The following is a 58920-nucleotide window of genomic DNA, read 5'->3' as shown; positions in this document are numbered from 1 at the left end:
GAAATCGGTGCTAGTTACTGCAGGCTCACGGTTTTAGGTCGCTTATCTTTTCTTACGGGAATGGATTTGCGGGGTCTCCATCACCCTTGTCGCGAGCAGTTACTGCGGGGCGGGCTGCCTGTGTGGGTTAATGTGACCCCTGGTAGGGAAATACCAGCACCCCCCCGGTGCTTTTTCCTGTGGAAAACAAGGACGCGACGTAGCAGTTGGAAACTAAATCAGAGCAATCTCTCTTTTTATGGTTATTATAATTATTAACACCGTGCGGTGTGGGGTGTCATTCCAGCAGTCGTGGAAGTTGAGACGGAAAGTGGTCTTGGGCAAGAAAACTGTCATCCTGCTGTTGTGTTCCCAATGAACAGCTGGCAAGGGTATTTTATTATCGGATACACCACGTCCTTTCCCTCCTGAAGGAAGGAGGATCAGATTAGAGGAGGTAGTCTCTGGAGGTTCACGCGATAAAAATACTGAGGAACTCGCACGCCGTGCCACTCTGAAGCAGTTGGAGAGCATCTGAGAAATGCCTTTTCAGGGAGGGAGTTGGGGCACTGCTGCTCTAAGATAGTGCTCTTGCATGTAATAGTCTCCCCCCTCTGGCAATGATGCAGCTTTCAGAAAAGATTATTACTAATTTAAGCTTAAACACATGTATTTGCTGAAAGAGGATCCCGTTGTGTACGTCTCCAAAGAAACGCGGTGGTAGGGTGGGTCTTCCTGCGTGTAGGGTTTATTTCTGACAAGGAAGAGTTTACCATCATGATTTCTTCTGATGGTGAACCTGTTAACTGCTTCAATTTATTGAGAGCTAATGTGCTCGCATAAATTTCCTCAAGAGGACGGACATGGTCCTGGTGAAGCTGCCTAACAACAGCAGCAGTTGTTAAAGCACCAGAGTTCCGCGGGACTAGGTGACTTGTCTCCTTAGCCAGAGATTAGTGGGATGCTTCTTTAGAGAATATTAACTATATGTTAGAGAAGCCAAATTGCTTATTGGTACAAGTTGAATTGCTTATGCAGGAATTAAAGCTACAGGATTAAGTTTCTAAATTGCTGACTTTATTACTTTTTAAATAGATGACCTGCTATTAAACTAAGTTGCTGTTAAAACAACTGAAACAAGATAATATATTGCCTGCAGAGCTACTTGGCTCAATATTTTAAGAAGTGTTCAAGACCTATTTTTCTTCCTCTTTAAAACACATCCAGCAGTTTAATTTCCCATGCATAGAACTTTGGAGCTCTTATAACAAACACTAATTAGACAATATTTGGCTTTATTTGTGGTAAATCAACTTTTTCAATATTAAGAAGGCACCACGTTTCAAAACCCTAAAGCTCGAAGACTTTGTTTTCATAGGGTTGGCAAACCTCTTGCACTAACAGTGGGTTTTTTTCCCATGCCTTTGTTCAGAGTGATTTCCGTTCTTTTGCGATTAGAAAGGTGAAATTGCAGACTTGACACAACCTTCATAAGCTATTTCTACATGTAAATGTGAAGATAATAGTAACAGTGAGGTTAAGAGCATCCGTATGCCTGTGTCATGCAGTGGTTTACTATTTTAGTACGCGTGAGTGTTATTCAGATGTCAGTCTTCCCAGATTCCCTTTGGTGTATGTGAACTTGACTGATAACGTTTCAGAACATCTGCCAAAAGTGGGAATGTTGTTTTGAAATAATGTTCTTATTCAAGTGCAGAGTTTTTAAGTGGATAAAAGGGGAAACTTCGGAAACTGCAAGTGACTTCTGGACTGTGAGGTAAGAAGCAGGGGGAGGTGTTTGTCAGTATCTTAGTTCTTAGATTACTTTTTGACGCTGACATTTCACACAATTGTTTTCCTTATTGCTGCAGTTGTCAGAGGTGAGTGTGATAGAAAAATCACGTAATGAACCTTATTAGTTTGCACACAGTGATGAGTTCATTTTTTTTTAGCAAATTTTTTTCAGTGTAAGCATGAATTAAAAAGTAAATCAGGTTAAGTTAATCTGATGTCATGGGATATGAAGACTTTGATATTGAACAAAAGAAGGCTTTAGCAGAATTAATTTCATGTAAGATTAGAATCAAGTATCCTTTTTAGAAAAATTGGTCAATTCTCTGTTGTTTCTCTTTCCATTTTAAAGAAGGCTTTAGCAGAATTAATTTCATGTAAGATTAGAATCAAGTATCCTTTTTAGAAAAATGGTCAATTCTCTGTTGTTCTCTTTCCCATTCCATTTTGTTGTATTGCTCCCAGGATGGTTTTGGGAGACAAAGGACTCTTCTATAGCAGGAGAAGCAAAAATATGTTGCTTTTTCAGAACATCTGTACCAGATGCTGGTGGTAGAGCTTTTAAGGTGTGCAACTTCACAGGTGCAAAGATGCACCTGCGGTGAGAAGGAAAAAAGACCTGTGAGTGTGTCACTTCATTAAGCACTTTGTGGGGCTAATGACTAGAATTTGTGGAGCTCAGAAAAATTGAGTTAGAAGCTCTAGAATTGAAAGTCTAAATCTCAGTTTTTAGAAACAAACCCCAGAGGTGAATGGAACTAGGGTAACAGAAATACCAAACCTGGTATGCAAGCTGGTAGAAGGTAACCTTGCAGGGTGCCAACTACCTGCAGCTTACCAACCAGAAGTAGGTGTTTTCCTTTTTTCCTGTTGATTGTTATCTGTTGAGAGCAATAAAGGTGGAGTTTTATTTCCATCCTGTGTTACAGCAGGTGGTTGGTGGTAGCCTGACCTGCTGTAGCTGAATGCACCTTTGTCCAAATAGTTGGTTATCAGAAAGTGTGGCTACAGACTGGTTGGGTGAGAGCGCGGAGATTGCTTGTGTTGCCTGCTTGCTCTGGAGTCCTGGTATGCTGCCTTTTACAGATGAGCTCTGTGGTGACAGATTGCTTGGCTCTAGCACTGTTTGTGTTAGCACTTGGGCTTCTTGCTTCCAACTTTGAATAGATGTCTTGTGTTCAATCAGAATTATTTGAACTTTTATCTTGAAGGCTATTCTGACTGTTATGTAGATACTAATGCAGAAGTTCCTATGACAAATTTCTTCGGGACCTGATAACTGGATATTAACTGAATGGCCAGATTTTCTCAATTATGTGAAGAACAGCTACAGGTGTGATTACTTAAAATGGTAGTAATCATGTGCCACGTGTTGTTGATTTTTTTTTTGTTGTTTGAAGAGGAGGAGATGTTTAAAGATACCTTCTGAACCAAACCTTTCTATGTGGGTTTTAGTCTGCTGTTGTTTTTGGAAGTCTTAGCCTCTCTAAAACAAGTTTTTTTAAAAGTACTTATTTGAAGGACAGCTGCATGAGATAATAACTATTTGAAGAGCAGTAATGCGTATTTCATGGAGAGGATGGTGAAGATGAATTACTGGATGAGAGAGGTTGATCAAGCTTTCTTGTTAGAGGTAAAAGGGTCATTAAGACTATTATTTATTCCTGGTTAGAAAGCAGATGGATTGCCCAGACAAAAGTATCACTTAAGTATGGGAAGAAATCCCAAGAAGAGCTAATATGGATAAAATGCCAGGAAATAGGTGAGAAGCAACTAAACAGCACAACAAGCAGTAAAAGACTTTGTCAGGGGAAATGATTATTGTATTTCCACCTATGATGTGAGAAATTTGTTAGGTGACAGTTTGTTTTATTCCCCTGGATGTGGAAAAGAAAGTGTAGGTGTAAAAAAGAGTGGGTTAAATTGAAGTGTACATATGTATAAGACTCCTGAGGGGGCTCATGGCTGTTATTTATCTTTGTTCTGGAAAAGCTAGGCCAGTGATTGCTTACTACACAACTTTGTACACAGGCTCATGGTGGAAAAACTTCAGGGCATAGCACAATAACTTCCAAGTCATAGGGGAAAAAAACTCACCAAGCCACGAACTCTTGTTATCCCATAGATGCATGCTTGAAGAGTGTTTTCTTCTCATTCTTTTCAGTTATTAAACTTTTAGACTTGAGACTGTTTCAAATGTGAACTCAAAAATGGGTCTTTCTGTCCCTGAGTTACCAGTAGAATAAAATGAGCAGCAAGAATAAAACATTTTCCTGGTCTTGAAACTTCCTTTTCTGTCTTCTATCCTTTTACCTGTGTTTTGCTAGTGTGGGGAACTGAGAAAATAAATTCTAGCATGTTATAAGGTCATTATTCATGAGGTAGCATGAAATACTCTACCTCTGGTCACCAGCAAGCATGTGCAATATACGAAGTCCTGTGTAGTTGTGTTGCAGCAGTTTGTGGTATTGGAGGTAGTTCAAGCCTCTGCACTTAGTTTTTATGGTAGAGAGATGGAACTAGATGATCTTTGAGGTCTGTTCTGACCCAAACCATTCTATGATTTCACATGTGTAAGACAGCTGTTAAGTTCAATGACTGTAAATAGGCACAGTTGATGCATCAGAGTGTTCACGTGAATATTTAGTAACTCCTGTTACCCTCTGACAAGTAAGAATCTAACCTGTTGTGGAGAACCAGTTTTGTGGAAACTTGGTGTAAGATCTGTTAAAGGTTCTGCTGCTATTGTTCTGCCTTACAGAAAGACTTGAGGACTATGGGACTCTGTGGAACTGTTGGTAGAAGTTCCCTTGGTGATGTAGTTTGAGAGCTACTCTACAGCTGTGTTTTCAGAGACTTGAGGCATGACTTAGGTGTGGTTGCAAATAAGGTGAAAACTGGAGTAAGTGAGGAAGAGTAATTGTGTCTTCATGACTTGAGGCTGCTCTGAAAAGAAGTCCCTAATTCATTGCTGTAAGAACATAGGACAAGACTCTGGACAAAGGAAGAACAGTGAGTGTTACTAACTTTGAGAGGCTTTTAACAAGATTGCCTTCTAGCCAAATTGGTGCGATAGGGTTTAGATAAATGGATTATTAAGCAGGTAAAAAATTGTGTGCACTGGGGAGGTTCTGATGAGCTGTAGGAAGTCCACATGGAGGCTTGTGTCGTGCCTTTAAGGATCAGTGCAGGGGCAGTTTGTCTGCATTTCTATCCCTGTTCCAGGTCAGTAATGCACTTTCAACAAGTTTGTGGATGTGACTGCATTGTGAGGGACAACTGAGATAATGGAGACAAGGGCTGACTCAGTGGGATGTCTGTGGGCTGGAGAAATAGCTGGCAGAAACATTGTGAAATTCAACAGAAGCAAATGCCAAGTCTTCCTGAGGTGGAATGACCCCATGTAGCAGCACAGATGTGGTGCTAACTGGTGAAAAGCAGCTTTACAAGAAAAAACATAAGGGTCCCTGTGGATGAGTATGTGCCCTTCTGGTATAAAGGGTGAAGAGCATATTGGGCATGGTCAGCCAGTTGAAGGAAGCAATTATTCTCTGCTGCTCAGAGCTTATGGGACTGCCTGTGGAGTGCTGTGCCTGGTTCTGCGCTCTCAAGTCCGAGGCAGATGCTGAGGTGTCTGTGGAAGGCCCCTGAGATAAAGAGTCAGCAGCACATACATAGGAAGAGGGGCTGAGAAGTGAGTTCGTTCAGCTTCCAGAAAAGTCTAAAGCGGGGATCCTAATTGCTGGCTGTGACTGTTTAATAGGAAGTGAGAGAGAAAATGAATGTAGTCCCTCCTTAGGTATGTGAAGGGAAAGGATAAGAAGCAACAGACACAAGGTACAAGAAGAGAAATTCTAGTAATGTGTTAGCAATATGTTTTCCCACACAGAGAATGAAGCACTGAAACAGGCTGTGGAATTTCTGTCCTTGAATATCTTCAGAACCTGGCTATGATCTGACCCCAAGCAACCTGATCCGACTTCAAAGTTGGCCCTGCTTTCAGTTGGGGGTCAGATTGGATAACCTCCAGAAGTCCCTTTCAGTCTAAATGAGCCTCAATTTGTGCATGGGTAGAGAGGAGCTACTACAGTATAGTTGCTATCCCTGGAATGAAAGTAGAAGTGGTTGTAAGTCTCTTTCTATTAAGATTGAAATTCCCAAGTCTGAAAAGATTTTCCTATCAAGGAATTTGACTGCCTAAAGCTTACTTTAAAATTGGATCCCATTGTTAACTCCTAATGTAAGTAATAACTTTTTGGACATCTCCTAGACTTGCCTGCCTGTCTCCTGTTTCCTCAGTAAGTAGCCAGTAGAACGGTCCCTTAGAGCACAGAGCCGGGTGGCAGTGGGACAAATACTGAAAATGTCCTTTGGTAGTAATCAGAGGAGCTGTTACACAGCATTAGCATGCTAGGCTATGTGTTATCTAGGCTTTCTGTCCTGATGCCACTCCTGGACAAGAAGGGTTAACTTGCTGGAGGAGCCTGCAGTGGTGGGTGGCCTTAAGAGCTAAATAAACCTCCAGCAGTGTCAGCAATGCAGGGGGCGGCAGGCATCCGCATAACTTCGGAATGTAACTGGTAATGCATCAGGCCTTGCCACGGACAGCTGAGATTTAGGCTTAGTGTCTTATGATTTGCTGCTCCTGACAAAATCTGTTCGCCTTATATTTCATAATATGGCTGTGGTTGTTAAATATTGGCAGATAACATTCCAACTTTATAAGTAATTGCAAATGTGAAGTTAATGTTTAGCTGTCTTCCTGGATTTCAGAGACTTGGCTTTGTGGTGCAGAGTACAACCTCCCTTCTCCTTCCGCATAACTCGGTTCTTCCTGGAGTAGGTGGTGTGTGGGAAGACAACATACAAAGAGTGGAGGAGTGGCCTCCTAAGGGAATAGGGGCTTTCCTAGGGATTGAAGGTCTTGTTCCTTCATCTAGAACGTCATACATGTTAGTGTTCCTGACCGGTTTTTAATGTTTCCTAATTTCTGTGCAGGATGTAGTTGTGGGGGCAGGGAGTGCTGAATGCTTACAACTGTTGGTGTATGCTTAGCAGAAAGTCATGTCCATCCTGAATATTAATTTCATGAAAATAAAACCCGGAAAGCACCACCCCCAAATCCTCATACCTGAGTGCTTATTTTAAAAGATTGAGATTTTTCTTCTTGTACAGATTTTTTTGCTAGCTTATTCTTAAGCTTTCTGTAAGGACTGTGGACATTGACAACATGAATGCTATGGGCAGTCTCCCTGAATGGGCCATGTTCCTTTCTCCAGTTAATACTGGATCAATGTCCATATCTGCTACAGGTAATTTTTTGCTTTAATTCCTATATAAAAGTAGTATCTTGTTAAAAACAATTAAACATGTTAATATAACAGTATTTTTCAATTGGTCCTGTTTCCACAAAATGGCTGAAATGCCCTATGTTTCTTTTTAAGTTGCCCAAATTGAGGACGTTACTTGTGCTGAAAGCTTCATTCTTGGTTAAATTTGATAACAATTCAATCGATGCTGCTTTTCAGTATGACGCTTATAAATGACCATTTTGGTTTGTCCGTACCAGCCAGCTTTTATGGATCATGCAGGATCAAGTTTTGGTTTGGTAATTCTGTAGGTCATGCATTCAGCAGTATCTGCTAGGCCTATCAGCGTAGTGGTACCTTGACTGTCTTTCAAAAAGGTGTCAGCTGACAGATGTTTTAACAGCTTTTTTTTCTATGTAAGAAAGCTTATTAACTTACTGGCTACTAGCTGATATTTGTACTGTGGGAAGAATACCTAAAATTTTGGTCAGCGCTTTAATGTTGCTTAGTGGTTTCATAATATGTTTGTACCTATTTCTGTGTACCTGTGTAGTCTCCTGTTTTGTGTGAAGGACCGAGAATTGGTGGAATGAAAAGGAGGATGATAGTTATCAAAGTTCCTTGGGAGGTTTGGAGGTAGCCCATCTCCTCACCTGATTTGGTGTCTTAAGGTTTTTAACCTGTTCAGGGATCTCGGATGATATGGGGAGATTAAGCATTTTTTTATTTATATTTTGCATATGTCCTTATGGTCACCAGTGATTCTTCCAAGGGTAACCCTGGAGTTACCAAGAGTGATTGAAGAACTGAGGGAAATGGTGAAGGAAGGACACTAGAGCAAGCCCACAGCCTGGGTGCCTATCCTAGTAAGTCAGCAAGACTTGGGTAGGTATGAATGCATCTGGCTGCTATTGAAAGTAGGAATTTGACTTTTCTGACCACTGAGCTGTCCTTGAGGAACAAGAACTGAGCCAGTCAGGGTCTAACTGAGAGAGTATGATGAGAGCTTCTTTTCTAACGGCATAGTTAACTTGTGAGGAGAGCTTTAGACTAGTTATGTTGGGATGTCCTCATGTTTTTCACGCTTCTGAAGAGAAGACCTGAGGAGCAATGAAGAAGTTTGAGGGGACAGGATGACAGAGGGTTTTTCCCCTCCCATACGAAGGCAGCACAAATGAGGACTGTACACAACTGCAGACATGATCTCATTGGGATTCTGGCTGTGTGGAGGATAGCTTGCAGGACTGGAGTAGTGCAATTAGATGAATTCATGCCATTTGGGAAAGGCAAACTGGGAAGGTGAGAATGGTAGTACTTAACAGAAGAGTGGGTAGAATTGGTGGAGCTTTGCCCTTGAGCAGGTTACAAGCTGGTTAAAAGCTGATCTTAAGAGGACAGACCAAAACAGGTGACACCACTAAGTGTTTGCTACTGCTGGCCTGATGGAAAAGTAGATGAAGCCTTCTTGAGGCACCTGGAAGAAGCCTCATGATTTCAGGCTGTGTGTTCATGGGAGATTTCAGCCACCCTGGTATCAGCTAAAAGAGCAGTATGGCTGGACACAATACCATCCAGGAGATAAATGACATGCATTCAAGACAGTTGATGCAGGTGATCATGGGCTGACTAGGGAAGACTGTCAACCCTGTTACACACAAACAAGGAACTGGTTGAAGGGGTAGTGGTCAGTGTCACTGTTGACTGAAGTAACTTTGAGGCTAGAGTCTGCAATACTGAGTAAAATGGTCAGCACTGGTAGTAGAATTGTAACCCCTGACTGTAGAAGGACAGACTTCCGCTTCATCAGGGATCTGCTTGTAATGTTCTCAGGGGTAAGCTGTTTGGGTGGGCAGATGAACTGAGGACAGCAAAGTCATCTTCAAGAGAAACTTCAAGCTATGATAAATATCCCTTGCACTGTGCAGGAAGTCTAGCAGGTCTGGCAGAAGGTCAGCATGGAACAACAGGGCATTCCTCATAGAGCCTCAAATGCACAAAGGAAGTTCACAGAAGGTTGAAGTAGAAGGAGTATAGAGACAGTATCTGAGAGTGTAGGTATAGAGCTGGGAAAATTCAAGCTCAGCTACAGCTGGAACAAATAAGGCGGATGTTAAGGGTGTGACAGGAAAGGCTGCTGTAGCTACACTGTCAGCAAAAGAAAAGCTAAAGAAAATATATGCCCACTGCTCATTGGGACAGGGGACTTAGTGAGGAAAGGCATGGAAAAAGCTGAGATGTACAATATTTGGTGTTTGTTTTGATTTTTCACTGGTAAGATCTACCCTGTGACTTCCCAGTTCCCAGAGTCCAACAGCAGAATCTGTGGTATGCAGCATAACCCACAGAAGAGAGAGTTTGAGAGTACGAAGCCGTTGCACTTACTCAAGACTGTGGACCAAAAAAGATGCTTCTGAGGGTGCTGAGGACATTGGTGGCTGACATGTTCTGTCACCTTGGAAAAGCTGTAGTGACTGGGGGAGGTTACTCATAAGTGGAAAAAGGCAGATATCACACCCACCTTCAAGAAGGCAGGCCCCAGGAAACTAGAGCCTGGTCAAGCTTGTCTTAGTCCCTGGAAAGATTACAGAGCAAATCCTCCCCTAGGTCTTCTCCAGGGACATGAAGGGCAAAAACAGGTGCTTGGGCATGTCTTGAGTGGTGGAATCAAGTTACAGAGAGTCCAGCTGGTGGCTAATTGCCGATTGATACTGGGACAAATAGTTTCATGTCCTTCAAAGCAGCATATAGTATACTCTGTAAGTTTGGGGGTTGTACCAAACTGGTACAGCTGATACCCTGTGAGGCAGGACGGATACTTTGAGGGACCTCAGGGTGCTGGAGATAGAGGCTGGCTGGAACATCAGACACTTCAGCAGAGGCAACTGTGAAGTCCCACAGTCTGGACTGAAATAACACTATGCAGTAGTATGGCCTGTGGTTCAGTCCACTGGAAGGCAGCTTGACGGGCAAAATGAGGGTATGTATCAAGCAGTTTTACCTTGCAACAGAGGAAGATGACCTCATCTTGGGCTGTGTTAAGCATGGCAGTACATTGAGGGAAGGAATCTTTCACTTGTTTGGCACTGGATCACTGTCTGCTTTGGGGCTGCCCAGTACCAGAGAGACACTGAGGTGCTGGAGCAAGTCCAGTAGTGGAATGCTCTTTTGGTTGGGGGTGGATCATGGTGTATGTGAGGAGAGGCTGCAAGAGCTGGGCTTGATCAGCCTGGAGAAGACTGAGGGGAAGGAGCCTTCATTGCTGCCTGATGGGAGCATGTCAAGAAGGTGGAGTAAGGCTTCCTTGAGAAGTACGGTGCAAGAAGGAGTAGGAACAAGCGGAAGTGTTGGAAACTTGGAGTCAGTGTAATGAAACAATACTTCTCTGTGAGGGAGAACAGCCACTGGAGCAGGTCCCCAAGGTGGTTGAGTGATCAGTCTCATTCTGTGGGGATATTCAAGACTTGACTGGATGAGTCTCCAAGAAGTCCGATACAACTGGACCTACCTAGAGCAGGGCTCAATGGATTCTAGAGGTCCCTTGCTTCTTACCTACATGGAATCATTGTTCTCTAAATCATATGTGATGTAGCAAAGGCTTGTTTGCCTTTGTCAATGACAAATGCATTGTGAAGAAACCTATACCTAGAAGCTCACTTGTCTGTGGTAATATGTGGGTGTCTTGGTTGGAAAGGATCAATATAGCTTATACCTGTGTCAGAGATGACCTGTTGAATACTTGGGAGACATCACAGGCTTTCTCTGAATGCATTTTCTGTGCAAGCTGATACTGATAAATAGTGATTCCTGGGACCTGAGCTTTTTGATTGCCTGGATCTGACAAATGAAGTGAGAATGATTAAGTGAAGAATGTCTTGCTGCTAATGTCTTGCTGTACTCTGGGACAGACAAGAGCTTTCTTGGTAATCTAGCAAGATAGGCATTGCAGTTACTTTTGTGATTAGATACATACACTGCCATACTATTGCTGTGTAGCAGAATACTGGCTTTCTACCTTACAGTAAAAGAGGGCAAACAGCAATGACTAAAAGCCCTATACTGATCACTTTGTACTGCATTTTTGGGTTCTGATGGCAGTTGCTTTATACTTCTGTTAGTCTATATATTGGCAAGTTTATTATATGGTAGTGCTGAAGCAACAACTGTGTAACTTGGAAGGGAAGTTTTTTGTTGTACATGGTGTCTCCTGGAATACCAACCCATGTTTTTGCAAGTTTGTGGTTAGGTGGAAGAGGCTATGCTGCCATGTTAGTGGTAACTCCCAGATTCTGAAATGAAGTGGGAGCGACGGGCAGTAACTCTTCAGGCTTCTGTGATATTTAGTGCCTAACCCTCACTCCCAATTTTCCTCTTATTCTCAAAAAAAAAAAAAAAGCTTGCAGGTGTTGTCATAGCATCAAATTCCTTTTGCAAATAAGGACCAGAGAGGTTTGAAGTCTAGAAGGAAGTGTGGGGAGGGTGTTTATCTGCCCAAACCTGCAGTTAGCAGTCACTGTGGTCTTTCTAGGACCTTCTTCTGGAGAGAATGTGTATTGTGGAAGCTGTAGTTCTGGGTGGTGCTAGAGCAGAGCCTTGTCTATTGCATTGCCTGGAGCAGGAGTTGCTCTAATTAATACCTACTTGTTTCTGATAGCAAGTTGGAATAAAGATGTATTACATAGTTATGCAGGGCCTTATGAAACTGAGCGGTTGAACAATGAAACAAGCTGAAATGTAGGTAAATGTGTGGTGATATTCATGAGGCCTCCTTTGTGGAGAAGAATAAACTTCACATATATATACATATAATGGCCTCTGAAATGACTGTTTGAATACTTGGAAACAAAGCCTTGAACTGTTCCATAGACTGATTTTCTGTGTTAGTTGTCCATAAAGAATGTGGTGGGCAAATGGAGTGTTGGATTAAAAGAACAAGCCACAATATACTGTGCTAACATGTAAATAGGTTGCTTGCCTTAACATTAAATACTCTGTTCAGTTTTGGTCCCTTGTTCTTAACAGCAAACAAAAACAAGGTAAAAGACACTACAGGATGGAAGTGGGTTTGGAGGAGAGCAGCAAGGATCAAATGTATGAAACTGAGATTCTGAGTGAACATGGCTAAGACGTCTCAGTTGAGAAAAGAGGTGATTTCTTGGGAGAAGGGGAAGAGAGGGAGGAATGTAGTGGGATCTGAAATAATGAGTGATGTCAACAGTGTGTGTACAGATTAACTCTTACAGAACAAGGAGTAGGTGCTTGTCAAATGAAGCTAAATGAGGCAAGTTGCAAGTAAAGAAGGTGGTTTTAGAACTGGTGGTAAGATTGCCTGTCACTCCTTCACCAAGGATGCTGTGGATGCAGAAAGCTTGTGAAGCAAACAGGAGATAGATCAGTACTTAAAAAATAAACTGACACTGAAGTTGGCAGGTCAGATCAGTCTTGGGACAAGTTAAAGTGTTAGGAATAGATGTTTGTCCTGAAAAACCACCCACCCCTATGTTTCTGCCTGTATTTCTGCGTGTGACTACATATCAATCTTTTTCTCAGTGAGAATCATAGAATCATAGAATCACTAGGTTGGAAAAGACCTTAGAGATCATCCAGTCCAACCGTATCTGTAACCACTAAACCATATCCCTCAGCACCTCATCCACCCGTCTCTTAAACACATCCAGGGACGGTGACTCCACCACCTCCCTGGGCAGCCTGTTCCAGTGTGTGATAACCCTTTCGGTGAAGAACTTCTTCCTTACATCCAATCTAAACCTCCCCTGGCGCAGCTTGAGACCATTCCCCCTCGTCCGATCATCTGTCATTAGGGAGAAGAGACCAACACCCACTTCTCCACAACCTCCTTTCAGGTAGTTGTAGGCAGTGATCAGGTCTCCTCTCAGCCTCCTCTTCTCCAGGCTAAACAAGCCCAGTTCCCTCAGTCGCTCCTCATAAGACATATTCTCCAGACCCTTCACCAGTTTTGTGGCCCTTCTCTGGACACGCTCAAGGACCTCAATGTCTTTCTTGTAGTGAGGGGCCCAAAACTGAACACAGTACTCGAGGTGCGGCCTCACCAGTGCCGAGTACAGGGGGAGAATCACATCCTAATTATGACAATTATCCTAATTATGAATTATGCCGAGTACAGGGGGAGAACATACATCCTAATTATGACAAGCTATGGTGTTAGCTTTCCAGGTGGTGGGGAGCACAGGGAAAGTGATCTCAATCTAGAACTGCCATCTTGATTAGAGCATCTTCCCTTTTTGAAGCATTTTGTCTGAGTTACTGAAAAGTGAGGCTACAGAGGTGTTACCAGGGATCAACCCCCCACCGATCCAATCTACAGTAACTTATGTAAAATGTTCAGATCACACTTTTTTCCAAACATCAATCTTTTGATGCCTTGCTTAGTACAGTCAATTGTATGGCCAATCCTGCTCAAGTCAGTTGTGTCTTGACTTAGGTGCTGCTCTTATCGGAACTGAAAATGTTCCAGGAAGCCTGTTCTTCACTGGCACAGCTGAGCATCTCAGAGTTCTGAATGTAGTAGAATAATGGTGATTTATAGCAGCTTGAATGTCTCATGCTTTTCTCTGAAGTTTGGACTTGAAAGTTGAAGTTGGTATTGAAATCTGGTCTGTGTGGAGAGGTGAAGGATGGGTGGGAAAATCGATGCTGTGGCTTATTTTGGGGACGGAGGAGGGTGTGTCAGAACTCGAAGGGCCAAAATTATGTTCCTTTGAAAGGTATTTTTACCAAAAATATTAGAACAAGCAGCCTATGGTTGCACCTTCTGCACTCTTATTGAAGATGTGGTTTTCAGCTTGGAAATAATTTTATCTTAATACGTCAGGTTGAGGTAGGGCGGTCTCATGGTATTAATAACAAAGTGTGGAGCCATGAATGGTCAACATCTGCTTTTTTGGAGTCCTCCAAGTTGGTAAAATGGAAAAGAACTGTTTCAATTTGAGAAGCTGAGATATGGCTGTCAGCATCTGCATACAACTGTTATATATGAAATAGGTTGCAACTCCTATTAGCACGTTTGCAAACAGATTGGAAAACAAGTGTGAGTAGATCTGCTAGGAGGAGTATCCACCTCCTTAACTTGTGTTAGGTTTAAACACAATGTAGTTTTGTGCTATCACCAGCACAGATTGGATCACTGTGTGATCAAAAAGTTAGTGAATAGGGACTTAGCTGAAATGGAAACATCAAAGAGGTACTGGGGGTAGCAATACCAGACAGCATATGAAGTAGTAGTGAACAACCTTTTTCTGATCAAAACAAGGTAAATCCCCTGTCTGTTGCCTGTGTAATCTGAACAGTAGTACAAATTGTTTCATTAAAGGAGGAAATTTGACTGGTGCAGACAGGAACTTCTAAAACACTTGTATGGGCTGAATGATACAGTTAGGTACAATGCTTTGAAATGCATGCATGATTGAGGAAATGAGAGGGAAGTGAGGGGAAAAAAAGGAAACAAAATAAGGTACTGATTAGTAAGTGAATACAAACGGTTTCCTTAAGGGATGTTCGGAATGATGATAAACAAGGACTTGAATATTGCAAGAGTGTGAGTAAAGAAGATGAGATTTCAGGAGGAGGAGAGCTAGGCTTTATTAAAATAGTAAATGTGTCCTATCATTAGTACCTTGGATCAGCTAAGGAGATGAATAAAGTGGCCTTGAAGTATCTTGTTCTTCAGGATCTTGTGCATTGTAAGCCTCAAGTTTTGGTTTTGAGTACACATGTAGCTGTGACTATTAAAGTACAGTCTTTGCTCAAAATATTGACTCTTAAGTGGAAGTATCTGTCAAAGGAAATAACCTGTCTTAGGAGTCCTGAGTCTTGGAGAGCCCTGAATATCAGCATAGGAACCAACTGGCTAGTTTGAACTGTTAGCATGATTGCTCAGGAAACAAAATAAGTTAGTTAGGTAATACCTGGTAAAGATTAAAACAACAGATGCTATTGCAAATATAAGAAGTGGTTGTTTTCACTTGATCTTTAAACTACTTGGAAAATTTAAGCACTTCTGACTATATATACCGTTATGTAAACTACATGTAAGTTCAAGTTAGCATAGACCAGTTGATTTGTCTTCAGGGTCTGAACATGTGTCATAAGAGGGAATAAATGTGTAAAATTTGGTGTAATGATCTATTGGCTATACTTGCGATGTTGGAGGAGGTGAGTGAACAATAAGATGAAACCAATTTATGTTCATACATGCAAGTGTGTGTACGGTCTGCTCAGTCCAGTCTGTAAATTCTGCAAGTAGCAACAATAAAAAAGGTTGTCTTTTTAAAATATTCATGCACTTTGTATGAGAACTTTATGGAAAAAGTATTTTATTTTCACATCTTGGGAAAAGGTGTAACTGTTAATTGAGTATTGACTTTTTCAATGTATTCTAGTCATCTTGATGTAGCTAAAGTGTCTGATTATTGGAAGTAGAGTTGTCAAAACAAACAAAACCCAAACAAACAAAAGAAACCCCAGAAGATAATCTGGTGTGTTCCATTAGGTAGGATGGCTTTCCAATTCAGTTTACCTTCCCAGAAGTCCAAGCAGCTTTTGTGTAAGTTTGTGTAGGGCTTTTCTGTATAGTTTGTTGGAATTACATATGGCTGATACGATGTTAAGGTTCAGTACAGGTTAAGATTCAGTAGATGTAAATATTGAAAATTGCTGATTTCAGAACAAGTGTTTCACTTTCTTAAATGACACTACAGAATATATTCTGTACATTCTGAAATACATCACAGAAATGTAACTTGTGAGCCTTATTTGTATGTGAGGTAGAAAGCAATAGTTAAAATACTTGGAGAAACATTCCACTGTATGCTTAAATGTAGCAATGGGGAGTGAAGACGAAGTTTTGGCAGAATTCTGCACATTGCAGTTAGTGTTCATGCAGTTGCCCTCTTTCCGGTGTCTGTCTCAACAATACATGTTAGTTCAAGAGGCGTAAGGACACTAGTTTAAAATGTTCTTTCATTACTCAAGGATTAGTTATTTTAGTTATTCTCCATATGAAACATTATCTTTTTTTGAGTTTTCTGGCTATATTTTTTTTCCGCTCGCCAGCCTCTTCTGGTGAAGGACATGTTCCAATCTTGGTATAGAGTTCTGGTCTGGTTTGATTCATTTGTGCAATTTAATGTTTTCGTACTATTGGTGTTAGTAGTTTTATACTGAAGAAATCCATAGCTGAATCTTTAAATCAGTTGTTTGGGTGACTTCATTGACTTAGTTATGGTTTGAACACTGAAAAAACAATTGATTGGAAATAGATAGCTTTCAAAGTGACTCATACATAAGTTGTATATAGATTTTTTTTTTTGTGAACTCATTGTTTCTCTTTTTGTGCAACTTTTTCACTGAAAAGGCAGTTAATGTCTTAAATCGAATGACCTCTTCATGCCTGTGGAAACTGGACTATTAGACTTCAATCCTGTTGCTTCAGTAACAGCCTGAGTAGTAATTTGGTAACTGAACTGGAAGTCAGCAGTTGAAATGCCTCAGCTAAAACTTCAAACACATGCAGTGTGGACTAAGACTTTGAATCATTTTCACCATGTTAGTTGACTTGAAGCGAAGGAATGATGGAGTTTGCTGGAGCATCTGTTTGGCGAAAGAAGTTGTGGACCTGTGGCTTAATGAACTGCTTTGTCTGGATGAATTTCCTTTCTTGAAAGGAGGTGATGCAAAACTCTTGAGTTCAGAATGTAGTTGCTACTGTGGAAAGAATTCTATGTGTTAAACAGAAATACACTGGATCTTAGGTGAACAGTGACTGTACCTACTCTTTCATATTCACTGTGTTTAAGATTGCATGTGTATGATGGGGCATATCTTAATTGGGAACTAGGATGCTGAATATAAAATCAAATTCTTTGACTGTCACTGCTAAGATGGAGCAGTTGGTGGAATTTTGGTGGATTTTTTTATAAGCTTTGGGGCTTAATTATTGCTTTGCTTTTTATGGAGTTCCTGTCATGGTAAGTGGTAGAAGCTTCACTCACGTATTTATTTTTATATGTATTAGGAGATGTATCTTTTGAAAGTAGAAGTAAGTGTGGTACTTAATGTTTACCTGATGGTCTGAATCAGTAATCGGACTGCTAAAGTACCATGTCTGATTACTGTGTTACTCTTAGTAAATCTCAATACAGGCAGTTCTCCATCTAGTTTAACTCCCAAGAGGTTGACACACTAGTTAAACAATTATCAGGTCATTTTTACATTAAGTTGTGTATTAGTGATGGTATTCTCTGAAGAACAGTTGCTTTACACCTAGCTTTGATGTTCCTGCTAAAGCATGCTTTTGTATTTTTTCTACAAATCAGCTAGAATATGGTTTTTGAGAAGCAAGTGGGAGTTCTTTCTGAAAAAGGCCAGCTAATTATTGAAGAAGGTTTAATGTGAAGACTTAGAGGCATAACCACCTTGTGTACCAACTAACACCTGGTTTTGGTTTTTTTTAGGTGCCTTAGCTGGACCAGTTGTTGATCCACATGTGACAGCAGTTTGGGGGAAGAAGGTTGCACTGAAATGCATAATTGATGTAAATGAAACAATAACACAAGTTTCTTGGGAGAAGACGCATGGTAAAAGTTCACAGACTATTGCTGTTCATCATCCTGAATATGGAATATCTGTTCAAGGGGATTACCAAGGAAGAGTCTCATTTAAAAACTACTCGCTTACTGATGCAACAATCATCTTAAAAAATGTAAGCTTTTCTGATGCAGGAGAATATATTTGCAAGGCAGTTACGTTCCCGCTTGGAAATACACAGTCATCAACGACGGTAACAGTACTAGGTAAGGCAACTTTTTTTATGAAAGGAGGTGAAATGAATAGCACTAATTTCTTAGTGAAATCCTTCAAGCTTATTAATACATTGTATTTTACCTTTTAACCCAGCAACAATTAAAAAATGTGTTTGCTGGTTTTTTCTTAACAGGTATCTTCGTATTCTTACTAACCTGAATGAGACTTCTTCTGGGTCTTGCTTTTTTAGAACTTGCTCTTTGATTGTCCAGGTATTAAATAGAAAAAATACCAGTTACTAATCAGGTGTTGTGCTAATAAAAATATTTGGACAGTGCTGTGGAACTTAAACCTGGCAATGCTGATTCTAGGGAACTCTGTGTTTGGTGAGAAGCTGTCAAATGCAGCTTTAGCTCCCAGCTTGTCTAAATTCCCTCATAAATTTGTTTCTAATGTAATAAGTTAATGTAGCTGCTTGGGGCTGCTGATGTGAACTGTTGTTTGCGCAGTATAAATGTAAAGGAAAACTGCTTAGACTACTGCTTGGAGCTTTGGTAAGAAAGAGGCAATTTAAGCTGTTGACTGCTTATGGGTAGTCATAATAAGAAGCTTATATATATTATATTTTTGGACACAAACAGATTTTGTCTATTATTTTGTTGAGGGTTCAGTATTGCTGTCATAGAGGACTAGTACTGAATCACAGGCAAATTTAAGTGGTAGGGCAGTAAGAGGTAAAATGATTACCCTGTCATGAAACTTGAAGACTATTGTCTTGCTCTCTCCATCCAGTAGTATACATTCTTAGAGTAAATTACTTCTGTATACACTGTGATTATTCAAGTGATAGTTTTTCCACACTCAGTGAGTCCTCAGTGACTGCTTTTGTTAAAAAAAAAAAAAGTGCTTCTCAGGACCATCTTGGTCTTTGATCTCTGCTTTCCATGGTAGTAGAATACAATGTGAGATTAATCAGATGGCTGTAGTACAGTATATAGACTGGGTTTCACCACAAGGTGGGGCAAAACAAATGCATCAACAGAAGTGGCTTAATCCAGTTTGAAACAAGCAGTAACTTGACTGAAGAAATGCCATGTCATCACAAAGCACATGCCTCTGGCTGTCTTGCACCTGTTTTCTGTCTGTACAAGTGACTATCAGGGGCTACTGTAGCAGTCTTTTTTGACTTGAGGTTTCAGCTATTGTGTTTTCTCAACATACAGGGGGAGGTTCTTATTGTTCTCCTTAATATCTTCTAGTCAGTCTGTATTTCTAAGCATATAATTTGAACATCACATAAGTAGTTGTGTCCATTTTGCCCTTCAAATTTTAGGTTTATGGAGAACATGAGGAGGAACTTTAAGCAAATACATGGCCTCTATTTTATTCTGCATTTGAAAATGTAGAAGGACTGCAGCTTGCTTAGGAAGATATAATCAAAATTTGCAGTAGGACTAGGTTAAGTACTATGTCAGGCATACAGTGGTCCTGATTTTAATGTGTTTTTCATAGTTGTAGATGGTTGGTGATAGTTTTAAGCCTCTTAGTGGCTTAGTATCAACTTCTGCATTTCAATACCCAAATAGTACTTGCAGAGATAACTTTCCATCATAGTTAGCAGCTGCTTGACTTGCATGTATAGCTGAGTAACCAACCCTCTGTTGGACTTGGCTGTCTTCTGTGGCCTCAGCAGAGCTTTTTCTGTCCTTCTGAAAACTTTGCTACGCTGACATCTAGACTTCAACAGTAGAAGAACTGGGGAAGCAGTGGGTTTTCGAATGTGCCTGTAACTGAATAATTGTTGAGCTTTACTGGCCTGAACTCAGTTCAGGCTTAAGGTGTAGAATAGCTCCAATCAAAATTTAAAACCTGTTGTGACTTAAAATGATCTTTATTCTGACTGTCTTCTCCCACTGATGTAAAAATCTCTCCCTTAGGTGAGGAGAGAAAAGCCCATGTTATGGGACTGAAACTGTTTCCAGTCCAGGCAGCATGGCCTTTTTTCCTAGTTTTCCTGTTCTTACTTAGGCAAAAATATTTCCTTCCTACATGTAGTGGACATACCTGCTTCTTGATTAAATTAGTTTTTTGTATACTGTAAGGCAGGGAAACTGGAGAAGACAAATGGAGGAAAAAAATAAGCACAGGATAAGAAATCCTGTGTTTTGCCACAGTACACTAATCACTTCAGACCATATTTAGAACTTCTCTTTTATGGTACTTCAGTTTAAGACAACATCTGGTAACTTTTCTCACTCCCACTTGGCTTTGCTTAGTGCTTTATGTTGTCTTAAGGAAATATACTGTAAAAGAAGAGGTTGAGACAAAAATGCTTTTTGGGTCAAACATGTTTATTGATCTATAACTTCGGTGTTTCTAACTTTGTTAACCTAGGGAAAATAATTGTGAAGAATTTTATGTTAAGCTCTTTCTCAAGATGCTGACTAAACTGGCCAAATGGTATTTGAAGGCAGAAGAGATGGTATGTTATAGGGTAGCTTGCACAGTTTTATGTGACTAGCTTGACCTGTGCATGACTACTTCAAATACTTGGTTTGGTTTGACTGCTACTGTCTGGTCAGGCAGGTCTTGTTTTTCTACGGGCTAGCTCTTGAAAACGCTGCAAGTGAAAAATACCAGCTCAACAGATGAGAATGGTGAAGGTAGATGTAGATCTGTCACCATGAATACATCCCAGATACACCGAGGTAGAAACTTGTAGAATAAGAAATTGAAGGAAGATGCATGTCAGACAGAATGGAAAATGGACTCTCTCAGACACTGCTGATAGCATTTGGGGTTGTTGATGAGATGTACACTCTTCTTCAGTGCCACACAATCCAAGCCAAGAAAAAGTGTCAAGTAGATAACAAATTAGTGAAATGAGTGGTATTAAAAGAAGCATTAAAAAAAGGGAACAAACCACAATAAAAATTAATGAAAACAAGCAAAACCTCCACACAAACAACAACAAGCAACCAAAACACCCCAAAGTCAATAATAAAGGATTAATTAGTGAGCAAGCTAACTTACACACACATGACTGCTATCTTTGAGGAGAGAGAAAAGGTAGAAATACTGTTTTTGAAAAAATTTATTCATGTCAGTTGTGACGGAGATGGCAATTCCCAGTGTTATGATGTTGCCAAGGCATTAACAAATGTGATGGTAAGTGGAAATAACACTGCTTGTGTTGTAATCATGCCAGGTTCATCCAGACCTCCTGTGCTCAACGGCAGAAGAAAGTAAGTTTTAAAACTAACATCAGCAGTTGTAAACGGCTTATGAAGTACTTAAAACCAAGGAGGAAGTGAGGCTTGGAAACTTAATGCAGTAGGATTGAAGGCTGTTCTTTTTTTCAGGATACTTTATGATGTTTTTCTACAAAGCAGTGTAAGGACTTGTTCAAGAGGTGTCTGTCCATTGGAATGTGAGGTTAAGCTAGAGGACTGCTCCAAGAGTCTGTATATGGAAGCTACTGTTTTTTTTTTTTTTAAAAAAAAGCCAACCAAACCTCAGACTTGGGGTAATCTTTTTGGCAAGTTCAAAACCAGTAAAACTCTTGCCCTTTGGGAGAGGTGAGATGCCAATGACCCCTTGCAATTAGGGATTTATTCACAAGGTATTTAACTTAATCCAGGAGTGAAAGGGCTAGAAAGGCTGTAGAGTGAGTATCTGGGTTTCTGCTGGATTTGCTTCAATTAGTGAAACGAAATAATGCTGAAAGATGATTGAAATAATTCTTATAACAGCAGTTGCTTTCCACTTCTCAGTATGTGGCTTCTTGGTGGTCTTGTAGTTGGCGTGTAGTCAAAAAATCATGACTTTAGGGGAATATGTGACAGTAGAAGCCTCACTACTTGAAGTATTAAAAAAAAAATACCTGAAGCATCAAAGCACATTGGATGGGGAGTAAGTATTTTACTGTAGTTCAGTAGCTTTGAATAGTTTAAACTTTCTCTTTTGAACAGCTAAAAACCTACCAATTAGAGAATGAACTGGAACTGGCTAGTCTCATACATTTCAGATATCACTTGAGAAAGCAAAGTATGCTTTTGTCCTAATTATAATAGTGGGAGAAACTGGGATTTTTAAACCAGTTTGTCCTGTTCTTAGGCTAGTCACTTAATACTCATATTTTTATTTTCTGAAAGCAGGGTAAGTGAAGCAGCATACTGAATGAGCTGCTTTATATCTTGATATCTCTGCTACCTTAGCAAAGACTGCTTGTTGACCTACGTATCCCATTATAAAAGGGTAGAGGAAAAGTTCCAGAGTTGTGCACTCATCTAGTTTTGAGGAAATATCAAAGGAGTAAAATATATGGAACTTTATTTCTACCTGAAATCGTTTGGGTCTATAAATTCTGTCTTGAAAAGCTAATGATGGCTGGTCATTTAATTGATTTTACTGTGATGGAGGTCTTGGGTGTGGGGGATACAGCAAAAGATAGTATCATTATGCTTGTAAGACTAAATGTAAATTAGGTTCTTCTACATTTTGTTAATAATACAGAAGCTAATACAAAGGCCGCTACTAGTAATTTGGGGGGGGAACAAGGTGGTAATGTTCATGGTAAATCATGGGAGCTAAATTGTGGGTCAAACAAGGCTATATAATGTTCTCTGTACTAGGTTTTAAAGGCTTTTTTAAGGTAGAATGTTTTATATGTACATCAGTACAAATATTCAAGCTTATTGCAGAAAGCTTCAGTTGTTGCTGGCACGGAAGAGTAAGGAATCATTCTGTAAGAAGCTCTGTTAGAGGTGCTTCAGATCTAGAGGAGTGAATATAGGACTTGTAGGTAAAACACTGCTGTCAGTTTATTTACAGTACAGTCATTAATAAATCACAGAGGATAGACATACAGAGGAACAAAGTACAAAGAAAATTATTCACTCTAAATATCTACCCAAACAACCAACCTTGAATCTGGTAATGAAATATGTTCTTTAAGCACTTGAGTCATTTTAAGCATAGAACAGAAATTGCCTTTTTAAGGATATTCATTTAGTAGTTGCCTTTCCTTTTAGTGTAGTTGAACAAATAATAAAGCACTCTCTTCAGACACTGAGTGGTGGTAAACTGAGCAGAAAAAAAAAAACACCTGACTCTGTCAGTGAATTCACTCAAGCTGATAGTATTTGTTACCTGGTTACCTCCTGCAAGCACAGGGAGCTGGAGAAGTATCTTGCCAGGTTTAGTGATTTCTGCTCTGTTTCATTTAAGGTATGTGGGTCTCATGGTTTAGCCCCAGTCAGCAACTGAGTACCACAGTTGGGTTTCTCTGTCCCACCCAAAGCCAGCACAATGGGTCAGTCTCAGCTTCTTGGAAAGAAATTGTGAAACTCAACTTCTTTGTATAGGATGCTGAAAGGCACAACAGTTGTAGGAGTTGTCTTTGTTGTGGTTAGTGAGGGCTGGTCCACTGTGGTGGGTTCTGAAGCGTGATGGTGTGTGGTGATGACTTTGCTTCAGAGGCTGATAGCCGTGAGGATGAGGCAGTAGGTTAGTATGCTATTGGGAAACCTCTGTCTTGTAGTATTGATGACAGAAACAGGCCATCCTAAACAACAAAGCCTTGGATTGTATCTGAAGCACCAGGTGGTGTTTCTAACTTAGGTTTCAACTGGTGGGTGACTTGTACAGCGCTGAAACATACTTCTCGGACAAGAAGGAAATTTTTTTCAAGTTTTTCAGTGTATGTTCCTCAACAGTAGAATTGTATGTTACTGTTAGAAGGATGTGTATTCTTTAAGTCTCTAAAATTTTGGGGTGAGTAATGGGTTTACAAGGAGGTCAGATCCTTTCATTTGTGGATTTCTTGAGTCTTGAATGTAGCACTGAATTGAAATATTTTACTTCTGTAAGTGATGGCCATTTAAACATAGACTATATTTTGTTTATATACAAAACCAATTTATTTACATACCAAACAGAAATTTTAGATTAAAATTGTATAGATTTGTGTACATAATACATTCTATAGAACATGTGTTTGTGTAATACTTTTTTTAGAGGTTAACTGTCGTTATCAGCACAGAAACAATTTGTATTGTTGTACTGATCAATGGAAGCTTGAACTGTTAGTGTTGAGTGTTAAAAAACTGAATTTATTACATTTGAGATGACACAAACTGACAGTATAGCTTAATACTTGAAGTATAACCCTTGAAAGTGCAGCAGAATCTAAGCCTTATTTCAAAAAATCTCAGTTAAGCTTCAACCTAATATCTTAATCCGTTTGTCAGACACTCTAACAGGAGCAGTGTAGTTGGTGTTCTGACCCTAACTGCTTTGGAATTCCCTGCCATGTTTCCCTGCCTTGAATGTAGTGAATGACCAATGTTCACCTTTTGTGGACATGGTCAAGTTCAACAGTATCAGCAAACCAAAGCTCTGTAAGCTATCACTTCTGGTGTGACATGATATTTTTGGGATATCTGATTGGCATTGGACTTTGCAAAGGGATTAGAAAGACTCCACATCTTTGAAACTGTTGCTTTCTTGTTTGACTTTTTTTTTTTCTCTGTAGTTGAACCTGTTGTGAGCTTAACTAAAGGACCAAACCCTCTAATAGATGGTGCAAATCGGACAGTAGCAGCCACTTGCACAGCAGCCACTGGAAAACCTGCTGCAGAGATTGACTGGGAAGGAGGCCTTGGTGAAATGGAATCCAGCCCTACTTTTTTTCCAAATGAAACAGTGACAGTTGTAAGTCAGTATATGATTGTCCCTGCACGATTTGCAAGAGGAAGATGTATAGCTTGTGTGGTGAGGCACCCTGCTTTGGAAAAAGAGATAAGATACTCTCATGTGTTGGACATACAATGTAAGTATTCTGTAAGGTAGTTACTACTTGGTATATATTTTATAACCACTCTTTATTGGTGTATGCCTTCCACAGGAAGGAGACAAGTGCTTACTCTTTCAGGGGTAAAAAAGGGAAACTGAAACTGTTTAGAGAAGCATGAGATAAGAGGTAGGTCAGGCAGGAGTAGAAACCTAGGGTCTCTGTATTAAAAAGGAGAAAAAAAGAAAAAAGGCCCACAGACACAAAAAGAACAGAAACCTGGTCACAAAGCTAGAAATACCATGATGTTTCTACTGTTTGTTTTGGATATTGGCTCATAGGTAAACATTATTACCCATGTTTATATTTAGCATGGAAAAGATTACAGAGAAAATAACAAATTCAGCTGAACTGTAAACTGTTTATAGTGCCTTACCATTTCAGCAGCATTAAGGAAATTCTAATGAAGATACGTGTTGGAGATGACAAGTTGCACGTAGGTGTTAGGGGGTCAGCAAGTTAGTTTGCAATTACTCACTAAGCTTTTTCCACTAACTTGCATAAGGGAACAAGAACTTAATACGTATGTTCCTAACATCCGTTATTCAGCTTTAGGTTGCTCATGTAATTCAAACCTCTACCAGGCTTGCTTAACAAAATTAGGGCTTTAAAACACATGAATAATAAGTGACATGGCTTACAAAACTGCTTAGCTAAAAGAAACTAGCTTTAGGCATGTGATCCATTTTTTTGTCAGACAATGCATATGTGACCTAAATGAGCTATTTTCAAGTTGTTCGTCTAGCATCCTGTCTGAGCTCTGTGTTGCTTTAAAGTTCCTAAATCACAGAAGGCTCTTGGTTCAGTTAGAAAAAATGTAGGGGCTGGAAAATTTTAACTTAGCTATTTTGGTTTTACCAGACTCTTGTGGGTTTGTTTTCATTTTGTTCAGTGAAGAATCACTTGGGCATAGAATAGTGATCAGTACTGGTTGATTTTGTTAATGTTGAAATGAACAACTAGGTTAAAGTGCCATTGATACAGAAATGGAAGTCAAGAGTGTTTGTTCCCATTATTGTCTCATACAGTGAATAGGAGAAGGAAGTTCTGTACTTGAAGAAAAAGGAGGGGGCAAGTTGGTCTTAACTTTAGTTTTATCTGGTTAGTTCTAAGGCACATCTCAGAACTTCTGACAAAGTCATATAGTAAGTAACACTTCAGCCAAGGGAGAATCAGAGGTTTTATGTCTGTTGTCTAGTTTTCCTTCAGTCTTCCCGCATGCTTACAGCCTCTGCAACGACTCCTCCACCTCTGCTGTAGGAGCTTATAGCAAATGCTGGTGGTTCTGTTCTCTGGGTTCTGAATATTTCAGCTAGGTCTCTGGCTTATCTGAAGCGGCCTCTTAGCTTTTTGGAGCCTAAGAACGTGATTATACGTTATAATGCCAGGGAATTACTACTAACCTTTTTAACTGGCATCTTTTGTTTTCAATGATTTCCTAATTACTTGGCTTCTGAAAAAGCTGTTTCTGATCCTTTGCTGTATCTTGGTAGTGAGAAGTAGCTCTAAATTACTGTTCTGCACCTCCAGAAACTATTAAACTGATTCTTTGCTTCTGAAGTCCTTTCAGTTCCACCAAGTGCTGTGTATTTCCTGAAAACAGTGGGACAGTTGCATATATTAAAACAACTTACTGTTCCTGATCCGTTCCACTGCTGCATGTTATGCTGTAGCTTGGAACTGTATTGGTGTCCTCTTATTTTATTGTTGTTGGCTTTTGAATTAAGAACCTAACAACAACAAAAACCCACACTCTGCTCCACTGAGCTAATGATTACACACAGTTTATGTTTAAAGAAAATGTTTGAATCATAGAATTCTAGAATTCTATGGCAGGGACACCTTCCACTAGACCAGGTTGCTGGTTCCACGGATGGGGCATCCACAGCTTCTCTGGACAACCTGCTCCAGTGCCTCACCACCCTCTCCAGGAAGAATTTTCTCCTGATACCTAAATGTTGTGATTGACAGGTTAAATCTTTTTTTTGTCAGATGCCCCAGAAGTTTCAGTAACTGGCTATGATGGAAACTGGTTCATAGGAAGAGAGAATGTTCAGCTTAGATGTAATGCTGATGCAAATCCATTACCTATGGAATTTACATGGACCAGGTAAATATTTATGTAAAGGGGCTTGCCACACAATTGAAGTGGTATAATGTCTTATCGTACAGTAAATACCTGTTTTACAAACAAGGAGTTTGACTTGTATTGGGTTGTAATGCTGTTGTCAAGCCTTTTAAAGGTAGGATACAAGGTGTATGTATGTATGCATACAGGTGAGTGGATACCTTGTGAACTTAAATGTCTGAACAGTTTGTCATTACTGTTAAGATAAAACTAAGCAGTGTATGTTGCAATATATAGAGCAAAGCCCCATAAATCTAGTAGGGACCCAACTATTATTTCATTAGTTCTCTTTTATTATTACTTAAAGTGGATTGCAAACACTTCAACCTTCTTTTCAGTATGTGCATTTTAAAATCAAGAAAATACAGTTGAGATGGCCAATACTGCTTAAGGAGTTACAGATCTTGTCATGATTTTGAAAATGCTCAGGTAGTTGCTAAGATGGATGAATGCAGTGTTTTTTGTAGTGATGGAAACTAGGTCTTGAACATAAGTCTCTAACAATAGACTAAAAAAGCCCAAAATTTTCTTGCATAACAGCTGGATTTCATGCATGTATGGATTGTTTGGGCCCTGCTCAAATTTACTGCTTTGCTTTTGCAGCTATGGATGTACTGTAAGCAAGAGACAGGAAGACAAAAGCAAGCATAGGTCGAAATCTGTCCTGTGAAGGAAAATTGAAATGAACTCTGCTGTTTAGAATTGATTTCTTGCCTGTAGAAACAAAGGAAATAACTTTAAGGACTGTGTAAATGTGTATGTAGCTGTGTTCCAGTGCTGCTTATGGTATAGTCACAGGACTGTTGACCAATGTAAAGCTGTAATCTATTTCCCTACCTTCTCAATGGTAGATATAATTTAGCATGTAAGAGCAATAGTCATAATGTGGTTTGTAAGTTCTGTTAAGTTTGGAAATGCTTGGTGGCAGTTTCACAGGAGAACAAAACATTACTGTAACTGACTGAATCCTAAAAGCAGCCATTGAAAATTTTAATTCAGTTTTGCAGCTAACTCCAGTCACAATGGCATGGCTAAACTAAAGTAGGTTTGGTAAAATGTGTGCTTCACCTGTGTGCTACAGTATGCTGCCATCTCATCTCATGCTTAGCTCAAATTCAGTGTGGTGAGAGATTGCAACACACAAACTCCTACATTTCATAAAGCCTTGCCAGACTATCAAGAGCAGTACAGCTTGTTTCTTCATATGAACTGTGTTCTCATTTCCCTGATTTGAATTTGACATGCACGTAAGAGCTAATCAATACAACCTCTATTTCCAATTTCAGAAGAAGTATGCATATTTAAATGCATATAAAGCAGTTCAAGGTCACTCTTAACTTCCTCACTGTTAAATGTGAATCAGCTTTCACAAGAGAAGCTTAATTAACTGGAATAAAATTAGTGTAACTTTTTGTCTGAGCAACAACAAAACCCATGCAGGAAGCTGTAATGTTGGTGAATGAGGAAATTTAAGGCGGAGGGAATTCTGTGCAAAAGGAAGATAGCTTGAGTGTTTAAAGAAATGGAGACTAGCTGTACTGAAATTGTGTGCAATCTTACAGTTTCAAATGATAACAGTTTCTAGAATTACTACACCAGAATTTATCCTTTGGAAGCAAAGGTGACGTTGTACTTGCTAGGATAGTAATATTTTCATGGTCAATAATATTTTAATGTTGCACATATGAGAACTTCATTAGAATAGAGCATACAAACCAATTGACTGGTATACCATGGTTTTTGAATGAAATGTTTTTGAAATAAATAAGTACTATGAATTATGAAGTACATGCCCAATTACTTATCAACTTTATGTGGCTGAAGGAGTTTGGGACAATAATGACTGTCAGCAAAGCAGTGGGAATGTTGTATTGAACCTACATCTGTTGGAGATCATGTTTACTGTTAACTGTGGGTCACTTTTTTCCTTTGAGTACATATTTTAGTGTCAGGGTGGCTTTTTTGTTCAATATTGCTTACAGAATCATACTTCCTAGGTAGTGAGACCTAGTGATCACATGTTTAAATATTGACTTAGTCCTGCCTTACTGTTAATAGCTACTTAGATAAAAGCAAAATGGGATGCAGTGGCAGGAAATTTCACAGGTGTTTAATGGGCAGTTGGCAGCTTTTAAAACAGTTTCACTGCCTCTGCCCTTTTCCCTTTCTCTGTGCTTACACAGTTGGTACTGCAGTCACCTGCAGCAGGGGAATGTTAGGTTTGGAAAACCCAGCTGATTGGAAACATTTTTTTTAACCTGTTGTTTCTCCAAACGTGTCACTAAGCACCAAATTTGTTTTCAGTGCTGTAATTTACATAGAAAAGTGATGGGGGATGATGAAAAGCATGTTGAGAGGAAAGAAACTGAACTCTTGCTCAGAAATCCTAGTCAAAATGTCCTGTACATTGAGCGTGTACTGACAGAAATGCTTATTGTGATTATAGAACAGATGGATAATCCTGACAGCAGTATAAGCGTAGGCTAGTTTGACTGTTAGTTTTTAGAGCTGGAGTTGGATTGTTCCTCCAAGTTCTTTTGAGACAGTTTTCTTAGCTATAGCAGTGTTCATTTGTAGACAGTTTGCTGGTGACAGATTTAATGTTGAGTATTTAATTTGTGTCAAGGCCTTTAAATGTCCAGGTGGACACTGAGAATATCCAATGAAAGGCCACTGACACTGTCAGAGCACTGTGAAATTTCACTCTAGACTATTGCAAATATTACCTTAAACTAGCTATATTTAGACTTCACTAAATGAAGATTTACAGTTCAAATACAACTGTTTTGTTTTAGGTTGGATGGACAATGGCCTGAAGGATTGGTATCTGTCAACAATACTCTGCAGTTCAGCAGCCCGTTGACTTACAACTACACTGGGACTTACATCTGTAAGGTGACTAATTCCCTTGGTCAGAGAAGTGATCAGAAGACTATCTACATATTAGGTAAGTCTTACTTCTCAGGAAAGACAGTATGTAAATTCAGAATTTTTTTTTGTCAGTGATTGAAATAGCAAGCAGAAGAGCCAGCTGATGCCTTAAAATATTTATGCCTTTTAATTGTGTGAGAAGCTATTGAAAGTATGGATCTGAGATCTACAGTGAAACTTGGGATTAAAATGACTCTCCAATAACAGCAGGACACAGTGGAAATTCTTAAGGTTGAGGTAGTTCCCATAGCGCTTCTGAGATTATTATTTTGTCTTGGTGGGTGAACTTTTGTCCAGTGTTAACCTGTGTATTGGCAAGAAATACTGGCTGAAGTAAACAGTACCTTGTCTGCAATAATTTTTAAATATATGTTAGTGAGAAGGGAACAACTACATTTAGAAAAGTCAAAGATGCTCTGCTTTATGAAAGTTAGGGTTATGTTCTGCATGTGTGTATTGTACTCCAGTTACTTCTTTTCTCCTTATCTCAGGATACAGATATCCAATAATCAAAGTTAGGTATCTCATGCAGAACTCTTGCTGTCATACTTAGTATACTGTAGCCGATTTTTGTGCGTTGAGCACCACTGCTGTTGGAAAACAGTGTGTAAGTACTGTTTAGGTATATAAAATTCTAGTTATTAAAAGACTGAAGTGCTGCAAATGATTATGAAAGTCACTTCTCTGAAGTTATTTCTGGATGTTTGGTTTAAATGTTTCCTGTATGGAGAAGAACTAATGGCCATACTACAGTCTTAAAACAATTAACAAGATTGTCTCATTATAAGAAGTATTAATTAAAAACAAAAAAGGACTATCATCATTAAATAGGATGAAATATTTTCCTGGATTGTAACATTGACATAGTTGAAGTGTATTATTACTTTTAGTATAGCTCTGTTCTCAGCCCTATTCTAACTGTAAGGAGAGGGGAAGCTTTTTCAAGTCCACCACTTTTAAAGCTGTTAGTTCTAGGAATGTGATCTGCTCTAAGTGGAACTCATGCTTTTTACCATGACTCTCATGCATGAAAATACAAGGCTATCATTCAAATTATGTTGTGACTGCCAGACTAAGATGGGCTAACTAGAAAATCTTGTGATGCTTCCTAGGTAAATCAAGTTTTCAACAAAGCAGAATACAAATACATGTAACTTGCACTGTGGTGGTAGCTTACATTCTAGTCTGTGGCAAATGTAATAACTTTAACTAGTTTGCTGCTGTAGTTGGTCTGTGGTGTAGACTGATGGCTACTTTGATGGCTTACGTGTGTTATCCTTTTCAGCTTTGTTCAGCAACTTTATTTTGCTGCAGTAACTCCATTGCAAATAGCCAAACTTGGGTGTTTTTAGGGAGTGCCAGGACTGAACCTCAGCCAGCTAGAGATCATACAGGGTCATGGTTCCATAGGGTATGTGCACTACTAAAACCAAACACATTGGCATGAAATTGCAGTTTTCAAAAATGTCATGTTAAACTTGGAGTGTGTAGCATCACCAATGTCTAAGAAAACCCAGGTGCTTTTTAGGCAACTTAAAGTCTGGTGCTTTATGATTACAAGTGATGCTCAGGTGAGTGGTACATGTCAATTTAATGATCAGACGAGTAGCTAGCATTCTGATTTACATGCCTTAGAGAAGATTATACCAAACTGATGAAAAGAATTGTGTATTAACTTTTAGTATATGAGAGACGAGGTAATCGGGGTATAACACTTATGTTTTTAGACATTAACATTAAGCACACTTTATTGTAACACTTTAGAGTAACTTTTTCAGTGTGACTGACTCTTCAAATAACTGAAATGACCTTAAAATTATGCAGGATATGAAATTGACTATGAAATAGCAAAAATGTCCATCTTGAATAATCTGGTTACTCTACAGATGGATCATAGAGACATATCAGGAGTACAGGAGACAAGACTGAAGTAGTACACCAAGTTATACTATTTACCGCCTTAATATTTGACTTAACTGAGAGGTATTATCTGGTATTAGTGAATAATCATTTAATTAACTTATTGCCTAAAACTTTGCAGAAGCATGAAGTGAAACTTTTGAAACTAGCAGACAAAGTTGTATGATCACACCGTGTTTCAAATTTTGGTTATCGAGCTGTCCATATGAAGTTGATGCTTCTGAAGAGTCAAAATGATGGTAGTTGTCAAGCTTTTTAACTGCTAGAAAAATAAAACTAGTAAGCTCAAATGTGTTGTAGGATTGCAATGTAAGCTAACCAAAACCAGCTTTATTTTTTTACAGTGCTTGTTAGGACCAGAAGCAATATTTTCAATAATTTCTGGTTTGCTCCTAACCTTTATGTTAATACTCCTGAAGTGGAATAGGAAGTAGTTGACAGGGACTAAATGATAAATTCACCAGCTTTTAAATACTGGAGATAATACATCTTTATATGGATAGGGAAATATTAGAATGGCATTTGAAGCTAGGGGCTTTTTTAATACTGTTTTGAAGGCACAGATGTTTTCACTATTTCTTACTTGTTTAGTCTTGTAAAGTTAAACTTTATTTGTGTACTTGTCCAGCAAAAGTAGGTCATACTCCCTGGAGTTCAGAGGTGCTTAAGTGTTGTTGGAGCTCCTGACTTAGTCCTACAGCAACAGGTTTTCCAAAAGGAGCCGTCAGCTTGATATATAAAGCACTTCACCTTGTAATATAGATTTACTTGGCTTTTTTACACAAGGTATTGAACTTTATTTTCTTGGCTCCATGTTCCCTCACCTTCCTGCTGTTTACTGAAGCTTCCCCTTTCTCTATTTGCAAAGAGAGGTGACCTGTGAGATTTGTGTTCAGATGGGAACCCATTTGCTTCCTGTCATCTGTTCAAAGGAGTGCCTTTGGAAGAGGCTACTTCTTGTTAAAAGTAAAGCCAGCCTTTGTTAGCCAGCAGTTCTAGGAAGAGGTGACTTGTAAGTGCAGTCACCTTCATGTAGAGTGGTGATTGTCAGGGTTAATGTAGCAGAGGCTGATAATCGTATTTGCTTTTGTTCCTTCTGCTGTTAAAAAAAAAAAAGGGTGGGTGGTGGTGGTGCTCAGGATATCTTAACTTCCAACTTGCATGTTGCCTGGGTATAGCGGGGTTTGAACTGCCAACTCTGTTCCTGAATATTCCTTGCAAGCTTGAGGTTATGTTAATGATAACGGTTGTTCTCTTATGTCCCAAAGAAATGCAAAAATGTTGTGCTTTGTCTGGGATTTCCACACATCAGCTGGTAAAGAACACTGAACTTTGGAAATGAATGAGTGTCTCTGAAAGAAATTGTGGGTTGTTTCAGGCTGTTCTCAATCTTCGTATCTTTTGTGCTGCCAAAATGGGGGGGAACAACAGAAGATAATCCTAAAATAAATATTTAACTCAAGTGTGGAACCTGTGTACACAAGGCACTTTGAGGAGAGGGTTACACAGTGTCCTTAGACACTACTTGACTTAAAGAGTGGAAATGGTTGGGGAAAAAACAGAAAATGTCAAAATCATTTAATCTCAGACATTCAGAAAGCCTTCCTTCATGGAAAGGCTACTTCCCCTGCTGTTACAAGGGAGTTGCAACATCAGCTTTTCTGCAGTTGAAAGAAAGGGCTGTTTTTATAATGCCCAGCCACACAGGAGTTACCAAGTACTTCAATTTTTGGGTACTTATGCACAGATTTCCCTTAGGTGCTAACAGCAGGTTAAGAAACAGAGGTAAATGTCTCTGTGCAAACATGAAATAAATATACCTGCAGATGCTTTCTGCTCAGTAAAATGAGAACTATATAGAGATCTTGTAGTTTGCGCAAAGCCAACTCACTTTGGGATTAAGACTTGCAGAGGACTAAGAAGGGCATGTGGGAGTCAAAGTGTGAATCGTGTGTGGTTTGTTGTTTTTTAAATGGACATAACCACTTAATCATAGTTTTTGAAATTAGATAGGCTTTCTATTAATGCAAAACAACTAGTGAAGGCACCTTTCCTCCTGAAACATTGTTTTTGTATTGTTTAAGTGATGAATTCCAGCTAAAGGAAATGCGTGCCAGAATTGAATTTTCTTCTTACTTGTTATAGAGCTGGTCACATCAACCCCGAAATACTTCGTAGTAGGCTAAATTAAAAGTGGTTTGTAGTTTAAAAATATGTTCTGTAGTTGATATGTAAATTGGTGTGTTTGATACCAAGGCAGGACTTAAGATTTTTCTGATAATGGTCTGTTTCTAAAGATGATCCATCCATCTATCTGCCTATTAATCTTTCTGACTATTAGCCGTTTGCTGGCTTTGAATTCCCCAGAAACCAAAATCCATCCTGGACAATTGAACAAGGATTTACTGCAGGGAGATTGAGGTGGGGAGATGCTGTGTTTGTGGGCAGGAGACTTGTAGTTTCTACTAAACTTAAATGGAGAAACTCATCTGTCCAAGAGGAGTTCATTGTATTTACAAGAGCTGTGAAAACTGTATCAAGATTAGTCGCTGAAGGGAAAAGTGAAAATATCAGACTGAAGCTGTTGAAAATTGGTTCTGATGTTCATGAGAAACATCTGGAAAATAAATAATAGAAGGAAAACTAAGCATACTGTACAAGGACCATGGTGCTGTGTTTGAGAAGGTATTAGAGCTTGGTTTGAAGTGAAGAGAATCTTTTGTCATGTTGTGGTCTGTGTAAGTGAAAGAGGAGAGCTGTTAAACATCAGGTTGTAAGTAAAATGTTAAAATAATCAGTAAGAAATTGATGCTTTTGAATGAAGTGATGTTTGAAACAAAATGATATGCTTTAATGTGTTGTGGAAAGCATTAAGAACTCAAAGAAACAGGTATTGGTGATGATGTGAAATGTTGTAGTTAACCAGCTTATTGCTATGAAAGACTATGTGACTATGTTCTTTCAACATGACAGCAGACAAGAGTGGCATTTTCTTAATTTGGACAGCATTTGAGATGTCATTTGCAAGCAAAATCTTATAAAATAGACATAAGCAGCTCTGGCATTCCTAGTCTTAATGTTTTCTGTTTGGAAACACTGCTTGGTGGGGGACTAAATGTAGCTTTACATTCAGAAAGCTCTGGGTGATACCAGAAGTTAACTTCACATGTTTTTAGTTGTAATTGGCTTTACAACAAGGAGAGATTAATTTAATTTTGTTATTCTTCAGCAATGAAAGGTACTGACACAAGTAAATATAGTCATGGTTATGTATTCTAGGAATACGTGTGAAAAACATCAAGTTGATACTACATTTGCAATGAATTTAATCTTAATATGTTAGTGCTTGTAGATAATGCAGCTGGACAATCTCACAACTGGTGGATAAAACAAGTTTTCAAAGAAAAGCTTTTTGTAAAACACTACTGGTATTTTAATAATGTAATTGCCACTGTGTTTTTCATGTATGTGATCGTTATACTATTTGCATCCTGGCAAGTTTGTATTTGTGCATGTGTATTTTGTATTATGGGTGTGGAGGATGAGACTTAAGACTTCAGTGTCAGAGGGAAATAGATGAACAATTACAAACCAGTTTAAAAAAATGAAGCATATATAGCCTGAAAGAAGATACTGCTTGAACTGTCTGAAATGGTATTTTCAGCAAACATATTTTGTATTTAAAGCAAATACACTTTCAAGGAAGAGGGTTTTGAGTTTATCTTTTTGATTTACGGATTTGTGGGACATGGGAGCTCTGGTAATCTGGGATTCCCTAATCTGTACTTCTTGGCGAAATTATTTAACTCACTTTAAATCAGTTTTCACTAAAATCATAATCTGAATTTCTCTTGTTCATTTTGGTAGTGCATCCTCCTTGTTCAGTTTCCTGTCTTCTGTCAAATTAATTTCATGTATAGGTCCCTAACAAATCACCACTTTCACATAGTCAGGTAATAGAATTATGTGCTTGGAAAATCTGTGTAAAACCTAAGTCAATCTTGAAATGCTGTGGTCAGCAGTGAGGAGCAGTCTGAAGTATGATTTGTAGTGATCGTTACAAATGTGGCAATCCTGTCTAGTATGAGAGAATTGTATGACCATCTCGGAGTAGTAAGATAAAGTCATACTTACCCATCTTCAAAGTTATGATTTGTTAAATAACTGGAAGCTTGACAGATCTCCAGCTCTATCTGTTTTACTTTTGTGGTGATAAATTTAGCGTACCTCTGTAATACAGTAGTAGTGGTAGTTCCATGAATCTTGCTTGTGGGCATTTAACTAAGTAGCATGACATAATGAGCTACTTGGCTGTCCATGTAATAGTCTCTCTAAAAGACACAAGCTATAACAACATGTGTAATATTTGTTGCTTTAATGATTTTTATATGACCTTGCATTGGGCTAGGTGAGAATCTGGTTTTATGCAGGGTGGCACCGAAATCGGAACTGGAGTTGCATGTAACATCGCAGTTGACTGGGATTGTTTTGGGAGGCTTTCTTAGTACAAACAGCCCGTCATTTGCAACCTTGTCTTCAGTACTGATGCCTATGTCTTGAGTAGACAGAACAAAAGGAAAAAGCTGAGTGCTGGAGAAGCTTGGTATCTGGCAATTTCTTCTTTATTTGCATAACCTGATATGAAATCAGTTGATACTTTGAGGAATGAGGGCTGAAGTTTATTTGTGCATGAGGGATCAGATTGATTTTAGGAGGAACGCATTGAAGTAATTTTTATTTAAAATGTTTGTTGGTTTTAATTTGAAATCCTGAAAGATCCTTGCTTAACATAAGTGTTACTTTGAGATTAATACATGCCATTTTTAACTATGCTTCTTTGACTAATCCCAAGGTGAAGCTGAGTAAGTTTATTAATGCAGTGAATGTTTTTAGAGAGAATAGCTTAAAAATCAGTAGTTCATGTGCTGCTGACTGAGCATACAACTCATAGTTTTTCATTCTTACACTCAGTGCCCTGAACAATTTCTGAAGTGGGAATTTAAATGTGGAAAAATTGACTCTGTGACACAATCAATTTGATCCAGTATTCCTAACTGCTGGCTGGAAAGGTAGAGGACTGCTTGGGTTTTTCCTAATGGACAGTATTCCACGGGGGAGGTAAAAAAGGAACTATGAACAGTGAGTGAATATCTGAGCAGAAAAGCTGCATCTCCTAACTTGGAAGGGCAGGATGTCTACTTAAAGATGATTTTTATCCTTTTTTTTCCCAGACTTCCTGTCTTGCTGCAGCATAGCTCAAAACCGCATGTAGGGAAGGTAGTTCAAAACCTGTCGAAAGTGTAAGACTTCTTGTAGCTCTATGAACTTGAGAATGAAAAACTATTCCTGTAGAACATACCCATCAACTTTGCTTTCTTATAAACCCTTAACTGATTTAGCTTGCATTGACATTCTGTGCCTTTTCTGTGTCTTGTCTACTTCTTTGCTCTTTCCATTAGATCCTCCTACTACTACCACTCGACTGCCCACGGTTCCCTGGCATCCTTCGACTGATGGCATCACAGGTTTAGCAACAGAACCTAGAATAATAGATTTCCCAACATCAACCTTGCCAGCAATGCAGGAAGACACTTGGGGTACTGTCATCGGTAGTGCGGTGGGTGGGGCTCTTTTCTTCATACTTGTCAGTGTTCTGGTTGGAATTATCTGCTATAGGAGAAGACGGACGTTCCGTGGTGACTACTTTGCTAAGAACTACATTCCACCATCAGATATGCAAAAAGAGTCTCAAATAGATGTTCTTCAGTCAGATGATGTGGATTCTTACCCTGACAGTATAAAAAAAGAAATAAAGCATCCAATGAACAGCTTAATATCTAAAGATTATTTAGAAGACCCTGAAAAAACAGAGTGGAACAATATAGACAGTATTAACAGGTACCAGGAACGTTATGAAAGACCAATGGATTACTATGAAGGTGGAACATTGGGAATGAAGTATATGGGTGGTGAATGTTACGATGACAATGAAGACGACTTTGTTTCTCATATAGATGGCTCGGTAATATCTCGGAGGGAGTGGTATGTCTAGTAACCACTGAAAACTAAACATGTACCTAGAGTTCATTTCATTGGTGATCACTTTCAGATTGTTTATACTTACACAAGAGGAGGAATAAACTCTTTGAAACTGATTTTTTGGGAAGGTTTTTATATTGTGACTTCATAAATGGAAATATTGAATCTGGGGAAAATGTATTTGAGCTGCTTTTTTTTCCCAATGCTGTACTACTGTTTAAGATTTAAGTTTTAATGCAGAGTGCTTATATTGGTCTGTCAGAGATAAAAAAGGCTAAATTAAAGTTGCCATTCAAAATTGTTTAAGAATAAAAAGTGGCTGTCTTGGCTCTCTGATGTAAAAAAGTTTACCTAAGGCAGTGATCAAATACAATCTTCTGGGGCATTGACTTTGCAGATTAATTGAATTACTATGATCTAGATACCACCCATGGTAAACTTAATGCTTCTGTATAGCAAATACTTTACCAAGTAAAATGAGCTACAGCAGTATCAAAGCTTTATTTTTAGTTTTTTCTGCACAAAAATGAATACCTCTTAGCATTATGATGAGCCTTCTTGTTACTATGTACTTAAGTCATTGCACTGAAACTAACTTAACAGAAATCTGAGGAGGAACTGTATGAACAGGTCAAAGGCTTGTCTCTGAATGGGATGAAACATTATTTTTTATAGTCATTGGTTTCTAAAGCTTATGCTAGTATGTGTATATATACATACAGCAAGATGTTTTGTCTGGCCTGTAATTGGGAGGATGTTAAAACTTACTAATGGATACAACACTCATATTGCAAGGACACAGGGAACAGTTTGAGAGACCTGTTTCTGACACTTTGTGGCAATCTTGCTGCTGGATTTGAAAGCTGGAGAATTGGACACGACTAAGAAGAAAACGCGTAATAGATTTCAAAACTAGAGGCTAATGCAAATCTGCTTATTTTCCCGGGTACCAATAAATATTAAGCATGCTAAGAGGTGTCAAAACATTTGCTAGAATTTTTATGACCATGAGTTAAAACAGCAGTTTTAAGCTGCTTCTGAATAAGTTACAATGCTTACTGTGCAGAGGGTAACTAGAATTTCAGAACATTGGTAGGGAAGTGGACGCTTGCATTGCTGCTTCATATAGAGAACCACCACTCTCTGGTGCAGCTACACAGTCTAGGAAACAGGAGTTTGGTGAATTGTTCAGTCTCTGTACTGCAGTGGATTTGTTTTTCCTGCAAATAGTAGGCACAGATTTAAAAACATGTTAATGCTCTTAAAAATGACATCATATACGTTGTATGCAGGACATTTCATTTGACATCTGAAGTAGTTTTACATTGTCTTGAGCAGGTTCACCAAACGAATTCTGCTCATTATATAGGAAGGAATGAAATAACTTTAGATGAATTAAAGAAAACACATAAATCGGTAATTAGAATAGTAGAATCTTTGAAGTGCCATTTTTAAGTGTTTAGCTTGAGGAAAATGAAGGTGATAAAGCTATTAGTATTTGAAACCTGAAAAGGGAAAAATCTCTGCTACATTAAAAATGAAATAGGCTGCATAATTACAGCTGCTTCATGAGCATTCATGCTGGAAATTCTTTTCTATCCTCATGATCTTTGGTAGCTTGCAGCATTTAGAGCTTCACAAAAATAGTTGTATTGAACGTTGTAGACAATACACTGTGATTGCATATGACTGCATGTCTTTAAAAAAAGATTAAGACAACAGCTTTATTTGAAATTCAAATGTAAAAGCATCCCTGAACAACTTAAGTTCATGTTAGGATTAATAGAGTACTGATACCTGGTTGACCAAAGTCTCAAGAACAATAGCAGATGATAGTGTGTGTGTCTCTAGTTTGAGTGCAAATACAAAGAAAGTAGTTAAATTTCCAGCAGAAGGTTCTGATCCAAATTATTTCTGGAATAAAGAGATGATACCTCTCTTCAAATAAAAAATACTTGATATATCATCTTTAAAAGATGGTGTTACTTGGAAATGACATAACCATAAACCTGTTTTCCACATGGGATATCTTGCTTTTGTCTCTGTGGATTTTTTTTTTAAATATATATTTAATTCCTATGGGTTATAAGAAGTTGAGATGTTTTGGAGTTGATGATAGGGATAGGGTTTACATGTGTTGCAATGTTTTGTACATTATGTCTGCTGTAAAAAGAATTGATTGTAAGTACAAATGGCTGTTGTGTGAATAAACTTTTTGTTACGTTCTGGAACATAGGTAGTCTTCAAAAATGTTTGACAGATACATTCTTAAAATTGAAGGTGAAAAGCATAATAAAACCAGAGGCTGGGTAGAAGGAACCAAAGTATTTAAGACATTTTTTTAGCGTTTCCTCTTGGACACCCAAAGCTTATAAAACAAGTTTTTAGAAACTATTTCACAAGGCATGAACTGTGAGAATGATAAGTTGTCCAAACAGTTTCACTTCAAGCTCAGGTGATACGCTGTCTAGGATTTACATTCACTTAAAAATAATTTCGTTTTCAGTTGCTGTAGCTCTGCCTTAACCATATTTCTTGGCGTGGACTAATTCCCATCTGTTTCTGCCCAAGGGGTGGTTCAAATACTGTGCAGCTGGCACCATGCAGTTTAGGTGGTCTAGGCTTCTGGTAGTTCCTGTGGCTAGACTAATAGTAGTTTTGTGCCTACTTATTTTGCCAAAGCCATTATAAAAAGCAAAGTAAGTGAGCCCTGTGGTAATTGCACTTCAGTTCGGTTCCTGTATGTTGCTCTATTTGCTGGGACTTTGCCGTTTTTCCTGGTGTTCAGAGGCCAATGGGTGGTTGTCATCTCAACCAAAACAGGATCATAGACAAATCAAATCCTAGTGTTCACAGTAGAAAACAAGCAGCATGTTCTGCTTTGTTTAGAATATACAAGTATTTACTTGACTGTCGGGCAGGATTCAATGGCTAAACTTTCATTGCAAGTTAAATACTTGATGATAATTAAGTATTGTAGCAGAGTTTAGTAGAAAAAAAGGCACTATAAAGTTACTACAGTACGAAACAGTCAAGAAGCTCTTCTTTAGAAGTTGTAATCCCAAGACCAAAGAGTCTTCATGAGTTCTGGACCTAACAGTGTGTATTAGTTAACTGCAATTTTCTCACTTAAATGAGAGGACACCCAGTCTAAAGGAAGCTTAAGCTAATTAAAATGCAGTGGTTAAGTGAGACTTCCACTGACTGATGTGCCCATTCTTCAGGAGCAAATGGAAAGTCTGGTTCTTGTCTATATAGACTGGTGCTGACAGACAAATGGAGCTTATGCTGAGAAAGCTGTGTTGTAAAACACAACTATGATCACAGAAGGTGGTGTGTTACATTGATCTTCTGGAGTGAATTAGCTTCCTGCAAGTAGTTAATCTATGACTTTATCCCTTCACTTTGAAGAAGCATTTGTTATGACTTCATTTTTGTTCTATCTACTTAAACATACATGCATGAGTGATCCCAGGCAAGTGTTGCTGTCGGGTCTTTCATAGGCAGTAAGAGGACAGGAATCCTTTTATCAGTTTGGAATTAAGGAGGGTTTGGGTTCTGGTTGGTGGTTTTTTGGTTTTGGTGGGCTTTTTTTCTATTTTGTTTGGGTTGTTTGTGGGGTTGGTTTTTTTTTTTTTGAGTGATGAGAGGGGGGAAAAAAGCTTTTGTCCAGCTTTCTAGCATACAAGCAAAATGGTATGAGAATTAGGAACAATTAATAAAATACACTGGATAGCTGTGTTGGGTTTTTTTAACCTGCGAATAGAATATGTATGGGGAGGTTCCTAAAACTTTCTCTTGTAAGAGAGTAGATAGAAGATGACTCTCAGGTGTTTGGATGAATGCAGCATGTAATGATTTCTGAAGGAAAACAGCTGAAGTGAACTGCTTTGGTTATGTTAGAAGTGTAGAGCTGTGTTAATTTTAAATTACTTTGCTGTTGCCTTTCTGATCTAGTAATCAGTGTAGATCAGAGCATTATTTCTGTGTTACCTATATTTGACAAGTTCAGGTTTTAGTGAAGCTAATGTGAATTATTCCAGTTGTGCCACTTTTTCTAAGCCTTTTGTTGCAAGTTTGAAACAGATTGAAGATAATGGATTAAAGCATGTTAACATGTTTCTCAGCTGTGGGTTTTAAAACTTTGTGAGGTCATAGCATAGTGAAATGTGTGACCTTTAAAGACTGAATGTGTTAATTTAGTAGGAGAGTTGGTAAACATCATGTTTGACAGTGCTGAGGTTAAAAGGAAAATGCTTTAAAAAAAGAAAAAACGCACCAAAACCAACACAGCTTTTCTTCCCTCTTGTTAAAAATTATTTATAAAAAATACTTTCTTGCAGTTTGAAGTATGAAGTCCTAGAATGTGATAGATGGTCGGAGGGGTTGGTTTGATAAGTGTAAGCGAAGAATTAGTGAGTTGGTGTGTTCATTGCTCCTGGTATATCTTTTTTTCCCCCTGATTTTAAGTTTCCCTTTTTCCTTTCTGCAGACTTCATTTCCTTTAAAGAAAGATGGCCAATAAAGTCATACTTGTGTGGCTTTTTGAGTTAACACCTTGTTTGCTTATGTAAGTGCTAGGCATGTGTTCTGTAACTTCATCTTGCCTTGAAATGGAAAATGAAAGCATGCAGCTAGTATTTATTGATAAGTAGTAGTGATACTTTTGAAATTAAACTAATGAACCATGAGTTCTCTTAATTCAACCTTTTTTTTTTTTTAGTTGGTTGACTAGAGCCATGACTGCAAGAGTGTTAGTGCAGGATGAGGATTTCTTTTTGGTCATGGAAAGAAGAAACATTTCTCAGAGCAATGCTGCAATAGCTTATCTGAGTATTGAAAGTATGTGAACTTCTTAAAGGTGTACTCTATGCTATCACATTGCAGATGTGCCATTTAAGCAGACATCTTCTGTTGCTGTAGCAGGGGCTGTGATTGGAGCAGTCCTTGCTCTTTTTATCATTACCATCTTTGTGACAGTGCTGCTGACCCCAAGGAAGAAAAGGCCATCCTATCTTGACAAAGTGTGAGTATGTGTTGGACTTCTCATTTTAATTGAAAGCAGTATGCAGAAAACGTTTGTTCTATACAGGAATTTGAATGTCTGAGTTTCCTCAGCAGCTGTTCAGCTGTCGTAACTTCAGGGCTGTATTTTCAGAGTAGACAAATGTAAAACCATTTGCATTTCTGAAAGGCAAATGAGGAGGCTAATAATGACTTCAGGGGCAATAAAATTCTCTATCTCTTCAGAGGTTTTTTTGAAAGAACTGCTCATCTATTGAACTGGAGGGCAGGGGAGATGTCCATCTTTACTGATGCCACAGACTGCTAGTTTATCATAACTGTAGGTCTGTTCACTTAAGACTAAATTGACCGTGCTTGGCAGAAGCGGAAGTCCTCTAATATTTATCCGTATGCGTATAAAATGAAATAAGCACCCACAGACATGTGCTTAGAAATGACTGACTTAATATGTGTTCTGGAATGTTGAATGTTTCGCTGAGTCTCTGGTGTAGAGATGATTTACTGTTTTAAGCATCCAGTATGGTCAAACAAAACCAAGCAAATAAAGTATCAAAGGATTTTGTCAGTTAAAGTGGATGATGTATAGACTCTGGAACATGCATACGAAGTGATGATGGCTTTTAATAGCTATAAACATAACTCTTCACTCATGCCGTATGCAGTTAAGACTTCACCTGAACGAGAAATGAAATTGTCATGTCTGTATATACTTAATGAGGAGTAGAACACAATGACTTAGAGCATTTAGCATGAAATCAGTTTTAGTATTTGAATCTCTTGAGCTAGGAAGATGAGTCAAATGTTTTCTTACAACTGATTAATTTCTAGAATGGTTAGAAATAGTTTCCTTGTTCATTTCTTAGATTCTGTAGCTATGCATACTTATATGAATAGTCTTAAACATTTTAATTTTACAACATTTTGCTTTGATTGGGAAAGTTACAGTAGAAAAGTCCTGCATGTAATGATGGTAAGGCTTTCTCAAAGGCTTTTCAAAGAAAGGCTGTGGTAGTAAATGTTGCTTCAGCTGTGCCTCATAACCTAGAAATTATGATAGATACTAGTAGTCCCTAATCCTACTCTGGGGGCTGTGTGTGTGGTGAAGTGGAGTCTACTTAACACCCTGTAGGATAAATGAGAAATTACAGGCAGTGCTTTTATTCAAAAGGTGTATGGCTGAGTACTGGGGGTGTTGACATTAGAATATTACTTTCATGTTTTATTGCTGACTGAAAGGTGTATTTCCCTGAGTTAGTGTTGGATGACTTGGCAGCTGAAATAAATATCTACATGACTGTTCAATGGTATGTCATAGTTCATTCTTTCTTTACTACAGGATTGATCTTCCACCTACTCACAAACCATCCTCATGTGAAGAGGGAGCATTCTGTGTACCACAGAAAGAAGCTATGCTTCAGGTGAGCAAGTGGTTATATATATATCTTAATTGAGGTAGGAAAACTTTATTTCCCTTTATGATGTTAATTCAGATCTTTGCTTTCCTGGTAATGTATGGAGTTTTTAATTTGATTGACAACCAAGATGTTTCCCTACATATGTGATATCAGAATCTTATGTCCTTGGTGTTAGTCATTCTTCAAGGTCATGAAACTGGTATATAGATCCTTTTTGTATCTCTTAAGTGTTTGACTGCTCCTCTTAAAGTAGAAGCTATTGTTGAAAATCTATAGTGATTAAGAGAAGGTACATTGTTTTATAAAACACTTTTGGTATGGGAAAACAAATACACCTGATAAACTTAAATGACTTCATCTTCCTTGCTAGTTACAACTGCCATTCTTCTAGGCTGTGAAGGTTTGAGTGGTGAGGATATATTGGATTTTGGGCTTTAGCTTGGCTAATTTACCAAATTATGTATTTGATTCCCAGTGAAGATCATTAAATCACACTTCAATGCTTGCAATTCTGTAACATCTAATTTTACCTTAATTCTTTAATTTGTCAGCAACAAAAGACTGTATTAATTCTGTGACAAGTAACTGAATTTTTAGTGTGCTTCCACAGGTAGTTTCATGTGCCCTAAAGTAATGCTGTTGAAATAAGATGGCAATTGACAGTGAAGTTCCTCACCAGCTTTTAGTGCTTATGTGAGTGTAGCCTGATAACAGGATCATAGAGCCAAAGTGCTGGAAAGCTCGTTGTAGCAAATGAGATGGTTGAAATAAGGGGGGAGCAAGGAAGGATAGAACTGTCCCTCTTAGCTACAGCATGGCTTTGCACTTGATTGGGCTGCTGGTGAAACTCCAGGTGAACTCAGGCAGCTTCTTGGGTACTAAGCAACACAGAAGGGACCTGTTAATGTGGGACAGCTTCAGTTAACAGCATTGTTACATTTCATGTTATAAATCAGTGTGTTCATGAATGCTGTAGATCCTGACTTAGTGTGACTTTTTTGTATATATTGAATCAGTTTGCTTTTTAGATTTCTGCATTTAATCACCAATCAGTATTAGTGAGAATTGGACTGTAATTGTTCTTAATGGGGTTTGTTCCACCTTCAGTACTTAATATAAATAATGTGATTCTAACTACTGATGTGCTGAACTATGACTGAGGTAATTCAGGCAGTCATTTATTTATAACAAGTACTTCTTTCCCAATATGCTGGTATACCTTTGCAGTTTCAGGGACCTATAGAAGCTTTTTTTATTCTTGATAGTGGGATAACCTAGGAAAAGAAAAATCTTCACTTGTTCAAAGATGGATTTTGATGGAGTAATGCTGAAAATACTCTTGTAGATTTTCTTGGTGTGAGTGATGGTTACTAAAGCTAGGAGTTGCCAGTAAAAGCTTTCCTCTTTCTCATGCAAGTAATGCATGGAAAGAATATTGTATATTACAAATATTATATTAAGTAATACTTGCTAATTTTGTTGCTGAATGACACAAGGAACTTTGAGATCTATTGCTACTTTTAGTAGCAGCCTGATTATAACATTATGAAGGTATAAAACAGTTGGCAAAAAGCATAATAGTTTTTTGTCTAGTTATCTTGAAGGTGGTATAACACCTCTGGTGATAGAGAAGAAACAATGTTTTTCTGTGCTTACTATGGTAGTAATTTTTGATTCTGTCACTGCAATGCTCAACAGATGCTTTATTGATGAATCATGCTTCTGCTAATGGTACTATGCGTTAAGTATTATGGTAAAAGATGATCTTGCTTACTGATTCAGAAGATATGGACTGTTTTATTGTGCATCTGTAGTGCTGCTAGATGGCAAAACAACAACAAATGGAAATGCTGGTTTTTATCCTTTACAAGGCTACTTTTAAAGTGTTTAGCTTACTGTTGTCTCCTGGTCAACTTTGTTGTCTTTGAATCCTTTATTGGTTTTGTATACTGTGACTCCTGTTAGTGAATACTTAAGAACTAAGAAAAGCTGAAGCTGACTGTAGTCTTGAATATCGAGTAAGTTTTATCGAAGTACATTTTATAAATAAAGAAAAGCCCCTGAACAGACCAAATTGAATACCCATTTTCCCCAAGCTGGATAAATGAAGTTTGACATTGTTTTGGCAAAGGGAGGAAAGAGATCTAGTTCTTTCTCAGTCTAGATGTTAACTATACTTTACTTAAAAATAATAGATGCTGGCATAACATTTTTCTCTTCTGTGGAACTCCAAAACTGTAAAGAGCTGGAGGCTGTCTTCCTAGCTGATACTACCTATAATGAACATGTGTGCTCTGTCTTTGAGGCAGGAGCTTCTGCTTTATCTAATAGAAATAAGTGTCAAAATACTAACTTTAGCCAAGAAGTGATTAGTTGCATTGTTTTGGTGTAATAAGCCAACACTTGAATAGCCTTAAAGAGGTAAAAGCAGGAAGTTAGCAGCCTGCCACTGTCTTGTCTTTGACTAAAAGCCTGTACTAGCCATTTAACTTCAGTTCCAAACACTGTTTGAACTCCATTGTCTAGTCATAAATGAGAAACATGGTGCTGAGCCTCTCTATATGGTTCAGATCTAAGCTTTTGGTTACACTGAAGAAAACTGCAGGTGAAGTGTTGCACTGTCAACAGCAATAGATGATCAGATTCAATCTGAGTGGAAATGGTAGACCTCATGAAGGTGCAAAGTAAAATTAAAGGAGAATGCAGAAGACAACAGTTAAGTCCATACTTAAAATAACTGCAGATGGGAAGTGGATTGATTAAATTTAAGCTGGCTCTGATAAGTTTTGTTACGTGCAGGTTTTTGAGTCTGTACAGTTATTGCTCACATCTTGCAGAGTAACTTTTTTGACTCTTGTGAAACATTCCAGATGCACCTGAATAAGCTGAAATTCTCCTGTCTGTTTCCCAGCAGTCAGTATGGAACTACATTTTACCTCTGTCTGAGTAGATGGCTGTTGGTATTAAAAGAAATGGGGATGTTGTAGACGATAATACTGGATAGCTGTCTTTCATAGTTACTCCTTCAGACTTGGAAGCTTTAAGTATAGTTTAAGCATACATTAGTGTGCATGTGGTAGTGTTAAGTAATAAGCTACATGTATGTGAAAGTACTATGTAATTAAGTACTTAAAATAATTTCTCTGTACTGGTATTTGCAGATACTAGTTCATGTGAATCACTTAAGAATCGAGATAAAGCATTTCACTTATGGCCATAAAAAGAGTGAAGCAGATGTCCAAAACATAGGATTAGTAAGTGGAACAACAAAAAAAAAGGCAGTATAGATAGTTTTATTTACTGTGAAGACTGTAAGCTCACCTTTATCAACTTTTTTTATTAGCAAAGCTGTTGCTTTTATTTGGGTGTTTTATTAATAATCACTGGCATGGAAATACTGTTCTGTTACTCAGAACTATTTTTTGCATATAATGTAGAAGAGTAGGGAGCAGCTTGAGGGTTATGCCCCTGGTGAGAGAGGGGTCACTGGTGACTGAGTTTTGAGGGAAATCAAGAGGAAGTTGAGCAGGGGAAGAAGTCCATTGTCTTAAAGAAGAACTCAGTTGTTGCATAATATCTGTAGGAGGAGTTGGTGAGGAGGCAATTCAGGCTAATTCAGGTAATCCTTTGAATCATTAGGTTCACTGTCTTTCAAAGGCTTCCTCTAAGAAGCAAAAGTACTTTACTTGCCTAGAAATATGACTGAGATGGACAGTCTTTGACACGGTGAAAGAACTGAAGATATGTCTGGATTGACAGATGCTTCTGAAGGAAAGAGGGAAGAATGGTTTGTGTAATGCAGTACATCTGTGTTCAGAGTTCTTAAAATATTCAAATGTTAAAAGGGTTTTTTTTTACCAACAGAAGTAAAAGTGGATAAGGGAAATACAGCCTAGTAGGTGATTCTAGCCATGAGAAGACTTACTTTAGGCTTGCAACTAATAAGAACATCTTTAGCCAACCAACTCTCTTACCTGGTAATAACAGTGATAATATTTGTACTTCTTTTCAAAACAGGAAAGAGGATAGTGGAATTGTATTAGCGCAGTTAAAAGCATATAACACCATTTACTGAATGATTCTATTTCTGGATAAAATTTGAAAAGAACTCCCATGTACCATAATACTGATTCATTTATAGATTATGGTGCTCTTGCACTCTTCTTGTGCTTCTCCTAATGGTCTAATGCAGGTGGGAAGGTCTCTTCCTTGATGAAAGAAGAAGCATTATTGTTGTAATTTGCCTTAGAAGAGCTATTTAGGCAAACAAGATGGAATGGAAGGAAGCACAAAATCTGCATACATAAACCTGTACCATAAATTGATACAAGGTCTTAGAGTGGAAATGAAAACACATTAACGAGTTAAGGTCTAGAATGAGGCACAAACTTTTGATTAATGGACACTTTTTTAATGGTATTTCAAATATTTAATGGTATTTGGGAAGGATGAGAAAATATAAGATGAAGATGTTGATGAGAACTGCATTTTATAGGACTGTTTGAGAAGGAGGATGTTTAGTGTAAAACTCTGCAAAATGTAAGGAAATGCAAAATATTAAGTATCAAAGCATAAAACACTGAATTCTGTGTTCTCTTATTAAGTATCAAAGCATAAAACACTTCTGTGTTCTCCTCCATAGAAACATGGTAGCTCAGCACCAGTTTTCCTTCACAGAACATGATGATTTTTGTTCTGTCACTTGCTCTATGGTAGTAAAAGATACAACTCCTTTCTCTAGTTAAGTTGATAGTTTTTATGCCATGAGAGATTACTTCCTTGGTCTCCAGTTTTAATTGAATAAATGAACCTCCTGGAATTTCCTGTTATGGTTTCCAGTGTTTATGTAAATCATGTCTGAATGCACTGTTGGTAGAAATTCTTGAGCAGGCAGATTTCTTTTTTCTCACAGAACATTAGCCTTTGGTGATGATGTGGTGGTTCTTGCTCCCGGTGTCTTTGGCCGCCTTGTGTGTTGAATTCATGCTCCCAGCTCAGATGTGAGAGAGCAGTGCCTCCTGGTAAACAGAACACAGCATATTCTCAGAATTGGTCTGCAGGTTGCGTTCTAGGACTTGAGAAGCACAAGCAGTATGACTTTAAGGGTGGGGGAAAAACACTTTTAAATGTAATTACAAGACAGAAAACATGACAACGTAAGTTGGAAAGTTATGAAGTTAGGCCTTTGAAGATGGTAGAAAACTGCTGGAGAAAGATTATTAGATGGTTTTAAAACTCACTTTACAATGTATTTGGAAGTCACGTTAAAAGTCAAATAACTCAAAATTGCCTGAAAACTTGAACTGAAGAAGTGTGGAAAAATGAAAAGTTAAGGGCAAGGAGAAAAGAACAGAATGTTACTGAGATTGGGTTCTGTTCAAAAATGATTCTGAAGGTTAAGAACGTGGGTGTATGGCCACTGCAGATGTTACCTACCTGTATGAATTGGGGTGGAGGATTTCTGCTGGAAGACCAGGGACTTCGGCACTTTGTCTTGTTGCTGCCACTGTGAGGCTTTGTGGAAAAGAATGAAAAAACAAACGTGTGTAGGCAAATTGTAGATAGGTATGTGCTGCTTTTACTTCAGTTGTACTGAAAAACAATTTCTTTAAGGTGTTTGATAGTCTCATTAGAAGTGTTTAAGTTTTCAGTAGGAAGTACTTTGTTAAATTTTATCAAATTAAGACACATGTCCTCCCTTCTACTCTCAGTAGTGTACAAGTAAATTCCTTTTCAGTTTAATACTTCTGTGCAGTATCAGACTCGGCATTTATCTATATGATGCTTGTGAGAACTTGTTAACTGATTTTGAATTTTATTTTGGTTTTAACCTGTGTCTTATCTAAAATCAATGTCATGTTAAAATAAAGCTTTTTAATCTTTCTCAAACATGCTTATGCTTAAGTAAAAAAGTCAAAATTATATGTGTAAATAACACTTCTTAAATTGACAATAGCATCTCTTTTCTGCCAGAGATGAGCTGTAGCAAGTATTCTAAACGGTAGTCAGTTAACACACTTCCCAAGGCAGTGTATATTGGAGACAGGTGTTTTTGTATAAACCAAACTTGTTCTGGAGTGCTGAATTTTGACTTGTTTCCACTGTAACGTTTCTTTCAGAAAGAACATTTTGCTTTGCAAAGCCAGTACAGAGAGAAAGATGTTGGGAACTTGCAGCACATGGTAAATAAGATGTTTGAATTCCTGACTGAAGCTTTGACTTCATCTTGTTCCTCAAAATAAGATTATAAAGATGTGCTTTTCATTAGGAACAAAACATTTGTCCATCCTAGTCATTAACTCTGGATATGTGGGTTTGCTGTCCATGAGGTGGAAATTTTCACTATCATTTCAATTCCCTGTATTTCCTAGGTTGTTTTGCTGACTAAGTACATAAACACTACAGCTTTGAAGCATTTGTTGAATAAAATAACAAAGCACAGGAGTGCTGACAGGTGTTTTAGTAGTTTGTGATTTTCTTTTCATTTTTATTGAGCCTTAAAATCTGACTTGACTCAAACAGAAGTTTGAGGTTAATTGAGTAGTTACTAACACTTGGGTCATGTCTGTTAGCGATTGGAATTAAGCTCTAGTTTCTTGATTCACACGATGGTTTTGGAGATAATGTACCTTTTATTTTGTTTAAAACTAACAAGAATAGAAATTGCAGGTTCTATATGCAAACTGTGGAACTCATTACTTCTCTGTGTTTAGAAAGCTGCGAATGGAAGGCACCTTATTTGTGAGGCTGAAGAGCCACAGGAACAAGAAGGTCTTCAGCATATGTATCCTGTTTATCAGCAGACGTATTACAAAAACTGGAGCAGCAGATACTCACAGAACTCAGGATCTGGAGGAGTCTACATCAACCCAAGGGAGCATTATGTATAATTCTATACCCAGATGTCTTAATTTCAAGAACCAAGGGGCTTTATACCTGTTGACTGTATGACCAATATGTCTTGTTGGCTTTCATCTCTTAAGTAATGGGTCTTTTTAACTGTGGGAAAAAATGACATGGAAAATTATATATGGATAAACCCTATGGAATTTAAGACTTAACTTGCTTCTAGCCTTTGGTATATATTTTTGTAGTTATATCAACCTGCCGAAAGAGGAGAGCCATTTAGCTTTATTAACATTCGTAGTTGTAAGTTGTATAAATTAGGTGAAATGGTTGACACATGCCAAAATGTAGTTAAGTTGTTACCTTGGTTATTTCTAGAAGCATTCTCTCCCTGAATGGATATTTTTAAATTAGCTTACCTATGTAAAAGTAAGTAAATATGAGCAAGACAACTGAATCCCTGGTAACATAAGTGGTCTCAGGCTGAGAGTCATTTTCTTGCATTTTAGAGAACTTGGGATAATTATCATTTTGACTGGCCTTAGCTCTTGATTTCTCAACTAGCTCTACCTCTCCCAGTCAAGTGAGCAACTAAACTACCTCTGAAATACTGACTTGCTGTTTCATAATGTATCTTGTGTCTTCGCACCGTGTTAAAAGTGAAGCAATTCCCTTACATCAGAATCTTTGTTTTATATTGATCCTGGCTGTGGGTTGATGCACTTGCTGCTTGCTGTGTGAAACTTAGTTGCAGGAAGTAGATGACCAGACAGACAAAACTTTCTGAAGTGTTTTATGTGTAGCTGCATCATACCTACAAATTGCTGTTTAGCTGTTTGTCCAAGTATGACTCCCATGTCAAGTGTTGCAGAGTTCGTCTTGTAACAAATACATTTCATGTTCTTCAGTTTTCTCTCGTTTTGCAATGAAAATGCCTATAATCGGTTCTTACATCTCAGCAAAAGGAGGAAGGCTCCAGTAGACTTGAAGTAGTTTTCAGCACTGTCCTTTAAATCTTAACCGGTAGTGTGAAGTAACTGGAGAGTGTTCTGATGTTACCAGTACTAACAGTATTCCACATAAAATTGAGTGTGGGGTAGTGTTGAAAAGTGCTTTTGAGAAGAACAAGTTTTTGTTGGGAGTAAATAAACAGATATTTAGCAAGTAAAAAAAAGGTATTAGTGCTGAAATGAGCTCACAGGACAATCTTCAAGTATGTTAAGACAGCAGGAAGTAAGACACTAAAATTTGCTGAAGAAACTTAACTTGTGTGTGTTCTGTACATGTAAGTATGTAACTAAGATTTTCAGTCAGATGGCCTTGAGACAAAATGTTGAGAAAAATGGCTTTGTCATAGTGAACTACCTATTGATACAGATTTAAACATTACTTCTGTGGTATTCGTGCTTTCTTTGCAGATGATAGGATTTTTCAGAGGGAAGAGTCATAGTCACAGAAGCACTAGAATTGACAGCATGTACAGCCGAGCATGCTGCAGGCAGGATACTGTGGTAAAACCTCTAGTCAGCCTGCGTTCATCTCCATCATAGTGAAGTTGACGAGACCCCGGCCCACAACAGGGCTGAGTAAATACTTCTAGTGTGTTCCAGGCAGAAGATTACAGCTTAAGTGCCCGTCTTCTGGGCTGTGCACAAGGAGACATGAACTGTCCTCTTGCTAAGCAACTTTCATCCACATCATGTAACAGAATGTCAGCTGAAGGAATGGCAAAGAAGGTTGGAGAGAACCTGTTTCTCAGGAGCTTCTGTTGAACCACTGTCAACTTGCTTGACACTTAGGGACTGGGCATGCTCATGGAAATTGAGCAACTGTCTTCAATTTCAAAGCTTCCTGCTGTATTTCAGACCCAAAGGACTTGTCTGCCCCAAAAATAGGCTTTTCAGTAATATCAGTTTAAGCAGCTACCTTTTTCCACAAGCATTGCCTCACTTACCCTTACATTACTACAACTCCAACAAATATCTATGGCCAGAGCACGAGAAGAAAACAGTGTCTTGGATAAATGTTAAAGCAAATACTATGTGGCAGGACACTGAAATGAACAATACTGCTTGAGATCATTTGACCAAAATCATTTTATGCAAGATAAATTTGGTTATACATTATAGGGCGGTTCAAAATAGTGTTGCTGTGATAATGCTTCTCTGCATTTACTAGTACAGTGTGTTATTGAGCAGGTTATCATTTCAATTCCTATTATGCTGGCAGATGATCTTAAAAAAAAAAAATTATTTTGAGCTCAGACCTCTTCAACTGCTTTTTATTCTTATTTGCAGATACTTTTTTAGAGAGTTAAAATTTTGGGGAAGGAGGGAGGAAGGAAGAATGCTATCAATAAAGCTAAAATTGCTTTTTGGGTTTGTAAAAATGGCTTAAAGAAAAATTTAGTCCAACTATGTTGCCCCAGTTATATCAACAAACCACAGAAAGCTTGAATTGCAAACAATCCATCAGCATGTAGTTTGCCCTAAAGTTATTAGGGGAATATGTTATCATGGTTGTTAACTCTGAGAAATGGTTTCTTGTAATCTGTTCAGGGACATTGAGTGTTAGGTTTTTTGAAATGTTACTTGTAGTCCTAAGTGTGGCTGGATTTTGCAGGAGGCAATTTGGCATAGAATGCTGTGAATAGAACAGAAAAACATCTGCTGATTAGTATGTCCCACAGAAAGGAGTGTATATATAGAATTAAGTGTGATCTGCCTTTTTAAGATGTAGGAAATGTCCATTTTTATTTTTGTATATCTTCAAATGTTTGTATATTGATTTGAATAAAAACATTCCAAATAGAAACTTCTCATGTGTTATTTAGATTTAAGATTGATTTTAAGGTATGGGAAATGCATCCATCTTCTTGCTGACATGTTTCTCAATCTGTGGTTGTATATGCAGACCAGAAGTGTTTTTCCTAGCAATAGCACTTCTGAGTATCTGTGGTGTTGAATGCTGACATGAGGTGCACTTTCAACATGTCTCTTATTTAAGAGGAGCATGTAATACTTGGTGAAAACTCAGCACTTAACGTAAACTGAACACCCAGAATCACTGTTGAAGGAGGTATGCATGGAGGGGGAGAGTAGTAATTCACATCTCTAGCTTTCATAAGTATAAATTGTCCTCTGCTGGAGCATGTTTAAATTCTACAAGCTAGTCTAACTGTAGAAAATAATTTGTAATAATTTGTGAAAATCAATATAATAAAAAGGAAAAGTAAAATAACACACTAAGTAAAAGGAAAACTCTTCAGAGATTACAAAGCCAGGCTGGATGAGGCTTTGAGCAACCTGGTCTTGTGGAGGGTGTCCCTGCCAATGGCAGGGGGGGTGGGACTATATGATCTTTACGATCCTTTCCAACCCAAACCATTCTGTGATTATTAAATGATTACTGCTGTTAGGTCACAAAATGATATAATGTATTGGGTATCCACCTTGAGGAGAGCCTAACAAAAAGGTGTTAACGGTTCATGAGAAGTGGAGTGAAGGTTTTTCACCTTCAGAATTTTTAACTGGATGATTTCTGGCAGTGTTACAGCTATTTGTGTCATGGAGTGATACAAATCGGGGTGCAGAATGCCCTTATGTTGTGTAGATAAGCGCTTAAAATACAGTAACCTGTTTGGTTCCACAGACCTAGTTGCTCTTTCTGTCTGAATCACTGTGTTGTTTGAGGGCTCTGCATGTGAGTGCTCTAGTAACAAGTATTAACAAAGCAGATGAAGTTGTTTTGACAACTTGGGTCACTTCAGAGGTGACTGGGAGAGCTAAAGCTCTAAGGAAAAAAAAAAGATAACTGTCTTGGTAGTTCTTAACCTGCTCGGTTGCCTCGTGGGAGATGGCCTGCGGGGTTTTATCCAACCGTGGTACATGTTCAGGGTGTTGGAAAACGGTTTGGCTTTTGAAAACATTTCATTCCAGTAGCAAAGCTAATGCTTTGTGGCTGCTTAAACATTGTAACACCTCTTACCGATGTCATCACAACAGAGTTTGGGATGAATCAAGCTAGCCTGGGCTTTTAGTGACATTGCAAAGCCATTACTTGGTTTTATGCAACCTGTGCTCTAGATCCTTTGAACACTGAAGAAACCTGCTTGGTACAGAAAGATAGACGTGACCTGGCCAGTTGTTGCAAAGGTGGTTAAAGACAATGAAACCCAAGTAGAGAGGTGTTAGGCAACTTAGTCTGCACTGAAAACCTCTCCGTGCAGCTTTTCCTACTCTTGTTTTGTGACCTTAGTTGAGGTGCTTTGATGCTGTATCTAGATTCTTTAATTGCCAGTAAAAAGTAAATTCTGTGTAGGAGCCTACAAGTCAAGCTGTGATTCTTCTGCCCTTTGTTAGACTAGTAATCAAGACGGTACAATTGGAATTTAGCTTGCTCTTTTGAGACTGACTTAAGAGACAAAGTAGACTCCAACTTGGTCACGGTCTTAGGTGAATTTGAATTTAATGTACAGGGCTACACAATGCACAGATCATGATAAATATATTAAAAAGTAATTTCAATTTGACTGAATCTAGCCACAGATTTATTATATTCCAGCTTGAAATGTAATTTATCCCAGTGGAGGAGTACAATTAGTCTAACACACATTCAGCAGAAATAACTTGTTTCATGCTGAGTGCCAGAGGAAGAAGCTGAAATATTTCCTGTTGTACCATGCCCAAACTTGTTCCTGTTCTAGTTAAACCTTATTTTAGTGAGTTAGAATTTTCATGGTGCCTGTGACAGTATATCGGATACTCTTACTGCTCTTCATGTGACTTGATAATTAGATGACTTGGGCTAAATCCTTGTCTGCTACTTTTGCCTCTAGTTCCATGTTACTTGGGTCTAAATGCTGGGAAGTAACTTAATTTTTGCATCTACGTGAAAACAATCTGTCTGCATCGCTTAAGGATTGTAAGCAGAGTGTTAAGAGATGCTAAAAAAGATTCAGTTGTCTTTCTTTTGCTTGTCATTTTCCTGGTGTTTGGTTTTATTTATTTATTACAGCTCTGGATCTCTGAAATGTTGCTCCTAGTCGTCTTGCTGCATTAGATCCTGTCTCTAGGGATTGTGTTTGCAGTTTCAATATTCCTAACACTTCATGTTGCCTGTCCTATTAAGAAGTTTCTTATAGCTCTCTGTATGACTTGAGTCATTCTGTGTTTGAACACCCCCTTTGTTTGACAGCAAAATATTTTGGGACAGTGTTTACACCATTCAACGCGTGACAAACTTCAGAAAGAAGAGTTTTGCTTGATTTGTGGCTTCATGCTGTATTAGGTCATGTGTAATGCATCAGCCTACCAACAAAAGGTGTTTTGATCCCACCAGTTACCTGCTGGCTGGTTGGGGGAGAGGCAGGTGCCTATGAAGAGATGAAGTATGCTCTCCTGTCACCATAGAACATTGTACTTGGGAGAAAGCGTCCACAGATCTACTTAACTTTTCTAATCTGCTGTAGTAATTTTGGAATCGTTACTTTCAGGTTTGTTTTCTGACAAAAACTGAATTCCTTGTCAAGAATGCTAGTTGAAAACAGCAGGTGGATTTCTGTCTTCTATTTGACTAAACTGGCTCTTTCAGGATCAGATCTCACTTACTGATGTGACTGTTTCTGTTAGGCTTAAAAGCCGAAGCTGCCCGAGTTCAATCCCACAACTAACAGTTCTTTACTACTTTGATGTGAAGTGGGAATTTCCTATGACAAATAAAACAGGTTTGTATTGATCCAGGTAGCTTTAAAATCCAGATTGGCTGGATAGCATCATTTGTTGATTGGTTCATCCAGGTAGGCAAAGCAAATAGACTAAAGGATTAGGGTTGCCTGAGGAAGACTTGCATAGTTTCTGGGTACAATGCTTTGTTACTAATGCTTGTGGCTTGACTTAGTGGCACTTGCTATCAGCTGGATTCATTTTGTGTGTCCAAGAATATTGCTAGAAGTCCTGGATTAGTAACCAATAATAAATATTGGCTAAGGTAAAAAGTCTCAGGTGTTTGGATGGGTGTTGTGTTGGCTCTTCAAGTACTTTTAAAATGGGCTACCAGTAAATTGCATCTTAAGAGTACCACTAGCTTAAGTAAAAAGTCAAGCCATCTGCTCTACTACTTCCTCTGCCCAGGAGACCAGGAACTCTTCCTGGCTAGACTTGGGGCCTTAAGTCATGTGGCACAGATGTAGCTACATAAAACAAAGCTGAGAGGTCTTAAATTTTCCAGATTTGGCGTGGCCATTGTCAAGGCTTGGGTCTGGACAGAAAGATGACGTGCCAGAATCTCTTTTTGCAGAATTGGTCCTTTGATCAGTCAGCAAGGCCTCTGGTGTTCTCTGGCTTTGTACACTGGATGGACTAGCCTTTGCATAAACCATAGCATGCAAGTTGTCCTGCCTGCCCTCTGCATTGTGGATGTGCCTTACTTCTGTGCTGTAAAAGGGAGCTTTGCAGATTCACACAGTGTTGCATTCAGCTTCATTCACGGTTATTAAAGAAATTCAGATTGAAAAGGATCCAAACATCTTTAAAACCCCTACTTTATTCTTTTTAGTTCTGCAGCTCATCTGTCTCTTTTTCCCCTTTGCTCCTTTTACATCTGTAGCATTCTTCTTTACCCAGTCATCTCAACTCATTTTTTCCAGCAGGGAGAAGCAACTGTCTCTCCCCTAGGATTTCCTTTCTCTTTATATTTTTAGCTAAATATTTCCCACTAATATACCCAGTTAAGGCATTATTAAGGAGGAAATACCTAGTGCATTTCTAAGATGATTCTGTGGTGTACCAGATTTGTCTCTTACCCTGCTCTGTCTTCCTGGGACAGTGTTAACTGATTTTTTTACTCTCTATGGAAATTATTTAGATTGAATGTTACGTAATTCTTTTTTCTCCTCTTTCATGATTTATAATGGCATACAAGAGAAGGTATACGTGTGTATGTATGCATGTGTGTTCAACAGGGAAATTTTATAAGTGGGAAATTGGAAACTTTGGAAACTACTGACATACAGTTGGAATTGGAAACTACTGACATACAGTAAGCCAGAAAAAAAAAATGCAAACATGGAATAGACTTTAATAGGTTGGAGTAAACAGTCCTCTGCTTACACAAGAGGGTGGTGTCATTTACATGACTTGCTTTCTTGAGAGAGGATAGCTAATGAGGTAGCATGTTCAGTAGTGCGATTTCGTGACTAAATATCTTGACCTCCTGAAGTGGAATTGAGCTCTGCCTCTAGCATAATGAAGTGGTGTTTACCAATCAACAAATAGTGTTCTCTACCAAAGCAATGACTGATGGTTTAGTTTTCTGAAACGTTTTAAATAAACCAAAGGTGACAATTGTCTATGAAAACCTCTCGGTTTCCAATGTGTCCTAATAGCAGGAGGAATCTGTTAGTTTGGATGTTGATGTTACTTAGATTAATGTTATAGTAGAGTATCCAAAAGCCGCAGTTTTGAGACAAAGTGAGAGGTTGAGAGTTGTCACTTTCAAATGTGTTACTATGAAATTATATCTGAGCTTCACCATCTGTGTAAGATTGGATCTGTCTACAGATTAAATAGCTGCAGAGCTGTCCTCTAGACTGTCAAAAGGTTTATATAGAAAGCAGAAGATAATTGAATTACTAGTGTCACTGATCAGGCCTGAGTGCATGATTTGCACAGCAAGTGTAATTGACCCCGTGGATATTTGTGTGGAATGAAATGCCTAGTGGATACTTGTATATAAAAGCATTTATTATACAGTATGTACTTGAGTTACTGTGTTGGGAAATACCTGAATTAACTGGGAAAGTCAGTCCTCTGTAAGAATACTGAGGAGAGGAGGGTAGAAACTGCTGTCAAGGTCCCAGAACACAACATGGTAGCTTCAAGTAGGAAAACAACATAAAAACCATAG

General features: G+C 38.4%; 1 protein-coding gene across 1 annotated transcript; it reads left to right on the top strand.

Moving 5' to 3' along the window:
- Positions 1-16659: 16659 nt before the first annotated feature.
- PVRL3 (poliovirus receptor-related 3) lies at positions 16660-38044 on the top strand. The gene is made up of 6 exons (XM_010154393.1): positions 16660-16783; positions 17570-17908; positions 24394-24690; positions 26704-26821; positions 29635-29786; positions 37150-38044. The coding sequence occupies exons 1-6, from the start codon at positions 16660-16662 to the stop codon at positions 37740-37742; spliced, it is 1623 nt and encodes a 540-aa protein (XP_010152695.1). The 3' UTR covers positions 37743-38044.
- The last annotated feature ends 20876 nt before the right edge of the window (positions 38045-58920 follow it).

Source organism: Eurypyga helias, unplaced genomic scaffold, assembly GCF_000690775.1.
Source record: "Eurypyga helias isolate BGI_N326 unplaced genomic scaffold, ASM69077v1 scaffold12216, whole genome shotgun sequence".
Classification (NCBI taxonomy): domain Eukaryota; kingdom Metazoa; phylum Chordata; class Aves; order Eurypygiformes; family Eurypygidae; genus Eurypyga; species Eurypyga helias.
Note: the sequence above shows the minus strand (reverse complement) of the source record. Positions and strands in the feature narration are given on the sequence as shown.

Excerpts from the sequence above, each read along its gene's own strand:
- PVRL3 (XM_010154393.1), top strand. The coding sequence starts at position 16,660 with ATGTTAGTTGACTTGAAGCGAAGGAATGATGGAGTTTGCTGGAGCATC. Across the intron at positions 16,784-17,569 it reads ATTTCCTTTCTTGAAAGGAG|GTGCCTTAGCTGGACCAGTT; the intron begins GTGATGCAAAAC and ends GGTTTTTTTTAG. Across the intron at positions 24,691-26,703 it reads TCATGTGTTGGACATACAAT|ATGCCCCAGAAGTTTCAGTA; the intron begins GTAAGTATTCTG and ends TTTTTTTGTCAG.